The following is a 53867-nucleotide window of genomic DNA, read 5'->3' as shown; positions in this document are numbered from 1 at the left end:
TTTATCAATGAAACCTGGATAGATCGCCACGGCTCTGCCCTCCACCCTGACACAGTCATGCTGCTGTGGTCCTTCATTGTGTCTGTCTATGGCATAGGAGGGTTCCTGGGCAGCCTCTGCTGTGGCTACCTGACTACAAAATACAGAAAGTAAGTGCTGCTTCTAACAGCTCAGCAGTCAGAAAGCACAGGGAAATACCAAGGGGACAAATAAATCCCTTATTTTTTGTTGAAGCAGCCCTGTTGAAGACAATTGGTTTGGTTTCCTGGCATATCCACTTTTTCCAAGCAGCCTTCTGTCCTGTTTATCTGCCCTCCCCAGAGAACTGTGCTCTGTGAGGGCTGCAGTCACCAGCACATCACCAGATCAGTGTCTCTGGCAGCAGTGGCACAGGGTCACATTCTCCCCAAGGTCCCCTCTCATTCTCATAAAGATCTCCCAAGCTTTATAAACCCCAATGAAGGAGCTGTGTGTCTTGTGTTGTAACACACTATGTGCAGTTACTCAAACACCTGGAAAATATCCTTATGTGACAAAGAAGAGTCAGATTTCCATTTAAATGCACTCATTGTGGGGTGGTGACGTGACATTAAATATTCAGATCTGCTCTAGTGAAAATATGGAGAGAGGAGAAAAAAGTTGCTTGTAATTTCACTGTAAGATATAATCAGCACCAAAACAAATGTCCAAGAGACATCTCTGTTCCTGACAATCCATTTTACTGAAAGCTAGCTCCAAACTCTCTTTGCCACTGGACAAAGGAAGGATTCCTCACCAGTGTGGTCTGTTCTCGGTGCCTTGTGTGTAACACCACTAATTTCATTTGCAGAGAAATTGGCAAACATATCTTCTTGGTGTGACCCACTTAAAGATGTGCTCCACAACACACTGATCCAGGGGCCCCTCATTTGGGTCTCAACAAACCATCTTAACCTGCCTGCAATTGTGTTCTTTCCTGACAGGTAAGTGCCCCCAAGAAATTTCTTGTGGGACACTGCCTCATCCCACACACTGAGCGTCTCCCAAGGCTGCAAAAGGATCCTGCACCACTCCCATGGGTTATTTAACACTTGGCAGCCCAACTGCTGAATCACAGCCTGAACACAGAATCTCTGTGATCCTCAGTGTGTGCAAGGGGGCTCTGCTCTAACAAATGTCACAGCAAAACATCTGAGTGCAAAAGACTTGGAGCCTGAGACAGCAGGGTGGTGAACACAGCAGCCTGTGATTCTCACAGAGGGATTTTTGAAATGAAATGTCCTCTAAAAACTCTGTCTGCCATCTCAGAGACCCCATTTAGCCAAGAGTGCCTTTGGTATGAGCCATTCCAAAATGGGACCCGTGGACTCAGACTATTTCTGGGGAACAACCTGACATTTTATAAAGACTTACAGCCATTTCAAAATCTTGCTGACAAACTGGGCCACTCCTTCCATCTTTTTTTCCTACTTGTACTGTGGAAATGCTGACAAACTGCTTAAATTCTAACCTAAAAAAGATTATAAATCCAAATCTAAAAGATCCTAAAGTTTTAAAGAACCATTTTGACCATCTTAAGTTGAAAATATTTCAGCCATTCCTCAAAACAGTAGGAATTGCTGTACCACACTTCCTGTCACAGCAAGAGTAGTCAAAAGAGTAAAAGAAGTTCTCACTAAATTCTCAAGGTATTTTTTTCTTTTTTTTTCAGGAAAAAGTGCCAAATGTTCACCAACCTGATCATGTTGGTAGCTGCACTTTTCATGGCCCTCAGCAGAACAGCCAAATCCTTTGAGATGATTCTGGTTGGGCGCTTTCTCTACGGCATTGGTGCAGGTATGTCAGCCAGGCCTGCAAGGCTGACCTGATATATTATAATTACCTGAAATAATTACCTGAAAGAACAAAAGATCCAACTACTCTGAAATGTTTTTCACAGAAGTCAGTAGACAGACACACACTGCAGAATTTTTCCTCAAGAGTTAAATTCCATTGTCATCATTACCAGATCTTTCTTCGTCACAAATTCTGGGATCAAAATCCCCCTGTGCACTTCCAGATACAAAGTAAATTTTCTTTCTGAAGCATCTTTTTCTCTTCCCGGCTCTCACACCGAAGTGCACCTCTATAATTAACTCCTGACACTTACAGTTGTAAGAAAAATACCACAACACCCAGGGAAACCTGGTAAACACCATAAGGGCATTCTCCTGAAGCCAGTGTTGGCCACCAGAGCCAACTGCAATGAAAAAACCAAAATTGTCCAGCTGTCCTGGGCTTGTCTCTACAGCCATCTTTGAAGAATGGTCTTTAAAGCAAATAAAACCAGAAACAATAAAAGTGAAAGTATCTTCTCTTTTGCAAGAAAGTGTAATCTAAATAGCAGAGTGAATGGAAACAATATAAGATAGGATGGTCAAAAAGTTAATATTTTCTAAATATTTCAACTGTTCTTTATCCTCTTGTATGTTCAAGGTTTTTCTCTCAACATACATCCTCAGTATGTAGGAGAGATTTCACCCAAGAAGCTGCGTGGTTTTACCAACGCCACTGTTGCTGTTTTTCTGACCCTGGGAAAGCTCACAGGACAGCTTGTTGGACTACGGTAAATTCTCCAATTTTTTTATCAGGTTACACTCAAAGTAGAAATGTTTCTCTAACTTTATCCTCTCACCTAGTCAGTGACTGAGAAACACTCTCTTCCTCCCCAAAACATGCCTTAGCTTATGCCAGAAGAAAAATATTAATTGTATTTGAGGGAAATATACTTTTAAATACAGAAGGTAGAAAATTATTTACTCATAATCTGATTTCTTCTTATTTCCACACTCTTTCTGCTGGGAGACTTCCCCTTCAATATTCATTGCACTTACATAAAAAGTCATAGCAAATGTTTGGCTCTTGTGGCCAAGCAGTGGTCAAATGAGTCTCATCAGCTCTCTAGACATTCTACTGGGTTCTAATAATACTCAGAAAGATTTTCAAAGTATCAGATAATTCCTTTAAAATAAATTGTCAGAAATAAAAATAGCCAAAAATGTGAAATCTGCCAAATTAAAATTCAGAGGTTAACTCCAGTGAACCCTTGAATGGAATCTGGGAAATTTTATCACTCAGAAAAGCTTCCTGAACATTCATTCCATTATTTCAGCATAATTTTGTTTCACATACACTTTCCAGGGAGATTTTAGGAAGCGAAGCTTTGTGGCCATGGTTGTTAGCATCTAGTGGACTTTCAGCATTGCTTCAACTGGTTACCCTCCCATTTTTCCCTGACTCACCATCCTACCTCCTGATACAGAAGGGTAATGAGGAAGCCTGCAGGAAAGGTAGAGTGTCTGCTTTCCTCACTTCTTCCCTTCATCTGCTGTGTCCCAGGGAGATGAAGGGAGAGCCTCTGCAGCAGAGGAGGCAGGGCAGGGCTGTGCTGCACAGGGCAGTGCCATGGAGCACAGGCAGCCTCACAGAGAACAGCTCAGGTACCCCTGGCAATGTCTGTGCTAACCTGGTACCCCTGGCAATGCTTGTGCTAACCTGGTACCCCTGGCACCCCTGGCAATGTCTGTGCTAACCTGGTACCCCTGGCAATGTTTATGCTAACCTGGTACCCCTGGCACCCCTGGCAATGCCTGTGTTAACCTGGTATCCCTGGTATCCCTGGCAATGTCTGTGCTAACCTGGTATCCCTGGTACCCCTGGCAATGCCTGTGTTAACCTGGTACCCCTGGTACCCCTGGCAATGCCTGTGTTAACCTGGTACCCCTGGCACCCCTGGCAATGCCTGTGTTAACCTGGTATCCCTGGTACCCCTGGCAATGTCTGTGCTAACCTGGTACCCCTGGCAATGTTTATGCTAACCTGGTACCCCTGGCACCCCTGGCAATGCCTGTGTTAACCTGGTACCCCTGGCACCCCTGGCAATGCCTGTGTTAACCTGGTACCCCTGGCACCCCTGGCAATGCCTGTGTTAACCTGGTATCCCTGGTATCCCTGGCAATGTCTGTGCTAACCTGGTATCCCTGGTACCCCTGGCAATGCCTGTGTTAACCTGGTACCCCTGGTACCCCTGGTGCCCCTGGCAATGCCTGTGTTAACCTGGTACCCCTGGTACCCCTGGCAATGCCTGTGCTAACCTGGTACCCCTGGCACCCCTGGCAATGCCTGTTTTAACCTGGTATCCCTGGCACCCCTGGCAATGTCTGTGCTAACCTGGTACCCCTGGTATCCCTGGTACCCCTGGCAATGCCTGTGCTAACCTGGTACCCCTGGTACCCCTGGTGCCCCTGGCAATGCCTGTGTTAACCTGGTACCCCTGGTACCCCTGGCAATGCCTGTGCTAACCTGGTACCCCTGGTACCCCTGGCACCCCTGGCAATGCCTGTGTTAACCTGGTACCCCTGGTACCCCTGGCAATGCCTGTGCTAACCTGGTACCCCTGGCACCCCTGGCAATGCCTGTTTTAACCTGGTATCCCTGGCACCCCTGGCAATGTCTGTGCTAACCTGGTACCCCTGGTATCCCTGGTACCCCTGGCAATGCCTGTGTTAACCTGGTACCCCTGGTGCCCCTGGCAATGCCTGTGTTAACCTCACTCAGCCCATGAAGACAAGAAACACAGATGTGTATCAGCACATCTAACATTTCCCACCTTGGTGGGCACTGCCTTATTTCTTTAAAAGAAATGGTTCAGGCAGCTCTCCTTTTTTGTATTGTTAAATAAAAAGTACTAAAATGTTTATTTTGTTAAGTAAACTCTACATTAGAAAGCTGTGCTATACTGACAACCAGACAGACAAAATCCTTCAAATTGCTCACTGCCCCTGCAGCAACCAGATGGCAGAAGCAGCACCAGCACCTGCTCCAAAGGACAGGCAGCCTGAAGGGTTTAATGCATGTGGAAACCCTGGGCACTGGGAATATTTCTCTGTCTGCCCTGACTTTGACCCTCATTCATGGAGAAAGTTTCCCACACTTCAAGGTAGACCAGGATCCACAAAGGTGTGAAAGAGATTATAGAGACTAGTGTAGGTGTGTCACTTGGTGAGAAATTGAGCTTTTGGGATTTTTAGTATGTTGTGGATGGAAGCAAGATGGAGAACACAGGGTGTCATCCTGGGTTTCTTCTTCATCCTTCTTCTTCCTTCTTCCTCATGGGTTTGGGTGGCAGTTTGTAATTGGGCAGAAAAGTCTGCATTGGGGGCTCTTTAGGATCAGTTATTGGGTTAAAAGGGAAAATAATCCAGGTGTCAGCTCTGAATTGAATAGTTCAGTCTTAAAAGACTTTGTAACAAGAGATTGTTGGCCATATTGTGCCTTCTAATGAAAAGCTGCTGAACTCACAGCAGTGAGACTCTTTTACTGATAAGAAATAATAAACACGTGAGTCTGAACATGAATTACTGTCTCAAGTGCCTTCAATCCAGACCCAGAAAAACCAATGACTGAAACCCCCACAAATGCTGAAGGAGTTATCTTGGTAGGATAACCCACTTCCCTCTTTGTCCCCTGCAGCCATCAGGAAGCTCTGGGGGGAAGGAGACCACCAAGCAGAAATTGATGACATTATGAAGGAGAAGGGCGCCGTGGCGAGCACCAAAACCTTGCGTGTCCTTGAAGTGCTAAAAGAGCGATCCTTGCGCTGGCAGCTCTACATCCTGCTGATTGTCATGACCACGCTGCAGCTCTGTGGCATAAATGCAGTTGAGTGTTCTCCTCATCCCCAGGACAAGAGAGGCAGCACAAGAAGCCTCTCAATGTTATTGAACCAGCTTAGAATTGTATCTCAAATCCAACACCTTTTTCACAGGTTTATTTCCTCTTTGCGTTTTTCAGATCTACTTCTATTCTTTTGAAGTATTCCACACAGCCAAGTTTGAAGAATACCTGATCCCATACGTGTCCCTGGGAGTTGGGCTGTGTGAGTGCTTGTCCTCCATACTGTGTGTAAGTCTCTTCAGATTTGACTTTGAAGGAAAAATTTAATGTGGTCGACAACTGTGCCTTTCCTTTCTTATAACTGGGCTCAGAGAAATTTTGCATAACCTAAGCCATATCTTCCTGCTGCTGCAAAACCACAGGCAGGATATAAAGAAGTTTTTCCCCTAAATTATTTGCATGAGTGTGTGTCTTTAGACTCACTTTTTTCTGCAAAATAATCATCTTCTGATGTTCTGGATTAGATGTGTGTACGTATGTGTGGACAATTTGACATACGCCAGCATGCAAATGTCTAATAACAGCTTAGGATTGACTAATAAACACTGCTTAATTAATATTGAATAAGTTTTGAAAAAAAACGAATCAAGTTCATTAGGAACTAAGAGGCTGTCAAATGACACTGATTTGTGGCTATTATTGAGACAAGTCTGCTGCACAGAACAGATGGAGAGAGGAGGAATGGTTTCCTTTGAGGCCTGGGGTTGGTGAGCTGTGTTTTCTGCTTTCCAGAGCACCCTCATAGACCGCTTTGGGCGGAAGGTGCTGCTCTGGGGCGGGTACCTGCTGATGTGCTCTGTGCTGGCACTGCTCACCACCACCCTGTCACTGCAGGTAAAGGGGCAGCAGCCTCCTGGCCACTTCCCCAGCCTCCCTTTCTGCTCCTAACCTGCAGGAGGTGTGTAAAATCTCCAGCCAGTGGCAGGAGTACAGAGCTCTGCTGCTCTGTCCTGTGTCCGATGGTTTGGTATCACTGGTTTCTCACTTTCAGCATCGCTTTTTCTGGATGCATTACTTCAGTGTTATCTTGATCTTCCTCTTCGTTGTCTTCTTTGGAATTGGACCATGTGAGTACATCAGTGCTGATGCTGGGAGGAAATTTGGGGTTGAATTGGTTGGCAGAGGAAGAACAGGCTAGTGCCTTGCTAAAAAGTTCTGCAAATTAAGGAGGGAAGGACAGACACATACAAGGGGAGACAGGAAAAGGATGTAGACCCCTCAAATTTTATTGCTGATCACATGATCTAAATAATTTAAAACAGTATCATCTTATCCAAAGGGCATGAGATAGAAAATTCAAAACAATTTCTAAATTAATCAGCTAAAAAGAGGATTCTGGGCATTGCCAGGTATGTTAAAGTAATCATCTTCAATAACTTAACAAGCTTTTGCCTACCAACATGCTCCAGGTGGAAGTGGCCACAGGAGCCAAAAGGGAGGCTGGTTCTATAAACCCTGCACCAGTAACAATTACCAGTGTGTGACCGTGCTCACAGGGGTCTCAGGTTGAGGGAAGAGATGAGGATCTGACTCCATGTTTCAGAAGGCTTGATTTTTTTATTTTATGATATATATTATATTAAAACTATACTAAAAGAATAGAAGAAAGGAATTCCTCAGAAGGCTAGCTAAGAATAGAAAAAGAAAGAATGATGACAAAGGTTTGTGGCTTGGACTCTCTGTCCGAGCTAGCTCACTGTGATTGGCCATTAATTAGAAACAACTCAGGTTAATCAAAGGTCTACTTGTTGCATTCCACAGCAGCAGATAACCATTGTTTACATTTTGTTCTTGAGGCTTCTCAGCTTCTCAAGAGGAAAAATCTTAAAGAAAAGATTTTTCATAAAAGATTTTTCATAAAAGATGTCTGTGACACCAGTGCAATATGGAACTGCACACACCCACTGATACCAGAAAAACTATTCCAGTACCAACAAGAGAAACCTAAATTAACTGCTGGATTCCATTTCTGGAATCAAGGCCTTTCACCCTCATAGCAGAGGCCACCTATCTACAGGTGACCTATTCTGTCTGTCTGTCCCCTCTGCCACTGCCACTGGGAGGAGCTCCAGCAGAAGCAAGGAAACAAATTTACCTGGTGTGTGTTTGGCTTTGCTTTTCCAGCTGGAGCCACCATATCTGTGATGGTTGAAATCTTCAGCCAGTCATACAGACCATCAGCCTTCCTGATTGTTGGCTGCATCAACTGGATGGGACTCTTTGTACTTGGGATGATTTTTCCAGTGATTGTTGTAAGTGACTCTCAGAGGATCCCTCTTCCCAGGCTCATCTATTTCTGAATGCCAACAAGGGCAAAATAACAGCAATAAATTGCAATGATGTGCAAAGCTTAGCACTGTCCAAACACCAAACCTGCTGAGAAACCCCCAGGCTTTTCAAGGAGCAGCAATTGGATCAGGTCCAACAAGGCCAGTGGGAATTCCTGGGTTGGTTCCTGTCCTGGCTCTGTTTTGAGCACACCTTTGAATTTCAACTTCTAAGACACAGGCTTGCACTAAAGGGAGGGAAATAGAAATCAGTTTCTTATTTTCCTTACACAGTCTTGCATTTCTGCCTGCAGGATAACCTTGGACCCCTCTGCTTCCTCATCTTTTTGGGAATCCTTGTTTTATCAGCAATTTTCATCTACCTGTATCTTCCTGAGACCAAGGGAAAATCAATCATGGAAATAAAAGCAGAATTCAACAAGCTGAACTTCGGGAAAAAAGAAACCTCTGTCACTGAAAATAACCTTCCTAAGGAACAGTTGTATTGCACCAAGCTCTGAATGTTCGGAGAAGAAATTTGCATCTCTTAGAAAAGACAGGAAACAATGTTGCAACAGAACTAAAAAGGAAACATTAAAAACAGACTGCAAGCTCTTCTGTCTCATTTGTTTTTTCTTTTTTAAGATAGATATGAAACTCATTATTCTAAAGTAACACTAAGAAGGAACCTGCTGGCAAACAGCTCAGAATGTCAGAAATACAAAAGAATAAGTGAAATATTTTAAGATGAACCAAGGTAAAGAATGATTAAGAATGGGAAACACAAAAGTCGAAAGTGTGGCTGACAGGCAGCAGAGGGAAAAGCTAAATACATGGTTTGGGTGACCCGAGATGATACAGAATAAAAATTAACACCTCAAATTCAGAAAAAGGTTTCAACATGACAACAGAGAAAAGCATTGAAAGTGAAATTTGCTGCACAACAGTCCTGGGGATGTAATGGAAATCTCAGTGGGAAACATCCCAGTAACTCTAGGCAGGAGAAGGACCTGCTAAACTGAGATATTCTTGCAGGCAAAAGAAGTGAAATGGCTGCTGTGAAATAAAGCAAGCTCTGGAGAGCATCTCTGGTGTCTAAGGAACTGATTTCCAACCTGCTGCATCAACTTCTGGGAATTACATCAGATGTTTGCACAGAAGAAAGAGTTTGTTTTGGAAATGTTTTTCTTGCTATGTAAGCAAGCTGGGAATAACGACTGATTGTTGTACCCAGCAATAAAAATAGGTTGTGAAGTTCATTTGAAATAGTCTAAGTTTTTCCAAGTGACCAATAACAAGTATAGGATGGCTTGTAACCAAACAGTTTGGGTCATGCCACCTGCTTTCCCCTAACCACTGAAGAAAAAATGAATCAATATTACAAACTACAGCTCCTCTCCTTGCAGATGGAGGAGTCACTTGTGTTTGTTTTTAACACTTTGGCTTAGGAAACATACCCTGAAAAGGCTTTTTGGAAACCAGATTTTATTTCTGGGTTTTTTTAGGGTTTTCATTATTTTCAGAGTGCATACAGGAAACACAATCCACAAACGTGGGCTGGAAATGAACACTGACATTTCATCTCCTGACTTGTTGTTTGCTGAATTCTTACAGCAAGGGTGCTACAGTGAAGGAACTAACTTAAAATCAGCATACCCCACACAATCATGGAATGGATTGGGTTGGAAGGGACCTTAAGGATCATCTAATTCCACCCCCTGCCATGGGCAGGGATGGCACCATTTGGGTCAGGTTGTTCAGGGCCAGTCAACCTGATCTTGAACACAATCAGCTTCAGCATGTTCATACAGAAGTTTTCACAATGAAAAAGTGTTTACTTCGATTACACCATTCAATGCAACATTTAGTGCAAGCTATAGAAAGCCTGGAGAAAATGGAGTGAGTAGAAAAGCTCTTAACTCAGAAACAACTGGGTACAAGGACATACATCACATTTAGCATGGAGAGATGATCAAACCATTTATGTTATTTCCACCAGCATTTTCACCCTGCTGTCCCCACACATCTCACTGTGAACACCCTCTATCAAACTCCATGTGATCCCTCTAAATCACTTCTCTCATGTAAGGCTGTTCCAAGCAGTGAGATGATCCCAGCCTTGCCCTGCACTCCTCCAGTCTGGATCAAAGCTGCTCCTGTGGATTTCCTATCTCTCAGGAGTTAGGACTGTTATGGAACTATTTGCACAACAAAGGAGCAAGTTGAAAACAAGCCTTCTCTGAGCATGTAGGATGCATCACCACGCTGGAAAATCAAGATTCTGATTTTAAGGCATCTTTGTGGTGACTTAGTCATGGTTCAGGAAAGGTCTGCACAACATGTGCCACTGGAGGGTTTTTGTTATGGTCTGTTCCACAGAGAGAGTTTCAGACCTCACAATTGAATTATTCATCCCATTTTTAAGAAACAATTACTAGCTTGCATAAAGAGGTGCATTACAACCTGCCCTCAGCCTCTGAAACACTTGATATTCCATTGGTTTAATGACTGGGTATGATAGTGTTCACAGGGGTCTGAGGATGAGGGGAGAGACAAGGATCTGACTCCATGTTTCAGAAGGTTTGATTTATTATTTTATGTTATATATTATATTAAAACTATACTAAAAGAATAGAAGAAAGGATTTCATCAGAAGGCTGGCTAAGAATAGAAAAAGAAAGAATGATAAAAGCTTCTGTCTGGGACAGAGAGTCCAAGTCAGCTGTGATTGGGCATTAATTAGAAACAACCAACATGGGCCAATCCCAGATGCACCTGTTGCATTCCACAGCAGCAGATAATCAATGTTTGCATTTTGTTCCTGAGGCCTCCCAGCTTCTCAGGAGGAAAAATCCCCAAGGAAAAGATTTTTCACAAAACATGTCTGTGACAACTGGGCTGTCTCCAAACACAAGGGGTCACTTTGGATGCTTTGGTTTCCAGGGTGCAAAGCTGGGTTCCCCCCCAGGCTGTGTTAGCAGCTGCAGATGGCACAGCCAGCCTCCCCCTCCTGGGACACTGCCACCCTCCCAATGCACCTGCTGGAGGTAGCACTGACTGTTCAGAGGCTCCTGAGGTGCTCACTGGCACAGTGGGCTGGGCCAGCTTGTGGTGAGTTAGAAATAGAGCTGAGAACAAGGTGAGCTGAAAAAAAAACCTGCTTGCGATCCAAAGAAGCCTAAATTCATTGTTAACACAAATATAAGCAAGGCCAAAGTTCCAGAATCTTTTGCAGGGGAGCTCACCCAACAATTATCAAAAGCATTGGGCAAACCAGCACAGGTAAGTCCATTTGCTGAAATGTTTTCCTTCTTTAATCAGCTGTGCCTATGCAATGATCTGTTTCTGAGTGATAGCCTTGATAAACTAATATAGCTAATGACTCACCAGGATTTGCAGTCTTCTCTCTGGGAGAACACCAAATACTTGTTCACTGTGGCTTAGTTTTGTTGAGGTCTCAAAACCCTGGAGTGTTCAAACTAAATTTGTGTGGGATGATATTGCATGTATTTATCTGTAGATGAGGACACTGGATGATGTGGGGATGTGTCCACAGGTACCTGTGAATCCCTCTCAAGAACCTGAAAAGCAAATCTCAGCCTCCACTTCCTTGCTGAGAGCTATTGAATAAGTGCCTGCTATTTACCAAACTGCCTGGCACCTAGTGGTTACAGTTGAAGCACAAAAATTATTTATTCAGCTTGCTTGGACATCTGGCAAAAATATCTGTGTGGCATCCTGCTATTTGTAATCAAAATAGCAGAGTAAAAGCTGCCTGCTGGTTTCACTACCAGACTGGAGGGGTTTTACTTGCCAAAACATGGCAGGTAAATATGGCAGTGTGCTACTGAGGTGAGGCCCTGAAACACTGGTATTGAGGGGCTGAGAAGGATTTATAAGGCTGTTCTTTTCTTAATACTGACTGGCCACTAGTCACTGTATCAGCTGCTTGCTGAAGGTTGTAGAATATGAAAAACCAAAAGAAAACTTCTCTACAGAGCTGAAAACTTCCTACCATGAGCTGTACCTCAGCAGTAGCTTTAGTGAATTGGCTGTGGATCTGTAGCTGCTTGTTTAAGCACCCTTGGTGCATATTCACAGCCCATTTTCAGAAAATGTTCGCTTTGTTTTGGGAGTGATGCTTTGAAACTGTGGAAAGAAGGAAGTTTTGGTGCCTACAGAAAGGGTCTGAGGACTCCCCAGCAAATCTTTCTCCAAGCACTGGGACACCTGAACACATCAAATTCTTACATAAAACTGATGTGTTTTATCTCTCTTTTAAAAATCCAATTTTTATCAGTCTAGCAAACAAGGACTTGCTGTTGGGGGGGCAAGGGGTGTGTCTTGCATAACAGCTTCTGAATATAAAGCTAGAGGCCAGGGCTGGGATGCAGCTGGAGCAGGTTTGTGCAGCTGTGTGGAAGGGATATGTAATGGGACTTAGAGATATACAGGGAATAACAAAGGGATTTTTCTGAAGAGGACATACAAGCTCTTCGTGACAAAGGAGGCAATAGGAAAGGGAGAGTCTCTTAGTTATAACACAGAAAGAAGGAAAGGATTAGGGTGGGCTGGAATGCAGAGCTTTCCTCTCACAGGAAACTGTGCCATTTGGGAAAAATATGGATTTTTAATCAAATAGGGTTTTTTTCCTATTGGAAGAACTGTTCCAAATATTTTCAAACTGTTCTAAGAAGAGAATAATGCTGATTAATGCCTCAACTTGATTTTTATTTTGATAGTGACAACCTGCTTCCTGGGTAGGAGTTAAAGGCATGGATGTACCTACACTTGGCACAAAGTCAAGAGCACGTGGTGTCCAGACAGGGGAGAGCAGGGCCAAGCAAGTGGTACCTCAGCAGGATCTCCTTGGCTGATCCTGTGCTGCTGTGGTCTGATGCACCTCACACCCAAACAAACTGTAAATGATGGCCAACACTAATTACCCAGCCAGCTCCTGGTACTCAGGCTGCCTTGTTTTACCAAGAGGGTGAAGTGCTGCTCAGTTCCAATGATGCACTGCTAATGAACGTGGGGAAGAGCAGCACAGGGGGCAGATGGGTGCCAGAGGAGCTGATCCCCACATTCCCCAGTGGGTGGATCTGACACTGTGTATTAGCACGGGGGAAAATGGAGGGCCGGTCATTAATATTAACATAGATACTTTCTTCTGTTTTTCCTGATATCAAGAACAACAGCAGGATTAGGCTGTGTTTTGTTTAATGAGGTGCATGTTGATTTAGGCCTCTGCAGTGTCAGTTCACATTTCCCTCAGCAGGGAAGACTGCAGCAGGAGCCAGTGAGGTGCAAAATCCCTCTGGAACGCAATGGGCAGCAGGAGCATTGCACTGCCCCTTGTGCCTGACCTTCCTACAGGGCAGGGAGAGCCTGCTGGCCTGGAGGAGGTGCTGCAGGTACCACAGGTCACTGAGCTCCTGGAGCTCCTGCACTAGGAACCCTAAAAACTATGGAGTCTTTGCACTGGCCTTTGACACAGGAGTGAGGATCTTGGAGTAGAACACAAATCTAGACAGTAAGATGTCAACAAATGAAAGTCTTGCATATCAAAAACATGCACTTATTTTCACTGCAGTTTATGTACATAAATGCCTTCCTGGATTTTTAAAACTTTTCTTAACATGGTGAAGAAAATAACATTCATTTTCTTCTTCCAACAGTATCTAGCAATACAGATCTCTCCTGATCAGGTGATGTCCTTTGGTGGCTCCACAGACCCTTGTGCTGTGTGCTTTCTCTACAGCATTGGAAAGACAGGGGAGCAGGAGAACAAGGGCTACTGCAAATTGCTTTGTGAGCTGATGAGCAAACAGCTGAAAACACCATCTGACAGGTGAGCTCATACAGCAACTTGTCTGACATGACTTTCCACAGATTGTTAGAGCTATTCATCCCAGGCTGGTCCTTTGGTGTTTTCTATTAATGTGCTGATTAAAGAGACCAAATGCCAAGTCAACTGAGCAACTCCCCAGCTAAAAAGAAAAGAACCATTGCATGAGCTGCAGTGCTGATGTCCACAAGCTGCAGAATTCCTTGGTTAAAATGATGTAGGTTCAGACACTGTATGTACCCACAGATATCATGTGCAAAAGACCCAGTGCAGACATAAGAACCTGATCACTAGGAACTCCAGAATGCAAGGAGATGGGGCATGAACAGGGCAGGGGGAAGGGAGTGCAAGGCCTGGGAAGGACAAAGCCCCAGGGGAGATCTGCAGCCTGTCCTGAGCAGCCTGCAACACTCTGCTCCCAGCTGGTAACAGTGCCTGTCTTCCCTTGCAGAATCTACATCAGCTTCTTTGACATCAGTGCTGGCAATGTGGGCAGGAATAACAGCACCTTTGCTTGAGGTGCCCTGGGGTGACCACAGCCTACTCCTGAACCCTCACCGTGGCTGAGAACTGCAGTTCCAGAGAACTCTGGCATCTGCCCAATGCAAAAGGCACTGGTATCATAGTTGCTGCTACCACTGCTGTTTATCTTGTCTGATGCTTAAATAAAATGCAGCAGAAATCTTTTGTCTGAGACCTTCTTGTTACTCTGGGAAGACCTGTAGTTGAGATGGGGGGTGCCTTCTCAAAATACTCTCAAGAGGAGCTTTTCTTTCAAAAAAAGGTTTAGTCATATATGAAGATGAACACTCCTTTTGCCTTTGCCCTGTCCTCAAGAGCCAAATTTCAAGAAGAGATAAATACATCTTGACCTGGTTTCAAGACACATTTAAGTTAATAGATGTGGAAATGTTGCACATGGACCACCCTTCAAAAGGAGCACAGACATGATTAGCTCTGATTTAAAAGGGATGGACTGCAGTCCAGGCCTCTTTAGGCCTAGCACTACAGGGATATCTATCTGAGTAACAGAAAAATTTGTGCTGGGTATCTCCCAGGCCTCAGCACAGGCAGAGGGAGTGAGTGGAAAAAACCACTGTACACTGCTGTGCCCTCCCCTTTCCATCCACTGAAAAAATTGTAGTGACAGCGAAGATTAGAGCTCAGCTCAGAAAGGGGCAGAGGCACAGCAAACCACAGTAATTCCTAGGGACTGAAGTGGTGAATTATTTATGAAAGGAAGATTTGCATACAAATATTTATTATTTAAGCCCTTGGTCAGATAAAATCATTTGCTTCCAAAGTAAAATAAAAGATTGAGCAGAGAGGTTTCCTGAAATTCTATAGTGAAGTGTATTGTGAGTTTTTCTGGAAGAGCAAACCTTATCACAGCCCCATTCTGAACTCTATTGTTAACATCCCATTGTGTCCCTACCACAGCTTTGCCTCGCAGCCACAGACTTCAAATACAGACCTGCACCTCAAACAATAAAAATGCTTTGTCGGGATAACAAATGGAAGCTGCTTTAGTCAGTCAGGGAGGCAAAAGAGAATTAAATTGCAGATATCTCTCCTTTGAGTGGCTGCCACTCTGGGCCTGGCAGGCCACAGGGCAAACACACCAGTGGTGCTGCGGCTGTCAAGCTTTCCTCCCTGCACACGCAGAATCCCCACCCCACCTCCATGCACCAAAGCTAGGAGGCAGGAAGGTGAGAGGATTGAGTGGGACTATCCTCAGCAGGGAGCTGAGGATATCAGAGGGAGGAAACTTAATCAGTTCTTAGTGGCTGTTCTTAAGCACTGTTAATCACTAGAAAAGGAAGTGCTGCAGTTCTCAGCGTTATAACCTGTGTCACTCCAATGCATTCCCATATGACACCGTCCCTTACTCCTCACTCAGGGCCGTGAGTGCTCACATCTGTAACATGTGTGGGCAAGCTTTCCAGCAGCAGCAATGCACGACTGCTGTGTGTGCAATGTCTGGGCACAGAGGGCTCCGGGCCTGACCCTCTTTAGCCTTCCTGTGAGTCATTTCGGGAGCAGAGCAGCGCTGCCGCCGCGGGGACAGGCAAGAGCCAGGCTGGGGAGCCGTGCCCTGGCAGCCGCCTACGTGCATCGCATCACACAGCGCACACACGGCTCGGCTCTGCCGCCTCACCTCCAATAGGCACGCACGCTTCATTCCTAAGCAAAACAAAATTCACCTCTGCCTCTTTCCAGCAGAAAAATATGATGTGAGAATGGGGAGGCTGAGGAGCAATAGGTAATTTTTAATTTGATTTAAATACATTAGAGAATAATTTATATGGCAGCAAGGCAGACGTTTCTGCTTACACCGAGCTAAAGCTGTACACGCAGTTAAAGCAAAACCGCTACAAATGTTACTTTATTTTGCAAAAGAAAAAAATTCTCAGAGTCAGGGCAAGTACCCCTTTTTGCAACTGCCAAGCTGGGCCTGTATCCCTGTCTGGCCCTGATTCCGCAGAAAGCAATGGGAATGCCACAGCGGCAGCATCACATGCGCTGACACCAGGTTATGTATGAGCTGCCCAGAGCGCCCGGACCGCGTTCCGGGAAAGAGCCCGTAACAAACCCGCACAAAATGTTCAGTGGCATTACTGAAAAGTGGCAGTAACAAAGCCAAGGAATAACGGCGGAGCGGGGGACACCTCCGGTCGAGAGGCGGCCGCGGGAGGGGTCAGCACCCCGCGGCGAGGGCTGCAGACGGCAGCGCCGGTGTGTGTCCGTGTCCGTGTGTCCGTGTGACCCCGCCCCGCTCCCTCCCCTCCCTGCCGGGCGGGGCCGCTTACACGTCCGGGGCGGCCCCGCGCACTAAAAGCGCCGCTGACGCCTCCCCGCTCCACTGCGCTGGTCCCGCCGCTCGGTTAAGCTCCCATCGCCGGCCCCGCCGCCCCCACCACCGCCGCCACCATGCCCATGTTCTCCATCTACACCAATGTCTGCAAGGACGCCGTGCCCGACAACCTCTTGGGCGACCTCACCCAGCAGCTGGCCAAGGCCACGGGCAAGCCCGCGCAGGTGAGGGCGGGCAGCGGCGCGAGCACGTGCGCGGCGGGCCCGGCGGGAGGGGCGGCGGCGGCGCGGCCCGGGGGCACCTCCGCTCCCGCGGGGCCTGGCCCGAGGAGCAGCTGCGGCACAGCGCGGCGGCGGCCCCGCTGCTCCGGAGGAAGGAGCCGGTGCCCGTTCCACCCCGAGTCTCCCGATGGCCAGCCCCTGGCGGGAGCAACAGCCGGGCCTGCGGGAGCGCGGCGCTCACGTAGCCGGGGGTGTGCTGCGCCTGTGCTGGCGGTGGCGATGCCAGCGGCGGAGCTGCGCAGTGGCGCGGAGGCAGCCGGGCGGAGGCTCGGGTAGACCGAGCCCTGCGGGCGGCTCCTGCCGGCTCAGCCATCCGGCACGGCCCCTCCTGGGCCAGACTGCAGGAGCCTGCTAAGAGCGAATCGGTGCCCGGCTCTCCGGCAGCTCCGTGATTTGGGGATCTGAGCCCCGGCACGCAGGCACAGGTTTTGGGCCCTTATCTCGCTCCGCCCCGCGCGGTGGCGCGGCTGTGGCGGGCGGGAGTGCCTGCCTGCCTGGCCGGCGGCTTTGTGCACACATAACCGCGTTCCCAAAGCTGAGAGCCGGGCCGAGGGTCCTCGCAGCCCCCAGAACCGTGCCCCCCGTGGGGGCTGCCGGGCCGGAGCCTCCCCTGGGCCTGGGAGATGCGCAGGGGGCAGCACTGAAGAGCTGCCTGACCCCAATACAACCGCTCTGTTTAGAGTTAGTACCTAAAGCTGATTTTCGTCACTTCAGCCAGCCTGTGACAGAGTGTTTCCCTCCCTCCCTCCTGCAGTACATAGCTGTGCACATCATACCTGACCAGATGATGTCCTTCGGGGGCTCCACTGATCCCTGCGCGCTCTGCAGCCTCTACAGCATCGGCAAGATAGGAGGGCAGCAGAACAAGACTTACACCAAGATGCTGTGTGATCTGATCTCCAAGCACTTGCACGTATCTGCAGACAGGTAAGGCTGGGACACGGTTCAACCATATTTACTTGGCTTTCTGAAACTGCTTTGAAAAGGCTGTTTAAAAATTTAAAAGGCCAGGAATAAGTTTTGGAAAATACCAAGTGATTGCTTGCAGCGCTTTAATGTCCACATAAGAATTCAGTGCCTGCCTCTTTCCCTGGAGAGTGCTCTGTTCAATTGTTTTCTTCTTCTGAGAGTAGGGAAAAACACCAGAGCACTGACAAGTTGCCCAGTGTGTTTTCTGCCTCTGAGGTGTGATGTGTTGTCCTCTGGGGAGGCAAGGCTGAATGCACGAGCAGGGAGCAGTAACAGGCTGGAGCTGAGACAGGAGTAGAGGCAGCAGGCTGTGAGCAGCTCCCTGCAGGCTGCAGGGTTCAGGAGTGTCTGTGGGCAGCTGTGAGGGATGGGAAGAGCCTGGAGCCACCAGGGTTGACGGGAGACACACAGAGCCAGGCCTGAGGACATGCTTAACTCCCTGAGGCTGCCAGCGCGTGTGAGGGACTGCAGGGCTCAGAAACAAAAGGGGCTGATCTCTGGAAATTCTTGGCAGGCTGCTAAACAAAATGTGTCTGGACAGTCCCTGACTGCAGAATAATTCATATTTTAGAAAAAGTACAAATTTGAGGACTGAGAAGTATTGACTGTTTGGAGGCGCCACCAGATTTTTGGTAAAGATGAAGCTTAATGTTTTTTTGTAGCAGAACAACAGAATTTCAACACTGTCCCTTGTTGTGTTGTCCCAACTTACATAAATGAGTTAATAAGGTTATTGTTATTTCCTCCTGTACCTTTTCTGCAGGGTCTACATCAACTACTTTGACATGAACGCTGCCAATGTGGGCTGGAACGGCTCCACCTTTGCATAGAGCTCTCCTGTGTGTCTGAAGAGGCTGTTCCTGGACCTCCCCTCACCCTGCCCTGTAGCACAGACCACAGCACCAATGGCCCTGTGTTGCACTTTGTGCACTCTCACAGATTGATGGCTCCTTGCTAGTGTGTTTAAATATTGCTGCTTCAACATTCCTCTGTTTTCTCTGTGTAGAAAACAAATAAAGATTTAGAAGTAAGCTGTGTGGTGTAGGCTTTGGCAGGCTGGGGATGGAGTTGGGCAATTGCTGACATGTCTGTTCCACTCTGATCCTAAAGCAAACAAAAGGGATGGTTTGGGTTTGCCCGTGTTTCTTAGACACAGTATTTCACACTATGGTGGCTAGGGCTGGTTCCTGACAGCACTCCAGTGGTTTTTACCTTGCTGTAGGTGTGTTCAGGGCTACTCATTGCTCTGAGGTTTGGTTTTGGGTTGCGTCTGCTGTTTCTGCAGTCCTTGGACCAGCTGTGTGCCTGCTGCTTCAGGGCAGCTTGTGTGTGGCCAAAGGAGCACGGAAGGAGTGCTTTTGCTCACTGAGGGGAAATGCTGTTACCCACATTGCTGTAATGGCCCTCAGTGCCGTGGGAGCTCTGCAGGGGCCTGCAGCACTGTGGGGAGCTTCAGTGTGCTCTGCCAGCCCGTCTTTTGCTGTGGTATGCTCTGTCCCACACGGATACTGTGCTGTGCCAGCCTGTCCCTCACAGGTGCTGTGCTGTGTCCCGCACTGGTGCTGTGCCCTTTTCCAGCCCATTCCTCGCTGGTGCTGTGCTGTGCCAGCCTGTCCCTCAGGTCCTGAGCTGTGTCCCTCATAAGTGCTGTGCTCTGTCCCACACAGATGCTGTGCTGTGTCTCTCAGAGGTTCTGTGCTGTCCCACCCACCCATCCCATGCCGGTGCTGTGCTCTATCCTGCCCTGTCCCTCACAGATGCTGTGTCCTGTCCCAGCTCGTCCCTCGCCAGTGCTGAGCTGTGTCCCTCACAGGTGCTATGCTCTGTCCCTCACGGATGCTGTGTTGTCCCTCACAGGCGCTGAGCTGTGTCCCTCACAGATGGTGTGCTGTCCCAGCCCATCCCCTCGCCAGAGCTGTGCTGCGTCCCGCACTGATGCTGCGCCTGTCCCAGCTGGCCCAGCCGGTCCCTCGCCGGTGCTGTGTCCTGCCGCAGCCCATCCCGGCTCCGCCGCTCCCGTCCCTCCCCTCAGCGCTTTCCCGCCCTCCCCTCAGGGCCCCTCTGTGCGCACGCGCGGCGCTCCCCTCCCCATTCCCCCCCCCGTCCGGCAGGGGGCGCGCTCACCCCGCGCCTGCTGCAGGCTTCCCTCGCGGGGCGCGATGACGTCATCCGTGTGCGGCGGCGCGGCGCGGCCATGGCGCTCTTCTGTATCCGCAGGTACCGCGGGCATGGCCCCGCTCCCGCTCCTGCTCTCCTCCTTGCTTCGATCCCCGCTCCTCTCCTACACCCGGACCCTGCCCCGGGCGCTGCCTCAGCCGCGGGGTCGGGCCGGGGGAGCGTGTCCGGAGCTCAGTGCGGGCGGTGCCTGAGGGGTCTGTGTGTGTGGGCGGTGCCTGAGGGGGTTTCTGTGTGGGGCTGTTGCAGGTATGGCGAGGAGGACGAGCACCAGGAGGAGGCGGAGGCCGAGAACCGGGCGCGGGTCCTGCTGGAGCGGCTGCAGCACCAGGCCAGGGCCCGGCAGCAGAAGAAGCAGCGAGAGGAACCGGCCCAGGGAAAGGAGGAGTCGGGGGAGCCCAGGCTGAGCCCCGGGAGGGAGCCCCGAGAGGGAAAGGGGAAGAGGAAGAGGGAGAGTGAGGAGCAGCCCAGTGCGCATAAGCAGAAGAAGGTAAAGACAAAACAGCCCCGCAGCCCTTCGGAAGAAAGGGCTGGCACTGAGGAGGCAGCAGATGGCAGCAGCCCCGCAAAGAAGAAGAAAGCAAATAGAAGAAAATCGAAAGTGCAGCAAGAGGGGACTGAAGCAGGTGAGGATAAAGTGAGGCTGCAGGATTTCAGTTCATTGTGGGTGGTAGTTTCCACAGAAAAGTGGACACGAGTTGCTCTTTGAGGACCTTGCCCAGTTTACCTGGTTTTGTTTTCATCTCCTTTTTTTTCAAGGCCCCATACTGTGAACTTTGAGAATCAGTTAGTGTAAGGGCAGGAGGGAAGCACATCACATCATCTCAGTCTTGTGTCTGTACCAGCAAAGAAATGTTTGTCCTCTGCACTTGTCTTCAGGAAAAAAGAGCTTGCAAGTTGTTGCTTAAGTCCCGTGTTGTAGCATTGCCAAATCCCCTTTCTGTGGTGTGCTCTGACCTGTGGCTTTGTGTTGCTGTCACCCAAATTCCAGATTCTGAAGAAGACCTCAAACAACAGGACAACAGAAACAACTTTAAAAAGAAGTCTGATAAGGGGAGGAAGACAGATGAGGAAACACAAGGAGATGAAACAGGGAAGAAGGAGAGTAGTGAAAAAGCTGAAGGAAATAAAACTACAGAGGAGGAGGTCCCCTCAGTAGCCTCAGGGGCAGATTGTGCCCCCTCCAGTATGATGATCCTCGGAGACTACGAAGCAAAGCCAGTGCAGAAGGTAAGCAGCCTGACTGAATTTTGATCATGATTAGGAATAGAGAGTTTCTTACAAGTTTATTTTACGTATTGTGTGCTGCATTCTCCTTCCCATCAGGTGCAGCCCTTCCTGCCTCAGTGGCTTGCTGAGCCCCGGCGGGTGCAGAAGCGCATCAGGGACAATCTGTGTCCAGTCAGGGATGTGCCAGGAATCCACCCCAGGCTGCTGAAAAAGCTGCAGATGAATGGAATAGACTCCTTTTTCCCAGGTGCCTTTCCAGTGCTTTTGTTTCTTTCTAAAGGGACTTAAAGAGTTCCTGCAGGCTGGTGCTGTGTGTTTTGTGTAGGCAGTGAAGTAAAACAGGACAAAATGGAAGTGATTGTAGGAGATTTAACCCTTCTTTCTCAAAACTTTGTCTGGGCTGAGTAAAAGTCTGTTACCTGCTCATAAATACAGCTTGGAGTGATGGCTCAGAGCTGCCCAGAGAAAGAAGTCTTAACTTGTGTCCTCACAGTTTTCTGTGGTGGTGTTCACAGGGTCCCAGGATGAGGGAAGAGATGAGGATCTGACTCCATGTTTCAGAAGGCTGATTTACTATTTTATTATATATTATATTAAAACTATACTAAAAGAATAGAATAAATTATTTCATGAGAAGGCTGGCTAAGAATAGAAAAGGAATGATAACTAAAGCTTGTGGCTGACCAGCAAGTCTGAAACCACCAGACTGTGATTTGCCATTAATTAGAAACAACCACATGAGACCAATCCCAGATGCACCTGTTGCATTCCACAGCAGCACATAATCATTGTTTACATTTTGTTCCTGAGGCCTCTCAACTTCTCAGGAGGAAAAAATCCTAAGGAGAGGATTTTTCATAAAACATGTCTGTGACAGTTTTCCTCCTTGTGGAAGCTTGTGCTTCAGCTCCTTCCTTTCCACTGATCAGAGCTTTCTGGAAACTCATTCAGCTCATTAAAGCACTACAAAAATATCCAAACAAAAAGAGAAATGTGTTTGTTTTCTGTTATTTTGCCAGTTTTGCAAACAGATACAATAAATGCCTGTTCTTAAATAAGAAGAAAGGCCAGCTGGATGCAAGGACAGAGGGTGACCTCAGTCCTGGGGACTTAGGCTGTGTCTGAGGCCTATCAGGGTCATGCTGGGAAGCCAGCACACTGTGTGTGTATATATATATATATATATTTATATGTATATAAATGCAATATACATATGTATATATCTATAACTGCTATATATATATATATATATATATACACTCACACACATATACATATATATATATATATACATATATATATTGCAGTTATTATAGTGTATAGGTAGAAGTTGAGGAGGGCGAGTTTAGGGTTGTAAAGATAATGATTGCTATTCACCCTTGGTGGGAGATGGAAGAAAAGGCTAGGATTTTTCAGATTTGTGTTTGGTTGAGTCCTGTTCATCCTCCCAGGGCTGCTGAGATGATAGTCAGGATAGTTAGGGGTTTAGTGAGGGTGAGGTTATGTAGAGTAGTGCGATTGGAGGGAGTTTTATGACAGTGAATAGGAAATGCTTTTATGTAACATTTTCAGCTCTGCTTTTCCATAACATTTTCAGCTGTTGGTGGGTTGGTGAAGCATACAGTGAGTGTTTGTTTGTGGTTTTGCTCAGTGCAGGCAGAGGTGATCCCTGCCATCCTGCAGAGTGCAGCCCATGGGTTCCTGCTGGGCCGGGGCGGGTTCCGCCCCAAGGACATCTGTGTGTCAGCCCCCACGGGCAGTGGGAAAACCCTGTCCTTTGTCATCCCCATCGTGCAGGTGAGCCCATCCTCTGGGAAGTAGCTCTGGAAAAATGCTGGCATTGCTTTTGTGTGGTGGTGTTCACAGGGGTGTTAGGATGAGGGAAAAGACGAAGATGTTGACTCTATGTTACAGAAATTTTGATATATCATATCATATATGTTATATATAAATAATATAATAATATATATTAATATTACTATATTATATATAATAATTGTATATAATATTATATATGTAATCCATTATATTAAAACTATACTAAATGAATAAAAGAAAAGATTTCATCAGAAGGCTAGCTAAGAATAGAAAAAAGAGTTATAACAAAAGCTTGTGACTGACTGAGACGGTCTGGACAGCTGGACTGTGATTGGCCATTAATTAGAAACAACTACATTGACACCAATCACAGATGCACCTGTTGCATTCTACAGCAGCAGATAACCATTGTTTACATTTTGTTCTTGAGGCCTCTCAGCTTCTCAAGAGAAAAAATCTTAAAGAAAAGATTTTTCATAAAACATACCTGTGACACTTTTGTTCAGGCAAAACCTGAACTTCAAAGCAGGTGGAAAAGCCAAGGGATTTGTGGGTATAAGGCAGGAGATTGGCAGCTCAGAGCTGTCTGAGGGAGCTTCTTGTCAGCTTCCCACTCCTTTTCTCAGACAGCAGGCACAGCATGAGGAGTTGTGAGGGTGGGGAGAGGAAAATGGAAACATAAAACTGGGAGAATGTTTTATGTTTTTTACCATCTTCTCTCACTAGTTAAGCCCAAGAACCCTGTTGTGCCCTGTGCTGTCAGGGACTCACTGGGCCTCTGTTTTGGCAGGTTCTGTTGGATCGAGTGGTTTGCCACGTCCGAGCTCTGGTTGTTCTGCCCACCAAAGAGCTGGCACAGCAGGTATGTGACTCCTCCCCATAGCTGGGCTGAGGGGCAGGCTGTGCAGCCAGTGCTTTGGCTGTCCTGTGGAGCAGGCTAGGACCTGCCAGAGGATTTGATGCTGTTCATGGAATGGGAAGTACTCCCTGCAGCTGACAAAGCCTCTTGACCTCTTTGCAGGTGAGTAAAGTGTTCAACGTTTACACTGACGGGACAGGTCTGAAGGTCGTTTTGATTACTGGCCAGAAATCTTTTGCAAAGGAGCAGGAGATGCTTGTCCAGAAAAAGTAGGTGAAAAGGTATTTTGACAAGGTTTATAGAGATTGCATGCTAATTAATGTTATTAAGGTGGGGTCAAGATATGGACTATTGCAGCACAGCATCAGGCTTTTATCAGGGCTTTGGATAATGGGTTTATTTGCTGGACTATCATGGCTTTGGCTCTCATGGTTTTGGATAATGGGTTTATATGCTGGACTCTGGTGGTTCTGTCTTTGTCACAGTGCTTGTTACTACCCCTGTTTTGTGATTGTAATGTTTCACTGGATTTTTGGGGTTCTTCACCAGCAAATCCTCAGAATGCAAATGTTTACCTTATGCCCATGGGTGCACATGACTGTGTGGGTTTTTTCTGCAATTAAACTCTTTTGAAGAGCAATGAAGAGTGACACTTAGTTTAAAATAAGGCAGCATAGTGGAGACTGGTGTTTGGTGTCCACCACTGCCCCTGCATGCTCTCCAGCGTCAATTCCATTTGTGAATTTTGTTATTCCTCAGTTAATTGAGTGGTAGGCAAACCTTAAGGTCTCTGCTACAGGCTTCATTGTGAGGAGAGAGACTTACTGATGGGCTGCTTGTCCTTTCAGAGTGACAGGCTACTGCAGCCTGGCTGACATTGTGGTGGCCACGCCAGGGAGGCTCACGGATCACATCAACCAGACCCCAGGCTTCAGCCTGGCACAGCTTCGCTTCCTGGTGAGTCACCAGAGCTCTCCCATCTGAGAGCAGTGTCTGCTACAGCAGTAATTCCTGCTTGCCTCTTGTGTGCAACATAAATTCCTCCCTGTTGGAGCTGTTGTGTGGGCCTGTCTGCACTCCAGATTGAGGAGGGAGCAGTCACAAGATGAGATGTTTGATTCCAACTCGTGACACCCAAGCATCCACCCACTTCCCCTTCTCTCTTAGGCTCTTGCAATCTTGGAGTGAGGATGGGCAAGGAAAGCAATTCTGTTGACTAGAAGCTTCCATTATCTTACCTTCTGGCTCACTGGTTACAGATACAAAGGAAAATAAAACCTGCCAGTATTTAACAAGTGGTGATTTTTATCCTTGTGAACTCAGATCGTGGATGAAGCTGACCGTATGATTGATGACATGCACCAGAACTGTCTGAACCAAATTGTCAGAGCTGCATTCCAAGGAGAAAATCACTCTGGCTCCAACAAGCTTTTTCAGAGGACCAAGCCAGGGCCTTTAACAGCAGCCAGGTAAGTTGCAGAGTGCATTTCTTTGAACTGATAGCACTTGGATGTCACTGCCCTGCCACACAGAGCCTCAAAGCTTCATTCCTCTGAGAAATGTCTGCCAAAATAATGCCAGAGATGTCCTTCAGACTAAGCATTGTGTTCTCCAGGCTTTCCTTATGTGGACTAAAGGAGCATCAAAAGAAAGCACAAACATTGCAAATCTGTGATCCATTTGCACGGTAACTGTAGCAATGCCTTCTGGCACAGCTGAGTAATGGATTTGGAGGAAAACTCTTGCTACTAACTATCTGCAGCTGCTGTTTTTGTACAGCAGTGGCAGAGATGTGTCAGAAACTGAGGCGAATGGCCAAGGGAGGACATGACTAGAATGAGGACAGGGGTAACCAGGGTACAGGTATTTGTGTAGGAGTAATGGATTGGAGTTGTGCACTTGGCTGAGAATGCTCATCAGTTCTGTCTGTGAACTCCACAATAAAACAAGGGTGGAAAAGAACCCAGAGGAAAGGCCCGGGGCAGGAAAAGAGCCCCAAAGAGCATTGACTGCTTCCTTTACATCATGTGAAGGCACTTGGGGTGAATCTCCTTTGCCCCATCCTCAAAGCCCACTTTCTGTGTGCTGTTTCTTTCAGTTCCTGCTCTCCTCAGATACCCTTACAGAAACTGCTGTTTTCAGCCACACTGACCCAGGACCCAGAGAAATTGCAGCAGCTGGATTTATTCCAGCCTCGTCTCTTCACATCTGTGTATTCCGAGAAAAATAGAGATGGAACAGAAACTGAACAAAATACCAATAATAAATACACACTCCCAGAAGGGCTGTCGGTATGATGTGAATTGTTTTTAATAAGTTATGCTTGAAGATTTAATTCTGGACTAATTGTGGTTTTACCCTAAAACAAGTGCGTCTTCCCTGTGTTTCCTTGCAAAAGTGATTTTGGGAGTATTTATGACCCAGAGAGCTGTGCCTTTGCACATTTGTTTTCTCATTACTTAATGTGCATTTGGTTAAGACTTGATTATTTTTTAAATTAATCTGTCTTCATGTGGAATTAAATTTAGCAGCAATGGGGAGTGGAACTAGGAAGTCATGATAATGTAGTAGCCCCTATCAATTGTCCATATGTGTAACATTCGTTTCAAGACGTGTGCAGAGGCCAGCCTGTAGGCAGCAGGGCAGTGCATGCTGTTACTTGCTGTGGAGGTGTAAGAGCATGAGAACAGCTCAGCTCTCCTGTCTCCACTCGTGTTGTGTCTGCCAGCCTCTTTGTTCTAAAGGGGATTGCATGATGGGCTCTGGTTTTGGTGCTGTTAGTCAGCTAGGAAACATCCAGGCCTGTGTAAGTCATGGACAGGCAGTGGGTTTCAGGGAAGTCTTGGCAAGAAATGATTTTTGTCTCTGAATTCCTTCCCTGTTGACAGCAATGTTATGTGCCTTGTGACCTGAACTCCAAGCCTTTGATCCTCTTATATTTCATGCTGAAAATGAAATTCACCCGTGTGTTGTGCTTCACCAACTCCAGGGAAGCCTCTCACAGGTAAACATGAGTGAGATCACTGGTAGGGATTGTCAAGGGATCTTTCAGAGATAAAGAAGTGACAGCTTCTCTCTCATTTACCTGCAGGTTGTTCCTGCTGGTTCAGGCCTTTGGTGGAGTCACGGTGGCAGAGTTTTCTTCTCGGTTAACTCCAAATGAGAGAAAGAGAACCATGAAGGAGTTTGAGCAAGGAAAAATACAACTGTGAGCATCTTAACTAGTTTCCTGTATGTTTTCCAGCACAGGCTGTTTGCAGTGTAAAAAGCTAAACAGAACAAGGGACACAGTTACTTGGGGTCTTCTAAAACATGCAGGAGTCTGTTGCAGGAGGGGTGGGAGACTTGGATTTGTAACTTTGAATTGTTTATCCTTCATGTAACTCAGCCTGTTCTACTCTAGCTGCAGTCTGAATTTTTACTGTTGTTTTATAACAAGCAATAAATACAAATGTGTGTTCATAGTTGCCCAAAACACTCCAGGTTTGCAAATCTGGAGTTTAATGTTTGTGCTGGTAGGGTGGAAATGGATGTTGGTGCTGAAATTGTATTTAGTGTTACAGCTTTCTACCAAAGCAATCCCTGCTCAGACTGGCATACAGGTCTCCTTCTACCCATGTCTGTGATTTACATTGTGGTTTTGGTAGCTATATGAGATTGTATCTGTGCAATATCTCTGAGGAAAAGGTAAAATCTTATTTTCTGGGTGTTATTTTTATCCAAACCTGCTGTATTAATTCCTCCTTGACTACTGGAATTTCTCACCTCACTATTTGTGTGTTCTGTGCTTGTGTGGAATGTTCAGATTCCTCAGAGATATATATATGAGCTGGGAGGTGTCTGGCATGCTTGGAGAACCTGGAAACACCCCTAATTTTTCATGCTCAGCAGAGGGTGACAGGCCTGTAGTGATGCTTGGAGGTCTGTGGGCAGCTCACAAGGGCAGTGGCGCTAAAGGGTGACTTGCAGTGCTGCTGCCAGCCAGAGATCAGCAAGAGTTGTGCTGTGTTCCCTGGTGTTTTATTTGTGTGTGTAGTGCCTGAGATGTTACCTGAAAATGACTATACATACATTTACAAACAGGTTAATCAGCACAGATGCCACAGCCCGAGGGATTGATGTGAAAGGAGTGAATTATGTGATAAACTACGATGCACCCCAGTTCATCAGGACCTACATTCACCGGTGAGACAGCAGGAACAAGAGGAACATGTCTGAGCTTGGTTGATTTTGAAATATTTAGCAAAAGTGACATGCATTTAAAAGGACTTTTAGCTTTTCTTTTTACTTTAAAATGCAAATAGCTTTCTGGCAAAAATTAAGCCTAGCATTGCTTGGAATCAGGGTTTCTTAAAACTGGAGAATTTCAGCATCAAAATCTTGGAGTTGATAATGGCACTGATTGTGGGGCTAACCTGACTTGAAGCTGCTTTCTCTGTTTTCAGGGTTGGAAGAACAGCTCGTGCAGGAGAAACAGGTGTTGCTTTCAGCTTGGTCCTTAGAATTCAGGTATGTCTTTGGTGTGGTGTCACAGACATATTTTATGAAAAATCCTTTCCTTAGGATTTTTTCTCCTGAGAAGCTGAGAGGCCTCAGGAACAAAATGTAAACAATAATTATCTGCTGCTGTGGAATGCAACAGGTGCATCTTTGATTGGTCTCATGTGCTTGTTTTTAATTAATGGCCAATCACAGTCAGATGGCTTGGACTCTCTGGTCAGTCACAAGATTTTATTATCATTCCTTTCAAGCCTTCTGATGAAATCCTTTCTTCTATTCTTTTAGTATACTTTTAATATATAATTTTATTTTAATATAATATATATAATAAAATAGTAAATCAGCCTTCTGAAACATGGAGCCAAGATTCTCATCTCTTCCCTCATCCTGGGACCCCTGGGAACACCACCCCAGTGTGGGATTTATTTGATAAGGATGCATTCAGGGGCATAAAGATCACAAAATTCCTACTACTTCCCACCTTTTCCAGTCAGCTGAGCTTTGTGCTTGGAAACTTCAGTTATTCCTGAGTAAGCAGATGTTCCCAAATGTGCTGATTTTGTAGCTGCTGGGTAGGGGGGTCTCATCTCATCTCCAATGTCTGTCTCGTGCAGGAGCGGCGCTTCCTGCGGATGCTGAGGGATGCTGGCATCCAGGACATCCAGAAACACCCAGTGAAGGGCAACTCCCTGAAGCCACTGGTGCAGCAATATGAGGGAGCTCTGTGTAAGCTCGAGAAGACAGTCAAGGTAACTGAAATGGGGAAGAAAATTAACTGTGCAAGTTGCAGTTTGATTTTTTTTATTGCAATTCATGCTTAGCACAAGTGTTGGAGTCCAGGATCCTTTCCTCCATCTGTGATAGCACCAATTCAGCATTGGTGAAGGCAGCACTGGTGGGTGCATCATTATGGAATACTCTGACAGAAAACCTTTCTGCCTTCCCCACCATTTCTAAGTTAGGCAGCATTCCTGGAGGGGTTTAAAGGATGTGTAGATGTGGCATTTGGGGATGTGATTTAGTGGTAGGCTTGGCAGTGCCAGGTAAATGGGTGGATTCAATGGTCTTAAGGGTCTTTTTCAACCAAAACAAATCTGATTTTTGGTGGTTTTTCTATTTTGCCCTTCTCTTTACCTCTGTAGCTGGGACTTTTGATCTTAGAGGTCTCTTCCAACGTCATTATTCTGTGATTCAGCTACCCAGAGTACTGCAAGCAAAGTGCAGAGATTAAGCCTTTTGTCATTACAGAGTTCAAGACTGTAATGTACAGCTGTCTGCAGGCCCTTTTTTGTACACCAATGTGAAGTTGAGAACTTTGACACAAAAGCAGGGTAGCATTTGCCTTGCCAGATGGGTGGACTAGGGATCCTTAATAGAGTTTGTGCTGCATGATTTGGGCAAAGTGTTCTGCTCCCTAATCTGAGAACTCATAAATACCTGGCCCTGAAAAATGGTGATTTTGAGTTGTAGACTAGGAATGTTTGAGAACTGGGACAGAAAGGTTTATTAATAAATTTATTAAATTGTCCTGTTTATCCCTGAAGTCCCTTCTGTGTGGCTCTGGGACAGGGGCATCTACAGTCAACTTGTCATGTTTAATTTTGAACAGAATGAACGAGCACAGAGGCGAGCCTGAGGCGTGGAAGCTGAGCTGGCTGAGGTGGCACTGAAGCTGCTGCGTGGGACAGGCCATGGCTGCTCCCAGCACTGAGTCATGGGCCCCTCAGTTCCTCAGCCTTATCATATCTCATGTCAGTAGTGCCTTATTCCTCTTTCAAGGACACTGTGAACAGAGTTCAGTTGCTGGTTTAAAAAAAAGAAAAAAAGATAAATTTTGAGATACAGGTTGTCTTGAAGAGGACTTTGCATCACATCCTGCTGGCATGTGGAAATTACCACCAGCCTCAGCGTTGCCTGATGGAACTGCTGTGCTCCAGTGGTGAGAGCTGGCCCTCACTCCTGCCCTGGGACAATGGTTCTGTGTGTCTGCAGATGCATCAACACCTGTGCAGTGCCTAAAGCAGAAATGGGTTTCAAGAGCTGCTCTAGGTGCACTGACTCCGACTTTTAAGTAAATATTAAATAAATATTATATATATTTTTAAAACACTGTCTAATAAAGATTCCTGGGCTCAGGAATTGGACTTTATGATCTTTGTGGGTCCCTTCCAACTCATGGTATGAGATATTGCTTAAAGGACTTTTCACTGTTACAGCCCTGTGCCTTGTCCTTTTCTTGCCTATGTTGTTTCCCTCTAATATTCTATACCAGAGGTAACAGCAGGTATTGTTAAGTGTACATTGATGTTAATGCAGACTGAAATGTCTGATGTCCAGTATGAATGTCCTGGAGCCAGCTGGTGTCACTGCAAGTCATAAGTCTGAATTTGACATGCCACGGTATTTTTAGCTGTCCTGGCAGAAGGCTTAGAGCTGCCATGTAGCTGTGGCCTGCAACTACTCTCCAAGGGTTGCTTTTCCTTCATGAATGCCTCCAGCTCTGGCTTACTGTTTTGCAAAGCAAAATCAACATACACCAGCATTAGCAGTAAATGGATTGAAAGCTGTGAATCTTGAAGAAATGGGGTTTGAGACTGGTGGTTGAATCTTGTGAAGATAGGAGCAAGGTTGTGTCATAGCACTGAAGCAGTGTGGGTTCTGCTGTGCCTGCTTGCTCTCCAGTTGTTTTTCCTTAGCACGGGAGTCACAGGAACGGGAATTCCTCTTGTGCGAGAGCTGTGAGGTGGCAGGGGCAGATCCAGGATGTGCCGCTCACACCCCCTCAGCCGGGCGGTGCTTTCTGTACACTCAGGGCAGTTATCGGGACCAGCCGCGGGCTGTAAGGCGGCAGAGCCCGGCTGAGCCTGGGCCCCGTCCCGGGGCTTCGGCCCGCCCCGGTGGGAGCGCCGGGCGCTGCTGCCCCGCCCTGCCCGGGGCGGGCCCGGTGCGGCGGGCCCGGGAGGAACCGGGCGGGCCGGCTTTAACAGCGCCGAGCCCGGGCGGCAGCGACAGCGACAGCGGCACGATGGGGCTCGAGCTGTACCTGGACCTGCTCTCGCAGCCCTGCCGGGCGCTCTACATCTTCGCCCGGAGCAACAACATCCCCTTCGAGTTCAAGCGGGTGCAGCTGGCCAAGGGTGAGCGGGGCGGGGGCGCCGCCGTGTCCCGGGCGGTCCCGGAGAACCTGCGGGTGCGGGTGTCCCTCTGCTCGGTCCCAACCCCGGCTTTGGGGGTGTCCCTGCCGCGGCTCTGTGGGTGTCCCTCTGCTCTGTCCGAGCCCCAGCTTTGCGGGTGTCCCAGGCGGTCCCAGCCCCGGGTTTTGGGAGCGTCCCAGCCTCAGCTTTGCGGTGTCCCGGGTGGTCCCAGCCCCAGTTTTCCGGGGTCCCGCTGCTCCCCGGTCCCTTGGCCACTCGCGGGGGATGCCAGCTGGATTCCATCCCGCAGGCAGAAGCAGGAGGATACTCACCATCCCCACCAGTGTGAGATGCTGAGAGAGGCTGGGGTGGCCCTCCTGCTGCAGGGGGTTCCTGGTGCCTACACAAAACCCACACCAAATTCTGCAATCGTGTAGTTTAAGTACTGATTTTAGTGCCTGCGCCCCTCTGCAGCTAACAGGACTCTGCCAAGGCATGTGATATCTTTGAAATCGGCCCCACCCAGCAGAAAATGGGTCTCTGAAAAACAGAGACGCTTTTCTGAGAAGCGGTCAGGACGTGCCAGATCTGGGGTATTCCCCATTCAGATGGGAAACAAAAAGCTGCGGAGATGGGACATTGGTGTAAAAGTGAAGACAGCCGAGGTGTGTGGCTCTTGCTCAGGAATTCAGCTTAGAAAAACGTGTGCTCTGCTGAGCAGCAGCAGTTGCTGAGAGCAGCCCTTCCCCTCCGGCAGGGGTTACCCCCTCGGGACGCTGCCATGCCCCAGCTTGCCGAGCTGTCCCCATGGGAAGGTGGGGCAGGGGTAGGGCTGCCCCTCTGGGGTTCCACTGGCCCGAGTGCTTTGTGGTCTGATTATTTTGGGAGGGTTGAGCACCAGCTTGAGAAGGCTGTGGAGCGAGACTGTGCAGCTGGCAGTGATGTGAACAGTGAGAAATGAAGGGAGGTGGTTTTGTTGGGTTCAAACCAACTGGTAACTGGTAGGAGCCTGTCCAAAGGTGTCTTTTCACCAAAGATCTCTATCTTCTTTCTTTGTAATTGAAGCTGGTAAACCCTATCCTTCAGCCTCTCCAGATATCTGATGGATTTGAAATTAAGGGAATGCATTGGGCATAAAAAGGCCTCAGTAAGTAATGCTTAAAAACAATGAAAGATGAGAAGGCTCCTGGAGCTGAAATTGAGGAAGGAACAAAAGAGACTCCAACTTGAGAGAAACCTCAGATGTGTTGTGGTTGAGTCTTTGGGTGTTCCCCTGCACCTGAGCTGTGTGGTGGTTGTACCTTAACTGTGGCTTTCCTCCCACTTGCCTCATAGCAAAAGCTTTTGCAATTCTTTGTACCTGGGGGCTGGCTCATCTTGTGCCCTTCCCCTTCTTTCCCAATAAATTAATTAATTGTTGTGGTGAGACACTGGAGCAAAGGAGAGGAAACTGGCAAGGAATGAGAGCACCAAAGAAAAAGGAACAGCTGAAATGCAAGCATAGGGGAAGTGAAGGAAAGGGAATTAAATCACAGATTCCCAATGCTCTGTGCCCCTTGGGAATCTGCTTTTGGATTTGAGATGGGTGATTTGGGTGCACCTCCCATGCCTGGGCAAGCTCTCCAGGTACCTGCATGGGTGCCACAGTGGAGGAGGATCCCTGCACTGGCACCTGGCACTGCACAGTTTGTAAGGACAAGGTGAGGGAGCTGAGACTCAGAACTGAGCTGCTGCCTTAAATGTGATGGCCCAGAAAAGCTCTCAGCCCCAGCAAGGCAGGTGTCAGTGAAAGGGGTGGAAGGAGTGGGAATGGGTAGGGATCACCTGGCATTCAAAGGACACCTGAAGGCCTGGAATCTGCACACTGCATCTTTTTGAGAGGGTTAGGGGAGGTGGGCTGTGAGCCAAGTGACAGGGGAATAGTCACAAATCACTTTGCCAAGTACAGAAAAGCTGAATTTGCTTCCAGAGCATCTCCTCTGGCACACAGATCCTCAGATGGCTCACACAGCAGGACGGGGCACAAGGTTAGTTACACATCAGAGAGGCTTGAATACCCAGGCAGCCACGTGTGGCTGAAGGGAGTGGGTGGAAAAGGCTGTCACAAACAAGTCACACAGAACAAGGCTTCTGGGACTGGTCTCAGACAGAACGGAGTACACTGAGACCTCAGAGGAACAAAACACCTTCTCCTGTCAGGTTCACTCTGCCTGCCTTTTGGGGAGGTCCTACAATGTTGGGAATTTAGCTGCTAGAGACTGGAAAATTACAAAGCCGTGGCTAATTCCAAGTTCTGCACCTGCTAGATAGCATGTCCTTGGGCCTAGCTGTAGTATAATAACAAATAGTGAAAGAGACATGAGAAAAGAGAGATGTAACCCCTAAGGAATGAGGAAGAGTTTATGGTATAGTTTAACCAATAGATTGCTCAGCTTACAGAATATTCATAAGCTTATTATTTGCTGTATAAGTGTTTGATGCTTTCTTCAATAAACTGGACCTGTGATGAACCAGCTGGTGTCCTGGTCTCCTTCCTACAACACTACAAGATAGTTTAAAAGCAACCTCAAATTCATATCTGCTCTTACAAAAGATTGCAAGATGCACAGGAGCTAATTGAAACTTCATCTGTAATGAAGTACCCATGGCTTTACATGGAATCACAGGAATTTATTTTCATCTGTGGACTTTAGAAAGTAGAGTTGAATATAAAGTGCTTTAACTTCCAGAAAAAGGTATCTATCTGCTTTCTCAGTGTCCTCCCCTCCCTGGAGGAGAGGGTTTGTGAGATCCCTTTCCTCCAATGTGCCTGGTGCTCCCTCTGGGTTTGTACAGCACAAGCATCTCCAGGCACAAACCTGGAGTGGGTAGAGCCCCAGGCTGTCAAGTGCTGTTGGTATGAAAGGACTCCTAACCATGCTGCCCTTGGTCCATAGGTGGGTCTGGCATGCAGGCAATAATCAGCAGAAAAGCTGATAGCACAGGGCTAGCCCCCTGCTCACCCTGCAGCACTCACTCATGGCTTAGAAACTCGATGCAAGACTCAATTTTTAGAGTCAGAAGCAGGAACTTGGAGCTGGACAGTCCCCACAAACTCCTCAGGTGTTTACAAACAGGTCCTGAGTATCCCTGCCAAGTAAAACTTCTCCTTTCCTTCCTCAGGGCAGCACAAGACAGAGGAGTTCCGGAAGGTGAACGTCCTGATGAAGGTGCCTGCACTCAGGGATGGCTCTTTCACCTTAGCAGAGAGGTGAGGCTCAAATAATCCCCTGCTGCAGTGTTGTTTATCCAGTGCTTGGATTCTGCCAGCGTGCTGCTGGCACTCCAGTCCAGACAGGTTTTTGTCTCTCTCCTGTCCTTTGTTCCACTTGTACATGACAAACCTGTGTTTCAAGAGAAGCTATCTTATGTAAGCAACTTGGACAGTGATAACAGTAGGAAAAGCTGCTGCTTGGAGCTACTTAGCTGCTTTGTAGGCATTGTTTCTGAGCTTAAATACCTGTCCAGGTGTCCTGATCTCTGCCTGCAGCTGGAGGCTGGAGGTCAGTGCAGGAAATCTGACCTAAAGCACCCACTGCTGGATGGCCAGGCAGTGTGAAGCTCAGATTTGGTATAAACTCATTCTGCAGCTTCTATTTGCTCAAAACTGGGCAATTACTTGTATTAGATTTTGGTCCACAGGCAGCAGCACAAACTGTCTCCTGTGCTGTGCCCTGCTGCACTTCTACCTGACTCCCATCAGGTCTGTGTGGCTGTTTGTCCAGCAGTGCAAAATTTGGGGGAAAAGAAAGGATAAAGGATGAGGTGCTTTAATTTCAGATCATCAGCTCACTGGTGTGTCTTGCTCTCTGGGCAGCATTGCAATCCTCCTGTACCTGGTCCAGAAATTCAAGACTCCTGATCACTGGTACCCAGCTGACCTGCAGAAAAGGGCCAGGGTTGATGAGTACCTGTCCTGGCAGCACATCAACATCCGTGCCAAGGGGAGCAAGCTGTTCTTAAGCAAGGTAAAACCATTATACATCAAAAATGAGGTGCTAAGGGCTGCAAGGGAAATGGGCTGCCTGTCTGCAGGGCCTTTCTCAGCAAATGTACAAACCAAGTGAGAGATAGGAACAAAACTGACTTGGCTGCTGAAGCCAGCTAACTGAAGTAGGCTGGATCCTTCCTGCTGCAGCCAAAGGAAAATCCAGAGCAAATGCAGTGAGTGAGAGCTCCCCCAGACACAGCTCAGTGCTGGCTGCCCAGCTTCATGGAAAGAAACTATCTCCCTCTGCACAAACAAAATGCAGGTGCTGGCAGATGATTCCCTTTGATGCCTCAGGCTGTAGCTTTTCTGTTTTTCTGTGCTGCTTTAGTGTGTGGTTCTGGGTTTCATGTTAGGGGATGGTGAGCTCTCTGCACAGAGCAGGGAGACAAAATAATTCATTCTCTAGCTGGGCACCAAGGACAAATGATCCAAATCTCAGCCCCAAGAGCACAAACACCGTGGGCTGGAGAGAGAAAAACAAGGATGGGGCTTCATGGGCTGAAGCTGTAATTGGACAATGAAATCCAATATGCAAATGGAGCAGAACTTATGAAAGTGAGAGACCCCATGACCAGTTGTCCATTTTGTGACCATTTTGGTTCATCTTGGGTGTAGCCCTGGCTGGGCTCTTGTGCTGCCCAAGGTGGATCTATTGAGACCTCCTACTAAATCCCTCCTTTATTCTTTAGCTCTGTCTGGTTTCTGTTCTAGGCCAGCCTTCTCAAGGCATCACTTTGAGAGGAGACTCTTGTGGTTGAATTTTTAGATTTCTAGGCAGCAGACAAGGAGAGGCAGGCAGTAAGGACTGACATTCATGTTAACCTGGCAAGGCTGATGAGCAGCTCTGGTTGTTCCCATGCATGGCTGGTGAGGGATCCTCAGAAGGTGGCAGTGAGAGTGTGATGAGTAGATCTGGAAGGAAACACATAAAAAGCAAGTTGTTTCTTCTCCCTCCAGGTGCTGCTGCCTCTCATCACAGGCCAGCCACTTCCTCCAGAGAAACTGGAGTTTGCCACTGAGGAGCTGAACGTTGCCCTGAAGCAGTTTGAGGAGAAGTTCTTGCAGGACAAGCCTTTCATTGCAGGCAGTGAGGTCTCCCTGGCAGACCTGGTGGCACTGGTGGAGCTCATGCAGGTGAGCAGCAACCCCAGCACTGCTGGATGTGAGCTGGGCTGTGGGCAGGCCAGGCCAGGGGACTGCTGCACCCCCAGCTCTGTAATGGCAGATCTTCCCTGGGGCTAAATCTTGCTCCTTTTTGACTTAGATCACAATTAATTTTACTGGGGAAAAACTACTTTGATTAAACAAAGAAATATGGACAGAATTCATCAGGAAAGAAAGATAAATTACAAACTAGGCAGGAAAGTACAGATATTTGGAAGAGCTGTGCTGGTGTGCATGTCCATGTTCTGCATTGGACCATTCTGGGGTTAGCCATGGCAGAGCCCTTTGCTGCAGGTCCCAAGGCACAGCTGCTGCTGAGGTGTCACCACTTTCCTCCTATGACCCAAGAGCCAGAGATGAGCTGCACCTGATGTCATGAGTGTCTGCTGCCTTGAGCCAGAAGCACATCCATTTCCATGGGTCCATCCCTGGCAGATGCCCTGTTTGCCTCACTCTGAGTCTGTGTCTCTGCAGCCTGTGTGTGCTGGCTATGCCCTGTTTGCATCACTCTGTGTCTGTGTGTGTTTCTGAAGCCCCTGTGTGCTGGCTGTGCCCTCTTAGCCTCATTCTGTGTCTGTCTGTGTCTCTGCAGCCCATGTGTGCTGGCTGTGCCCTGTTTGCCTCACTGGGGTCTGTGTGTGCTGGCTGTGCCCTGTTAGCTCACTCAGGGGTCTGTGTGTGCTGGCTGTGCCCTGTTAGCTCACTCAGGGGTCTGTGTGTGCTGGCTGTGCCCTGTTAGCTCGCTCAGGGGTCTGTGTGTGCTGGCTGTGCCCTGTTTGCCTCATTTGGGTGCTCTCTGTGTCTCTGCAGCCCGTGTGTGCTGGCTATGCCCTGTTTGAGGACAGGCCGGCGTTAGCGGCGTGGCGCGGCCGGGTGGAAGAGGCTGTGGGGAAGGAACTCTTCCTGGAAGCCCACCAAGACATCATGAACGTTAAGAACTTGACTGCTGACCAGTTTGCACCTGAGTTGCTGGAGAATTTCAAGCAGCAGCTCCTAAAGCAGAATTAAAGGGTTGTGCTCTAATAAAATGGATTATTTTTCTGAAGGCTTTTTGTAGTCTTTCAGCATTTCTTCTAAAAATCATAGTCACCATTCCACAAAATGGACTGTCCTTCCTTCACAGCGTTTCTGCAACTTAGAATGAGAAGAAAAATACATCTCAGACTGCCATGAGCAGCTTTTCCCTCTTGTCCACTGCAGCAGGGGAAGTGTAGCCCTGCGGGCTTTTCTTTCATGCTCCAGCACTTCTGGATGTGTTTCAGGGCTGAGGTGGTTCAGTCTGTGTGGGAACAGGGGCAGCCAGAACCTGGATGTGTTTCAGGGCTGAGGTGGTTCAGTCTGTGTGGGAACAGGGGCACCAGAGCTGCCCTCCCACCTCTGCTCTGTTTTCCAGGCCAGAGCAAAGGTTTCCTGAGGGTATGGCAGAACAGGTGCGGCTGAAACAAGGAAAAAACACTGTAGCAGATGGTTTTCACTGTGCCAAGTGGAAACAGGCTGCTGGAGGATTTTTCTCTTTAGGAAAGGGGCAGGTCAGGACCCAGCCCCGATGGGAATCCTGCCAGGGCCCTTGGAACACCTGGCCACTAGATGCTGCTGCATCCCCTGTGAGAGCAAAGGGACAATGCCCAGGGCAGGGAGCTGTGCTGGCACCAAGGGGAGCCTCCAGCTTCTGGCAAGGACAGGGTCAATAAAGTTCTTCACCCAGAGACTCAAGCTGCACTATACAAAGAACACCCTGCACAGTGGAAAAAGCTGCTTTGCTTGGTCAAGCTGCTGCAAACCACACGGTTCTCTCTGCAAACCACATCAGGCTCTGTCCCCCTCCCAGAGTGGTTTTTCAGCACAGCAGAAACCATTCTGGCCAGGCTGCTGGTACGGAGTGCTGCTGTGGCTGGGCTAGCCCAGGGAGCTGTGCTGGCCAGCCCTGTGTGAGCAGAGAGCTCAGTACATGAGCTGGGAATGTCCCACACATGGTTAATGCTTCACTGCTCTTCAGTCTCCTCAGATGCTCCAGAAAGCCAAGGGCTGCATGTGCCAGGTGTTGTAGCTCTGTTTGGATTTGTAATCAGGATTTGGAAGGAAGTGGATATCACATCATCATCCACACCTGTGCAGCACCCTCCATAGCCACAGCCTGTGTCCCTTTGTGCCATTCCTGTTTTCCATGTTCTCCTGTCCCTGTGAGCTCCCATTTCCAGGTGCAGACCTCCATGAGGAGGGTTCCAGTTTGCAGAACTGTTTTTCTCCCCTCCTTGCTAAGCTGTGTTTGTACCTGGAGGTCTGTTTGTCTCTGCTGCTGCTTACACCATCCATGGGGCAGGCTGCACACTAAGCTGGGTGTGAGATGTCTGAATGCAAGTCAAGTTATTGCAGTGCCCAGAAATGGTCAATGTAGCTGCTCAAAGTCTCACACATTTTTTCATTTTGGATCTCCTGTTTTTGGGGAATGAGCCAGCTGGCTTTTCTGTTTGTTTTCTGAGTAAACCTGCCCTTTAGTTCAAAGGGCCACAAACCAGAGTCTGCATTGCACATGCCTGAGGGCTGAGCTGCAGGAGCAGCCTGGTGCCTTTCCTTTCCATCCTTCCAGCCTGCAGGAAATCCTCAATATCAGTGATGAAAAGGCACATTTGCCCTCAAACTCTCTCCCTTTCCGTGCAGGGCTATTTGAATTCTTACCTGATGTTTTATTGGTGCATTTGTTGAGAGTGAGCAAAGGGCAGCTCTGTGTGTGCCCTAGGAGTGCTGGCATGCCTGGTGCCTGAGCAGCAGTGCCTGACAGCCTGCCCTGCTGAGCCCAGGAGGTGTTTACGTTGTACCACTTCCTTCCTTCCTCACTGCAGCCTCACCACGCTCCCAGCTGGGCTGCTCTGCACCCTGAAATCAAAGAGGTGCCTCTGCTGCCTTGCCAAGGCTGCCCAGCCTCACTGCACTCTGCTGCTGGCACCTTTGTACCTGCCCCGACTTTCAGCTTTTCCCTTTCTTGCAGAGAGCAAACTTCTTCCAGCATCATAAATATTTCTCACACTTTCTGTTCAAGTACAGGCAGAGCAGAGAAACAATCAAAACCAAGAGTCTGTTTTGTGGGGTGCTAATCCTGACAGATCTCAAAATGGACTTAAGAGCAGAGCCTTTTGTGCCACACATGTCCCTGCAGAATCCCCAGACAGGGCTGCTCTATATGCAAACCATTGCACAAGCCAAGGCAAATAAAATGTCTTTTTAAAACTTTTTTTATTTACTATACTTGTAGCACAAAAATTCCACCTAAGAGCCTTGAGCCAATTTTCTGCTTGTTGGAATGAGGCACAAGTTCCTTAAATTGTGCAGTCCTGCAAGGAAGGCTGCCTTCAGAACCAAGCTGGGGCTATGTTCAGAGCTGGCTCTCTGGTGCTCCTGCCCTGCTGTTTCACAAAGGATAAGTACACTTGCCTCACTCCAGCCTGGTCATTATGACAGAAGGAGATTTTAAATTGTTTTTCCCATACTTTCTGTGTGCAGTGACCCAGTGGCATTTTGAGCCCTTCCATTCCCACAGGACAAAGCACCTCCCTAGAGCAACTCCTTGGATGGCCACAGAGCTATGAAACAGATAAATCTGCCTTGTTCTTTGCTCTAAATCATGGATATAAGGCTGCTCATCCTTGTACTTTGCCTTCTGCTACCCCTCTACCTCTGTATTTTGTTGCTTTGTGCCATTGGATCTTGCCTGGTTCCAGTTCCTAGATGGAAAGCCCTGGGAGCTGCCTCCCAAAACCCAACAGGTTGTGCAAGAGTTTTGCTTGTTTGGTACAAGGTCTGTTGAGAGAACACTCCCCTTTCACCCTGGAAAGGGAGAGGGATTACACCTCCACTGTCAGCTTAATCGAACGTGGTCCATTCAACTTCCTCAACTCTTGCCAGGGCTATTTGGAAATAAGTGAGAACCTGTGATTCTGGAATAAAATGAAGTTGTAACACACAAAATAGGAGGAATGTTGAAAAACCAGAAAGACATCGTGAGACTTCTTCTAAATGATTAAGAAATAAACTGCAAAACTTAATGCATTTTTTTCTGTCTTGCTCCTGCTTCCAAAATGCTGACAGAGAAGATAAGGGCACGAAAAATGGTCTTTGAGGTGATGGAGTCAAATGAAAATACAGTGCTAGAAGCACTAGCCTGGAGCCAGGAATAATCAATCAAATGCCCTATAACACAAGCAGATAAAAATACCTCTTTGGTTATGTGGGCTGTGCAGTGCAGTCAGCAAATTGGAGAAAAACTTAAGGAAGGAGCATTTCCGGGAGGGACATGAAAAGATCTTTGAAGTTCAGATAGGACTAATGGACCAAGTGAACCATGAACAAAGGAGCCAAGTGAACCCACACTGCTCATGGTGCTGCACACTGCTGAGATCAACACTCTTCTCAATGATCTCTCAGAGTGTGGGCATGGGAGCACTTTGAAGCTCAAAGACTTCTCTGACTATTTACCTGTGCAGAGCCACTTCCATGCTCCTTTTCCCCACTCCCTTAACATTTCAGATTCCTTTGCACTGAAGGAGTTTGAACTCAAGACTCTATGATCTGTGATCTGCAGCATCAGTGCTGGGTGCAGGTGCTCAAGAGGCTGAGCTGTGCTGCAGGGGAAGTGAAGGGGGTGCACAGCACCTGTCCCTTTTCTGGCTGAGAAACTGAACAATTCTTACAGTGCTCTTCTAAATCTGAAATTTCTGAACCCCTGGAAATGTTCCAGTTTGTAATTTGTCTAGTCCACAAGCTCACAACTCAAGTACCCAAGCCTTTTCACAAGAACAAGAGCAGCTGATCCTCCAGTTCCCTCTCCCTGAGATTCCCAAAGATCTGTGTGTGCCATACAAGCTCTCTGGCACGACACTGATAGCGAGGTGTCAGCACTGCTGAGGTGGGTTTGATTGGGGGTGACTTTGCCCTGAGTGGTTCAGCTGCTCTATCTCACAGCTCCCAGAGTCCCTGCACTCAGCCAGCATGTCACCTTCCCGAATCACACAGCTGGGAAACGCTGTGGGCTCAGTGCAAGTGACAAATACCAGGGAGGGGAAAGTCACTTTGAGTGAGTGTGCAGAGGTAATGTCCACAGAGGAGTCCTCCACACTTCACTGCCGTTCAGATGTCACCTTGCAGCAGAGAATACGTGACTAAAGAATTATGTTCTGGACAGAAAGCCCTGCTGAGACCTGGCGGCGCGTGATTAACGCTGCCTTAGAGGACACTGTGCAGTGGCCCTGTCTGCAGCGTGGCACAGCCCTGCAGAACTGTTACAAAACTCTGCATTTACCTTGTGAAAGTCGTAGTGGGATGCTGTGGGTGAGTAACTCCAGAGACCCCGCGGTGCCAGCTAAAGCTGTGAGGGGAGTGACAGCCCCTTCTCTCTCACTGCTTAGTACCAACCTTTGAGGCTGGTAACTGACCGCTACTCGTGTCACTATTCTCGTTACCTTCCCTTCGGAAAATGAATGAACACGCTGCCAGCCACAGCGAGCCAGGGCCGCCCGACACTGTGGAAAGCGGAGCTCTGTCACCCCTGTCCCAGCTCGGGCCGTGCTCCCTGCCCCGGCTGGGCTCTCCCGGGCTCCTCGGCACTCTCCAGGGCTCGTCCCGCCGTCCCCCCGGCACAGACCCCGCTGCTGTGCCCCCGCCCGGCCCGGCCCGGGCCAGCGAGGGAGGGAACGGGGGAGGGCCGGAGGGCACCTCCCGCCCGGCGCGGCTCGGCCCCCGCCGGCCCATGCGGGGCGGCTCCGGGCGCTCGGCGGCAGAGCCGCGGCAGCTCCCGCAGGGCGGGCCGGGTCGGGATGGGGCTGGAGCTGTACCTGGACCTGCTCTCGCAGCCCTGCCGCTCCATCTACATCTTCGCCCGGAGCAACAACATCCCCTTCGAGTTCAAGCACGTGGAGCTGTTCAAAGGTGGGACGGGCGCTGCCCGAGGCGGCGGGGCCGGGGCGGGCGCGGCCCGGCGGGGCGCGGGCTCAGCCGCTCTCTTGGCTCTTGGCAGACTCGGTGCTGGGGAAGAAGCCGGCGGCGGCGAGCGGCGCGGAGCAGCCCCGCGCAGGTGAGGCCGGGGCAGGGACGGGAGGGTCCCCGCAGGCCGGGAGGGTCCCCACAGACCGAGCGGGCGGGGAGGGAGCGGCCGGGCCCCGCAAGCTCCTGGCGCTGTAACGCGATCCCGGCGGGGGCCGCGCTGAGCCCGCCGCCGCTGCGGGGCTTCGCCCTCAGGGGTTTGCCCTCACGGAGCCCGGGCAACCGCTGCGGCCCCGGGCCTTGGGGGTTTGCCCTCACGGGGTTTTGCCCTCACGGACCCCGCGGAATCGCTGCGGCCCGGGCGTTGGGGGTTTGCCGAGGCTTTGCCCTCACGGGAACCCCTTGGCCTCCCGGCCCAGGAGCTGCGCTCGTCCCTCAGGCCGCTGCGAGGGAAGGAGGAGCTCCCCGGGCCAGCCGGGGGATGCTGAACCCCGGCGCTGCCCAGGGGCGTTGGACGCCGTGGTTTGAGCGTGCGGCTCCAGTTCCCAGAGCAGTCCCGCAGCTCTGCTGCATCTATTTTTGTGGCTCTCCAAGGAATGTTCCTCTAGCCATTTCTAGCAAATTAGTCACACTGACAGCCGAGGAGTGCTCTGGGAGTGCTGTGGGTTGCGGCAACTCTGTTCAGGCTCCTCCAGCTGTGTGACTGTTGCCCAGTTAAATGTTGAGTTTCCCTGTAAATTGTTACTTTTGTGCCTAAGGCACAGCATGTTACTTCGAAACCCTTGGCTGAGGGTTATGTGATTGGCAAATAGAGTGGGATTTCCCCCCTTCTATTTCCATAAAATCATCTCCATTGCTCTTTTCACCCATCAATAAACCTCCTTCTCTGCACTATGGCTTAGACTTAAGATTTCCTCATGTGGGCAGCCTGACCTGCTTTTTGACTGGATACTCTGCTTGTTAAAGTTACATCTCAAAGCCCAACAACACACACGGTGTGTATATCTATATCTATATCTATCTATATCTATCTATATCTATAGATCTGTACCTTGAGCATCATCAAGAACTAATTACTCCAGATACAACTGATGTTAAACAGCGCTGTAAGTCAAGCCCACATCACAGCAATGATAAAGATGGAGCACCCAATACCACAGACCAAAATGGCTGGCTCTGCTGGCTGGAAGAGAGGCACAAGCTTAAGTTCTGCTAAACTGCAAATACAAATATTGGTCTCTATTTTCATACAAGAAGCAGTAGGTCCCAATGAAGCAGCCTGGAGTTAGTGTTCACACCAAGGCATTTACCAGTTCACAGTTCAGTCAGAGTCTCAGCACAGGTCTGTTATGTCTTTCTGCAAACCAAAGTAGCTGATTCCATCCCCAGGCTGTGGTGCAGGCTGTGTCACAGGCACTGAGCTACTGTCCAACCTGCTGTAATGACATGGTGCGTGGTTTGTCACGGAACAAATATGCTCAGTATCCGTGCTGGAATTGCCGTATGATGAAAGCTCTCTGAAATCCGATTCAGGCTGCCCTCACCCACTGCTTACTTCTCATGTCCTTGTTTCTTAGTTCCCTGCTGCCCTGGATAATAAACACAGACAGCAGGACAGCCAAACAGCTGGGTCTGACGAGGGACTGCTCATTAGCTGTAAGCATTACTGACTGCAACTTTCTACTGCACTTTTCCAAAGACCAGGTGAACGCTAGAGAGCTCACCAGAGCTGGGTGTGTGGTGACCACTGGCCTTTGGGGCCATTCTAAAAGCACTAAACAAAGCACCTTCCCTGAGCAACTCCTTGCATGACAGTAGATTTACAAATGTTTGCCTTAATGTTTCCGTGATGCAAATCATGGGGGTGAGATATCCTGTACTTTGGCCACTTTTGGACATTTTTTATTTTTATACTCAATTTTCTCAGTTATTAGGCTTAGCTTGAGGTTTCTGTCAGGCTGTTATTTTTAAGAAGCCCTACCTAGGGTTTCCTGCCTCTCTTGACAGTGTTGCCTGGTTCTGCTGTGCAGATGGAACCTCTTACCCAGCTATTCACATAAATACCATATATACCCATATTCACAGCAGGCAGCCAGAGACTTTTCCTAATGAAAGGGAAAATGTGGGTTTGAATCCCTTCAAATAGCAGAAGAGTGTAAACCTTAGTCTCTGATGAATCTACTTACACTGAAATTTAAAAAAACCCACTCCTCCAAGAAAATATAAAGTAGAGGCTAGTCAGCTGGAAAGGAGAACAAGTGGTAATGTATGCTCTGCTTGATTTAACTCATTATGTGAAATCAATATAAGAGAAAGCAGTAATGCAGCAACCTGCCTTCTCCCAGCCCTTCCCAAACCAGCTGCAAATCAACTTGTTTGTCCAGAGGCTGGTTTTATTTCCTACTGCACATTTGCCCAGTAATGTAGACACTGCCACTGCTTCCTCAATGGGCACAAATAGTTCTTAGAGCTGGAGGTCACTATAAGTTAATGATCCTTTTTCTTGTCTTTTTTTGAACAAAGAGAGTTTTGTACAGGACCTCCTGCTGGTCATGCTGATTTGATCAGGATTTGCACTTTAATTGTCATGTCCTGTCAGGAGAACCTCAAACAAGCAAAGCAAACAAATTCCTCACAGCTTTTCTTACTCAGGTGTTCCTGGGCTGTTGTGCAACTCCCTGGCATTTAACTGCAGGCTGGCAAGTCTGGTGGCAGCAGTGGGAAACTGAAAGCCTGATTAGATAGTCAGCTGTTAATTCCTCCAAAGGGACTGTGGAGTTTCAATTCTTAGGGAATGGTGTATTCCTCCTGTGTTTTCCTGTTAGCAGTAGGTTGATGTGCAGAGCCAGGAGTGACACAGAGTAGTGCAGGGTTGAGTGTTTGAGCTTCCCTGCCCCAGCCACTGTCCACTCTCTCAGTAAGTTCTGCAAATATCCTGGTTTACCTGGATCAAGCAAGAGAAGTGCTGTTAGAAGTATAAAAATATCCACTGCTCCATGCCACGTGGCCAGCCTGAGCCTGCTGCCTCTGCAGGCAGCTCTTACACTGACTCTGCCATTTCATTACCTTTCCTTTGTGAGCCATGACCCTATTGGGAAAACCTCACACAGTTCACTGATCATGCAGCTGGCTGCAGGTATTTCATTTATTATGCACTGGCAGGTACACTTCTGACCTCAGGTTTGTCTGTTCACGTTCTTAGGACTATCAAGCAGTGAAGGTGCAGGCAAAGTCAGCCTCTTGAAGAAAGTACCAGCACTGAAGGACGGAGACTTCACCCTTGCAGAATGGTAAGAGCTCAGTCCTTAGATTTCCTTGGGTACCACAGTCTGTGCTGCATTCAGAAGATGTCATTCCCATGGAATAATTAAGGATCACAGAATATATGAACGTGCTGGTTATTTTTAATAGTATAACCTCATTTGATCTCTTTCCATTTTCCGTTTGAATTGTCTTTCAGAATGTAAACAACTCAGCTGACTTAGCTTCCTCATCTCACCCTAAATGTACTTACCTCAAAATGGGATTATAAACATTTCTGGGAGATGTTTAACGCTTATAAAAATCCCTTTCACCCTGGGAAAAGAAATCCCTTTTACTCTAGGAAAGAATTCTGTTTATCTGAATTAGTCATAAAGGCTGAGAGAACATCTACACAGATAAAATTTAGGCTTTACATTAAAAGATTAATATGGAGACTGGTAATGATGTAATAATACTGAAACAATTGAACTATAGCAGTATCAGCATGGCAGGGCTGTCTGCATTTTCTTCCATTTTGTCAGCACATTTTCTGTGGCTTTTTTTTTTTTTTTTTTTTTTGTAGTAATAGCATAAGTATTGTTGCAAATGACTAAGATATTTTTCCATCTGACTTCTTCCAGTTAGTGAAAGTATAAACATTTGGACAAACACAAAAAAAGATTCTGTAGGGTTTCCTTGCTGAGACTTCCACTGACTTCAGTGGAAGCTGCATGCTGGAGACAGACCTGATGAAAAGGCAGCAATAGCCCACAGAGAGTTTCATTTGTTGCACAGGTGTCAGAGAGATAGGTCAGAACAGGCAAGGAGCAAGTGGAGTCACCATCACTGATAGAGGATCATGCAGGTTTATTGTTTGTTTAGCCCAGTGTGTTTACCCCCAGTATTGTCCAGCAGTGATTTTCCAGCAGGTTAAAGTTTTCATGGAAGCTGAGGTGATTAAGGGCCACTGATGTCAACATGAATTAGATGCCTTTATATGGTCCCTAGACTCTGCTGGAAATCCTGATCTGCATGTTTTTTAGTGGAAGCAGCAAGCTGAGAAGGAGCAGGAGGGGGAGCTTAGGCAAGAGCATTGTGCCCTTAACTGCCTGACCTTTCCTTGTCCCCTGCTGTGTGGGCAGCACTGCCATCCTGCTGTACCTGAGCCGCAAGTACAACACTCCCGACCACTGGTACCCCTCAGACATCCAGCAGAGGGCCCGTGTGGATGAGTACCTGTCCTGGCACCACACCAACATCAGGGCCAATGCTCCTAAAACCATGTGGATCAAGGTGAGGAGACTGAATGTGAAAATGTGGGTGAAGTGGTGTTGGTTTGTGAGAGTACTGAGCACTTAACAGCCCCAGTTCAGAGACTGTTGAGATGAAACAACAAACCTGGGCCATTCCTAGCTGGAAGGTGTAAGAATCCGTGTCTGGGCTGTTCAGGTCCTATGGAGCCCAGCACACACAGGACAAAGGCAAAAGACAAGAAGTGCTCTTCTCCACGTGGGGAACACAAGCCCTGTGAGGAGTGTTTGAAGGAGCTGGGGCTGTTTAGCCTGAAGAAGAGGAGGCTCAGAGGTGACCTCATTGCTCTCTACACCTTCCTGAAGGGAGGCTGCAGACAGATGGGGTTGGTCTCTGACAGAACCAGAGGACACAGCCTCAAGCTACGTCAGGGAAGGTGTAGGTTGGATATTAGGAAAAAATTTTTCACCAAAAGAATAATGAAGTACTGGAATGCTCTTCCCAGGGAGGCAGTAGAACCACCACCTCTGGAGGTGTTTAAAAAAAGACTGGACATGGCACTTGGTGCTACAGTCTGGTTGAGGTGTTAGGGCATAGGTTGGACTTGATGATCTTAGAGGTCTCTTCCAGCCTCATTATTCTGTGATTCTGTAAATTTATTTCCTTGATAGGAGACACCAGATCATCCAGGTGACCCCGCAGATGGAAAAGAGGGCATTGTCTTCTCCCAGGGGGAATTTGAGCAGAGAGGAAGGGGGCAACAGCCAGTGGGATACAGCTGAGGAGGGGTAAACCAGGGAGAGAGCACCAACACTGACAGGAGGAAAGGGGAAAACCATGTGGTGATAGGATACCAATCATGCAAACAGTTCAAATTACCAAACACCCAGTGCAAATAACTAAATAACTATTTAGTGCAATGCAGCAGAAAGGAGCAGTTCCAAACTGATCAACATCAGGATCTGGCAAAAACAGATTTGGCCGTTTTGGTTTTTCCCTGAAAGAAGGGCTGGTGCAGAAGGTCTCAAACCCAGCAGACTTTCATTGCCTGGATTTGTGAGTGAATATGTAACAAAGTTAGTGTTGCTTCCAAGGGCCTCCCCCTCCCTGCACAGCTGTGCAGAGTGTGCACACAGGCAGAGTTTGGCTTTGGTGAACATTTGTTTTGTTGCTGGAAGCAGAAAGACTTGCATTCTTCATACAAGTTCCTGCAGCCTCCTGAGGGTGGAAATCCAGAAGGAGTCTCCTGCTTCCAGCACACTTATGTTCTTCTCTGAAATAGGCTCAGGGACAGAGAGCAGAGACACACTGAGAGGCAGATTTTCTTTACTCAGTGTCGCCAAACCAATTAACATTTAGGCAAAATTACCTGATTCAGCCTGAGTCAGAAAATCATTTAGTATCAGATGATTTTGCTGGACACCTATTTCCAGCCAGCTCACCAGAATTAATGCAGCTATCCCTAGAGAGAGCTAGGTGCAAGTATAGTTCTGCAAGGACAGCTGGCATGAAATTTCACATGAAATCAGAATTGCTAGTAAAGAGGTAACTTCACTGCTCCCTTGTAAATTTGCCCTTGTTTGTGCCTAACAAAGCATATCAGGACTCATTTATCTTCTTGAATTTATTGGTATTTGATTTTTTTGGCTAGAGAGTACAGAGAAGCAATTCAAATATGAGGCAGATTCATACAAGAAGCAGTTTCTTCCAGCCTCTGCAGGCTGTCACTGCAGTGCTCCAAGGGAAAGAAATCCAACTAATTGCTGGTGATTAGATAGCCCAGATGCAGAAAAGGTCCTCAGAATAACTGAAAATATGGAAACATATAAAGGCACCTTGTAAGAGAAGCATATTAGTAGAAATGGGAGAAGATAGCCCTGAGATAAGGAGAAGGAAGAAGAGCTGTTTCAAACAAGTTTACCCAAAGATCCCAACTTGCATTATTGGAATCACTTAGGAAGAAAACTGGCCATGAATTTTCTGATGAAATGGATTCCACATGTATTTGGCCAAAATCCTGGCTTGGATTAAGCAATCCCAACTTGAATTGTTGAATACACTAGCAGTAAGTAGAAATTCAGTTCACTTGCACTGATTGAAATTTGTGTTCATAACTTTGATTCTCTAAACAAACTGGACTTCTGTAGCTGTGGAAGGTGAAGGCAGCACAGCTGAGAAACACTGGGGGCTCCAGTGGTGCATACACCTCTGTGACTGGTGAAAAATATTGTAGAAAGGCAACCACCCCCTGTGCCAGCAGGTCTGTGCAGACACAAGGACTGCACTTCTGTGATTGCTCCACCGAAATTTCTAGTGGTTTAAAGAGTGATGCTTTAAGCCTCTGAAAGGTTTGTGTAAAAATGGTGTTGACCACTTCCAGCCCTGGTGGCTGCTGTCGCACAGAGGAAGCCATTTCTGTCTCTCCAGCCAGTGTTGATAAATTCTATTCCTTCCAATGCTCCTGCCACAGGTACCACCCTTCCCTCCTCTCCATCACCCTGCAGGACAGGCAGCACCCTTCCCTCCTCTCCATCACCCTGCAGGACAGGCAGTGCCTGCAGCACCCAGTTCCACAGCAGGGTGGCTGCTGGGCAGCTGCTGGTGACACAGAGCATCTAACAGGCAGATTTGTCTTCCCTGGAGCTGTTGCCCATTTTTCTTTTGTAGCCCATCAGGTTGGAGTGGGAGGGCACAGCTGCCAGGCACAAAATGAGGTGAGGATCCTTGATTTTGTTCCTCACATTGCTGCTGATTAGCTGAGATCACTGCTGTGGCAGGTCACACTTAGGACTGCTGGTGTGCTCTCTGTCCAGGAGCTCTGCGGAGCTCTGCCATCCCCTTCTGTGGCTTTATTGCAGGGTTCTGATGATCCTGGGGTGTAACTTCAATTACTATTACCAGAGAAGATGGTCATGTGTGCTGCTGTGTCCCTTCTCTCCTCAGGTGCTGATTCCCCTCTTCACAGGGCAGCCCCTGCCCTCGGAGAAGCTCCAGGAGGTTATGGAGGGGCTCTCCACTTCCCTGAAGCAATTTGAGGAGAGGTTTCTGCAGGACAAGGCTTTTATCATTGGCAGTGAGATCTCCCTGGCAGATCTTGTGGCCATTGTGGAACTGATGCAAGTGAGTGCCTGGAGCATGGTGAGGAAGCTCAGCACAAGGAAAACAGATGCTGCTGAGCAGGGAGGGGGCAGCATGTGGGAACTCTTCACAACAGGAGGAGTCAGGGCATATTTTGGCAGAACTGGCCTAAGACAATGGGGAGAATGTGGGAGTGGGTTCAGAACAGCAATGAAAATCAAGAAAAAGAGCTGGCTGCAACAGAATCTCTTTTGTTTCTCATCTGTAGCAATAACCTTTTCTTCATTTTTTATTATGACTTTCTTTTGAACCTCCAGAGAAGGAAGTAATATATATAAATGAAAAGCAATAGCAGACAGGTCTGATGAAATGAGACAACCATATAGGAATATTTCTGTCATTCAAGAATATAATACTTGCCCATGCCTTGTCTGGAAGATGAAATAATTAATCTCAGAGGCATTTCATTTAAATTAAGTTTGTTGCAAAATGATTTTTCCCTGCTAGGCCACCAAGGCCTGGGTCCTGCAGCCCAGCAGTGATTTCTTTCTCCCAGTTCAGTGTCCAAGGGACTGAAATCCAGCAGTTCTGCTTTTTTGCAGTGTGTTCCAGAGAGTGGCACAGGCAGAAAGGGGGTAGATGATGTTAGTTAGGACACTGGTTCAGTTAAACACATTTTGTGCTGGGGGTTGCTGTATAATCCTCTCTACTGCAAACTGGGCAGTGGTCCCTGGAACTGCCAGCCAACATCTTCAGTGTCATGGCTGAAAATCACTCACAGAATGTGCACATCTATGCTGCCCTAATCAGCTATTCCAGCACCCTGAGTTGTAAATGCCCTTTAAAATCCAGCTTAGCTTTTGTGTCCCCCAGACAGGTACCAGAGACTTCCCTCCTTCCTACTGCTCCTCCATGAGCTGTTCCTTTCTCCCCTTTACCTGCAAGTCTCCTGTTAGTGCCTGCTGTCTCAGCTCAGAGGTGACTGCCCCAAGCCTCACTGCTGCTCTCTCCCCTCTCTGCAGCCTGTTGGAGTTGGGTGTGACATCTTTGAAGACAGACCCAGGCTGAGGGAGTGGCGCAGGCGGGTGGAGGATGCTGTGGGCAAAGAGCTTTTTTTCCAAGCCCATGAGATGATCCTCAATATCAAAGAACTGAGCAATATTCAAATTGATCCACAGCTGAAAGAGCAACTGGCACCTGTGTTGATGAAGATGTTGAAATGAAGTAACCTATCTTAGCATTTTTCCTGCCTTTTTTTTTTTTTTTTCCTTTCTAACTACTCTGACATCCAGTTCTCCATGTAACTGGAAAGAGCACTGTAATTCTAACACAGAAATTGCAGAGTGGGCCAGGTCTTTCTTGTATCTATGGGGGGGAAGCTGGGGAATGTTTAGGACCTAAAACATTAAATTTATACAGAAGGCTAAGGCCCTACAGGTCACTTAACGTGCCTCTGAATTTTATTTCAGTGTCAGTCTTCTCAGAGATGGTAGAGACAAGAATGGTATTTCCTGACAGAATTCTAGCCAGCCTACAAACTGGGAATGTTAAAGAAGTGAATTAGGATGAGGATCATTGTTTCTAATTTTAACATTTGTAATGCAAAGTGTGCCTGATCCTCATCTTCCCAGCATGTCTGTACAGACAAGTAGAGCACAAAACTACTTCACAAACTGAAAAAAAAAAAAAATAAAAGTTTCTTATTGAGGCATCTTGCTTGGCTCTCCATGTACATTCCACACTTCTTTTTCCCTTGAAGTTCCTTTGAGAAGTTTTTGTATTTCTACAATGGTGAATCTTTATAATTCTTCAGTTCAACTGCTGCTTTGGATTTCTGAAAGCCTGGCCTCTGTTGTTGCTCTGTCTACCAGTACATGTGTGGCAGCAGCTGTTCTTGGAGATTCCTGCTGCTGGCGGCCACAGCCTTGGATTACCTAAAAACCCATGTTAAAGTTATATAGGGAGTACCCTGAAAGAATGCATTCACAGTGTTTTCATGAAAGAGAATATAACAGTACACAAAATGGGTTTTTTTTTCTGTGGTTATACTGTAACAGCACATTTCTCCTAGGAAATGCAGAGAGGGAACAAATGCAGACATGCTCTTCTGAGACTGTTTTGGATGGAAGTTCACCAAGTAAGTCATCCAGTGTAGCTGAAGTAATAAGAGAGATTTTGTGGCATTGAGCAACACATGCGTCACAATAAAAGGGCAAAGAGTTGTTTTGGAGCTTTTGGGCTCTTTTTCTTGGCTGTTAGTTTCTGCTCAAACACAAAATCCTTTTGTATTGCAGCACAATTTATGAGATAAATCTGAGCAAATCCAACCATTTCCAGTTTCTTCAGTTGAAAATAAAAAATTGTAAAGGATGCAGAAATTGGTGGAAGATATATCTGTATATTTCCATTCATAAGTAGTGTTGTCCTTACCCTAAAATCCTTGCCAAAAAATTCTTTCTATAAAGACTAAAACAAAATGAGTAATGAAATTCAGGAATTGCTTCCTTCACTAATCAAATAACTGTTTGGATTTTTTTCCCTCTAGTGCTACCGTGTCTTGGCTAGTGACATCTTTTGCTGGCAAGTTCTAAAAAACCTGTTGTTTTCTCACGGTGTTTTTCACCAAGGTTTCAGTTCTAGGTACTACTCTGTCCTAGAAATCTTTGCCCAGCCTTCTTCCACGCTGTTTTTTGCACATAACTCCTTGTGCCAGTATTGTCCTCACTAGCAGCAGTGAAGGCCAAGCAATTCCCTGAGAGGGAAAAAAAAAAAAAAAAAAAAAAAAAAAAAAATTAGCAATTTCATCAGTTTTCATTAGCGCTGTCTAGAATTGTAGAAAACCAGGATGTCACATTACACAAGGCAAATTTTCCCAACAGTTTTGTGCCTTAAATGATGACCTTTTAGTATAACTGGCTCATAACCATTTGTTGTAAAGGAGCTCATGGAACCTCACTGGACAGTAGCTCAGCTTCTGGCCTCTAGTTTGGACACCTGTGATCTGCAGATTAGACTGACCCTGTGAGCCAGCATGCCGAGGTCACTTACGAGCTTGAGAGTTCAAAGTCCTGGTTGCTCAAAGTCCATGTAATTAATACATGTTAGATAAAGCAGTAAAGCTCTCTGCTTGCTTTTTAATTTCAATTTGTTGGTTGTTAAGAGAAATTACCATTCTCAGCCCTCCCTGCACAGAGGTGTCTTGTAGTGACCTGAAATGTTTTTACTCTCTCAGTGAGGGCTGTCACAAACTCATTCTACCCATCCAGTAGTGAGATGTGATGGTTTTGGTTGTAGTAAAGTGAGGCAACCCCAATGCTCAGGGAGAAAGGAGGCATCTGACTCCATCATATCAGAAGGCTAATTTATTACTTTATTATACTACGTTATTCTATTCTATATTACACTATATTACATTATATCTAAATTGAATCTGCCAAGCACTCCACTGCACAGAATCTTGTGACTGTCAGCCAACAGTCCTGACACACACACACAGCTGGCCCTGATAGGCAAAGGAAACAAAACATCACTCTGGGTA

At 47.6% G+C, this 53867-nt stretch overlaps 6 protein-coding genes across 7 annotated transcripts in view; all 6 read left to right on the top strand.

Annotated features, from left to right (window-relative positions):
* The window catches only part of LOC132081572 (solute carrier family 2, facilitated glucose transporter member 11-like), a 10003-nt gene extending 1438 nt beyond the window's left edge, over positions 1–8565 (top strand). Inside the window, exons 3-12 of the mRNA XM_059485384.1 lie at positions 1–149; positions 1691–1815; positions 2455–2584; positions 3160–3308; positions 5491–5678; positions 5812–5922; positions 6427–6528; positions 6686–6761; positions 7819–7946; positions 8276–8565. The exon at positions 1–149 is cut by the window's left edge and continues 12 nt beyond it. Coding sequence (XP_059341367.1) covers positions 1–149; positions 1691–1815; positions 2455–2584; positions 3160–3308; positions 5491–5678; positions 5812–5922; positions 6427–6528; positions 6686–6761; positions 7819–7946; positions 8276–8482 — 1365 coding nt within the window. The 3' untranslated portion in view covers positions 8483–8565. The remainder of the gene's footprint in view (positions 150–1690; positions 1816–2454; positions 2585–3159; positions 3309–5490; positions 5679–5811; positions 5923–6426; positions 6529–6685; positions 6762–7818; positions 7947–8275) is intronic.
* A 2428-nt stretch (positions 8566–10993) lies between these two features.
* LOC132081611 (macrophage migration inhibitory factor-like) lies at positions 10994–14496 on the top strand. The gene is made up of 4 exons (XM_059485444.1): positions 10994–11008; positions 11136–11243; positions 13640–13812; positions 14261–14496. The coding sequence occupies exons 1-4, from the start codon at positions 10994–10996 to the stop codon at positions 14325–14327; spliced, it is 363 nt and encodes a 120-aa protein (XP_059341427.1). The 3' UTR covers positions 14328–14496.
* A 2129-nt stretch (positions 14497–16625) lies between these two features.
* Positions 16626–18905, top strand: LOC132081504 (macrophage migration inhibitory factor). Its single transcript, XM_059485278.1, has 3 exons — positions 16626–16848; positions 17660–17832; positions 18638–18905. The coding sequence occupies exons 1-3, from the start codon at positions 16741–16743 to the stop codon at positions 18702–18704; spliced, it is 348 nt and encodes a 115-aa protein (XP_059341261.1). The 5' UTR covers positions 16626–16740; the 3' UTR covers positions 18705–18905.
* A 1154-nt stretch (positions 18906–20059) lies between these two features.
* On the top strand, positions 20060–30605 carry DDX51 (DEAD-box helicase 51). The gene is made up of 16 exons (XM_059484960.1): positions 20060–20091; positions 20299–20675; positions 21041–21279; positions 21376–21526; positions 22931–23076; positions 23888–23959; positions 24119–24225; positions 24805–24913; positions 25280–25425; positions 26055–26247; positions 26845–26960; positions 27048–27164; positions 28040–28141; positions 28402–28465; positions 29071–29205; positions 30066–30605. The coding sequence occupies exons 1-16, from the start codon at positions 20069–20071 to the stop codon at positions 30090–30092; spliced, it is 2124 nt and encodes a 707-aa protein (XP_059340943.1). The 5' UTR covers positions 20060–20068; the 3' UTR covers positions 30093–30605.
* Positions 30606–31298: 693 nt separating this feature from the next.
* GSTT2B (glutathione S-transferase theta 2B) lies at positions 31299–37829 on the top strand. Its single transcript, XM_059484962.1, has 5 exons — positions 31299–31593; positions 34753–34840; positions 35447–35597; positions 36578–36754; positions 37595–37829. The coding sequence occupies exons 1-5, from the start codon at positions 31482–31484 to the stop codon at positions 37790–37792; spliced, it is 726 nt and encodes a 241-aa protein (XP_059340945.1). The 5' UTR covers positions 31299–31481; the 3' UTR covers positions 37793–37829.
* A 4714-nt stretch (positions 37830–42543) lies between these two features.
* On the top strand, positions 42544–52758 carry LOC132081509 (glutathione S-transferase theta-1). 2 transcript variants are annotated; one of them, XM_059485290.1, is made up of 7 exons: positions 42544–42703; positions 42792–42848; positions 45960–46047; positions 47143–47293; positions 50195–50371; positions 51352–51553; positions 52401–52758. In XM_059485290.1, exons 1-6 carry the CDS (start codon positions 42592–42594, stop codon positions 51550–51552), a joined length of 786 nt encoding a protein of 261 aa, XP_059341273.1. In that variant the 5' UTR covers positions 42544–42591; the 3' UTR covers position 51553; positions 52401–52758. The 2 variants fall into 2 exon arrangements, with proteins under 2 accessions (XP_059341273.1, XP_059341272.1); XM_059485289.1 differs by having other exon boundaries at positions 51799–52559.
* The last annotated feature ends 1109 nt before the right edge of the window (positions 52759–53867 follow it).

The sequence above is a fragment of the Ammospiza nelsoni genome, chromosome 18 (assembly GCF_027579445.1).
Source record: "Ammospiza nelsoni isolate bAmmNel1 chromosome 18, bAmmNel1.pri, whole genome shotgun sequence".
NCBI lineage: Eukaryota > Metazoa > Chordata > Aves > Passeriformes > Passerellidae > Ammospiza > Ammospiza nelsoni.
The sequence above is the reverse complement of the archived record's forward strand: the minus strand, read 5'-3'. Positions and strand labels throughout refer to the sequence as shown.

Bases quoted from the DNA above. Each gene is read 5' to 3' on its own strand.
- LOC132081611 (XM_059485444.1), top strand. The intron at 11,244-13,639 runs GTAAGTCCATTT...TTCTTCCAACAG, and splicing joins CATTGGGCAAACCAGCACAG to TATCTAGCAATACAGATCTC. The intron at 13,813-14,260 runs GTGAGCTCATAC...CTTCCCTTGCAG, and splicing joins CTGAAAACACCATCTGACAG to AATCTACATCAGCTTCTTTG.
- LOC132081504 (XM_059485278.1), top strand. From the start codon at position 16,741: ATGCCCATGTTCTCCATCTACACCAATGTCTGCAAGGACGCCGTGCCC. The intron at 16,849-17,659 runs GTGAGGGCGGGC...TCCCTCCTGCAG, and splicing joins CCACGGGCAAGCCCGCGCAG to TACATAGCTGTGCACATCAT. The intron at 17,833-18,637 runs GTAAGGCTGGGA...CCTTTTCTGCAG, and splicing joins TTGCACGTATCTGCAGACAG to GGTCTACATCAACTACTTTG.
- DDX51 (XM_059484960.1), top strand. From the start codon at position 20,069: ATGGCGCTCTTCTGTATCCGCAG. The intron at 25,426-26,054 runs GTAAGTTGCAGA...TGTTTCTTTCAG, and splicing joins GGGCCTTTAACAGCAGCCAG to TTCCTGCTCTCCTCAGATAC. The intron at 26,961-27,047 runs GTAAACATGAGT...ATTTACCTGCAG, and splicing joins TCCAGGGAAGCCTCTCACAG to GTTGTTCCTGCTGGTTCAGG.
- GSTT2B (XM_059484962.1), top strand. From the start codon at position 31,482: ATGGGGCTCGAGCTGTACCTGGACCTGCTCTCGCAGCCCTGCCGGGCG. The intron at 31,594-34,752 runs GTGAGCGGGGCG...TTCCTTCCTCAG, and splicing joins GCGGGTGCAGCTGGCCAAGG to GGCAGCACAAGACAGAGGAG. The intron at 36,755-37,594 runs GTGAGCAGCAAC...GTGTCTCTGCAG, and splicing joins CACTGGTGGAGCTCATGCAG to CCCGTGTGTGCTGGCTATGC.
- LOC132081509 (XM_059485290.1), top strand. From the start codon at position 42,592: ATGGGGCTGGAGCTGTACCTGGACCTGCTCTCGCAGCCCTGCCGCTCC. The intron at 42,849-45,959 runs GTGAGGCCGGGG...TCACGTTCTTAG, and splicing joins CGCGGAGCAGCCCCGCGCAG to GACTATCAAGCAGTGAAGGT. The intron at 47,294-50,194 runs GTGAGGAGACTG...TTCTCTCCTCAG, and splicing joins CTAAAACCATGTGGATCAAG to GTGCTGATTCCCCTCTTCAC.